Raw genomic sequence first — 72,089 nt, forward strand, 5'->3', positions numbered from 1 at the left:
CTGGGAACCTCCGTATGCCGCGGGAGCGGCCCAAGAAATAGCCAAAAAAAAAAAAAAAAAAAGACCCCTAGCCTGGGAAACTCTATATGCCATGGATATGGCCCTAAAAAGACAAAAAAAAAAAATAAATAATAATGAGGAAACTGGGTATGAATATATGGGAACTCTACTGTCTTCAATTTTTATTTAAATTTTATTTAACATTTTAAAATGTTCTAAAATACATTTCTGTTTAAAATTAAAAATAAAGCAAAATCAAGGGGTGGACAAGAAGACTGGAATGCAAAGAAATATGAAAAGAAATACATCTTAGAAGAACTTTAGATGTGACCATTTCCACTTGTAGATGAATATTGGATATGATAAATAATTGCCTTTCCAACTCTGCAAAACCTTATGTTTTGCTTTTTTAAAGAAAATATATATATATTCTTATATCACATTCAATCCTTGAGTTCATTTCCTGCTCATAATTTCATGATAAAGATGGCCAACAATGATCAATCTGCCCTACTAAATTTATCTCCTCTGATCTCCTCCCCTGGAGCTATGGTTTGGTTCTCAACTAGGGGCAATTCTGCTTTCTGGAGTAGATTTGCCAATGTCTGGAGACATCTTTGGCTTTCCCATCTAAAGGATTGCTGCTAGCATCTAGTGAGTAAAGGGTAGACTTGCTGCTAAACAATTCATGATGTAAACAACAATCCCTGACAATAAAGAATTAACCATCCCAAAATGTCAGTAGTCCTGAGGTTGAGAAACTCCGCTCTAGATTTACTAGTCACCTCCCAAGTTACTTTAAATCAGAGTTTTATCGAATATATGCCATTATATCACATAGATCACCAATTCTCTAGTTTTCATTTCACCAAATAAACATATGTCACAGGTTTTGGCATTTCTTTAATGCTGCACTCTATTTCAGGACTTCTTTATATTACATAATTAATAATTAATAATTAATTAATACTTCTTTATATTACATAATTAATCATATTACATGCCCATTTTGCATGGGTTAGAGATCCTTCTCAACCCAGGTTGAAGCTCATAAAATCTCCATCTGCAAAAATTTCACTGATTATGATGACAAGGAAAAGAGAGAGAGATGAAGACCTTCCACTATTTATAAAATATTGCAGCCCAAATTCACCTTTTCCCACATATTTTTAGTAAGAACTAATCCTATGTTTCCCCCACAAAAATGAGAGAGAGAGGAACCTATATGTGTCTGGAAATAGATAGTTATCAAATAGGATTAAAGACACACCATTTTATTCAACATCACTAATTATTAGAGAAATGTAAATCAAAACTACAATGAGGTACCACCTCATACCAGTCAGAATGGCTATCATTAATAAGTCTACAAATAACAAAAGCAGGACAGGTTGTGGAGAAAAGGGAACCCTCCTACACTGTTGGTGGGAATGTAAATTGGTACAACCACTACATAAAACAGTATGGAAGTACCTCAGAAAACTAAATATAGAACTGCCATATGACTCAGTAATCCCACTCCTGAGCATCTATCTGGACAAAACTATGATTTAAAAAGATACATACAGCCCTATGTTCACTGCAACACTGTTCACAATAGCCAAGACATGTAAACAACTTAAATGTCCATTGACAGATGATGGCTTAAGAAGATGTGGTATATACCCAATGGAATACTACTCAGACATAAAAAGAATGAAATAATGCCATCTGCAGCAACAGGGATGCAACTAGAGATTCTCATACTAAGTGAAGTAAACCAGAAAGAAAAAGATAAATACCATATGATACCACTTATATGTGGAATCTAAAATATGGCACAAATGAATCTATCTACAGAATAGAAACAGACTCAGAGACATAGAGACTTATGGCTGCCAATGGGGAGGGGGCAGGGATTGGGATGGGCTGGGAGTTGGGGGTTAGTAGATGCAATCTATTACATTTAGAATGGGTGGACAATGAGGGACTACTGTATATTACAGGGAACTGTGTCCAATCTCTTGGGATAGAACATGTTGGGGATAATATGAGAAAAAGAATGCATGTGTGTGTGTATGTATATATATATATATATATAAAATATGTATATATATTTATGTGTGTCTGTGTGTGTGTGTATGACTGGGTCATTTTGCTGTAGAGCAGAGTTTGGACAACATTGTAAATCAGCTATAATTTTAAAAGTTAAAAAAATACAATTTACATGGTTATAATATCAAGTAAATATTTTGTTTCATGTATGTAATATTACACTTACATGTTTTTAAACATTGTCACATAATATTCAGAATCACCATTTCTGTGTCATGATATTTGATGAAATTGCCTAACACTACTTTGACATGTGTATATTGTTTACACTTTTTTTTTTTTGGTCTTTTTTAGGGCTGCACCTGCGGCATATGGAAGTTCCCAGGCTAGGGGTCAAATCGGAGCTGCAGCTGTGGGCCTAGCCACAGCCACAGCAATGCAGGATCTGAGCCACGTCTGTGACCTACACCACAGCTCCTGGAAACCCCAGATTCTTAACCCACTGAGCAAGGCCAGGGATCAAACCCGTGTCCTCATGAATACTATTTGGGTTCATTACCTCTGAGCCATGCCGGGAACTCCTATTGTTTCCACTTTTTGTTGGTTTACTTGATGTTTGGATCTGTCAAAATCGGCCAGGTTTTGCTGCAGTAATAATGTCACAGTCACTGAGTTAATGCAACAAAGCTTTATTTCTTTCTCATACTCCAAGATCAACATGGTTAGTCTATGGGCTGTTCTCAACATCTCTCTCTCTCTGGGACCTAGACTGACTGAGCAAAATCCATTTGTAATATCTGGAATATTGCTGATTGCCATCAGGGGCGGCAGGGAGGGGGGAGAGAATGAACTCTCAAAGATCTAATACCAGCAATAAAATCTCAAAATAAGCAATGACAGACATAACTTCTGTTTACAACTAATTGGCCAGATTTAATCATTTGATCCTATGCAAACAAAAGAGACTTACCATATACCTAACAGAATAAAAGCTATAAATATTTGGTGAACAGGGAGTTCCCGTCGTGGCGCAGTGGTTAACGAATCCAACTAGGAACCATGAGGTTGCGGGTTCGGTCCCTGCCCTTGCTCAGTGGGTTAACGATCCGGCGTTGCCGTGAGCTGTGGTGTGGGTTGCAGACGAGGCTCGGATCCCGCGTTGCTGTGGCTCTGGCGTAGGCCGGTGGCTACAGCTCTGATTCAACCCCTAGCCTGGGAACCTCCATATGCCGCGGGAGCGGCCCAAGAAATAGCAACAGCAACAACAATAATAACAACAACAACAAAAGACAAAAAAAAAATATTTGGTGAACAGCAATCATGACTATACAAGTGCTTCTTCCTAGCATACTCTTCAATTCCACACAGACACACACACACACAGTCTTTTTAGGGCCATGCCTGTGGCATATGGAAGTTCCCAGGCTAGAGGTATAATATTTGAAACCACTGATAGAATTTTAACTAAAATAGCTAGAGAGAAAGCCATGTATATTAGTTATCTATTGTTGCATCATAAATCACCCCAAAAGTTACCACCTTAAAACAACAAAAATGTATTATCTCACAAAGTTTCTAATGATTAGGAATCCGGACATGACTTAGCTAGGTGTTCCTGACTTAGAGTCTTTAATGAAGTCACATTCAGGCTTTCAGCTGGACCTAAAGTATCTGAAAACATAATTAGGGTTGGAACATCTACTCCAAGCACACTCATCCAGCTGATGACAGGAGACTCAGTTCCCTTCCAAAGGGTTATGCATAGGGCTGCTCTCCCCAGATCTGATCATGACTTGGCTTCCCCCAGAAAAAGTGATACCAAAGAAAAAGAACAAGAAAGTACCCAAGATGAAGCCAACATACCTTGTATACCTAAATCTCAGAAATGATACTGAGATTTGACTATTATCACTTCTGTTTTCTCTTGATCACAGACCAACCATTGCAGAGTATGAGTGGGAAAGGAATACTACAAAAGTGTGAAAGCCAGAGGGCAAAAATCACAGGTGCCATCTTAGGAGTCTGCCTTCCATGAGCTAGCCTCTGACTTCCAACAATTCATATCTATTCCACATGAGAAATACATGAACACCTTCTCAAGACCCCTAAATATCTCAACCCATGACCCATGACAATTAGCTCATAGTCATTATCTAAATCAAATCTGAGTGTGAAAGAGATCCCTTAGGTGTTGTTCCTTTTCTCTAACTTCTTGAGTATGGTTCCCTTTAAAAAATTTTTTTTTTCCTTAGGGCCTCCATCTCAGCACATGGAGGTTCCTAGGCTAGGAGTCGAATTGGAGCCATAGCCATCGGCCTATACCACAGCCACAGCCATGCCAGATCTGACCTACATCACAGCTCATGGCAATGCCGGATTCTTAATCCACTGAGCAAGGCCAGGGATCAAACCCACAACCTCATGGTTCCCAGTCAGATTCATTTCTTCTGCGCCACGATGGGAACTCCCAAGTATGGTTCCTCTTGATCTGATGATTTGAAAACCAAAGTGAACATGTCTCTTAGTATGTTGAGAAAGGTATAAGATAAATGCTATGGACATTCTTCCTCAAAGATGGAAAATAATTAGTACACAATGGATACTGATATAGAGCAATTTTAAAACTCATCCAAGCAAATGTTGCTGGTTACTTAATTAGAACTTAGTGATTTCCCTGCCTGAAATGACTTTCCTCACCTCTTGGCTCTACCACCAGGGTTCTTGCTTCCACACTCCAGTTCACTCTTCTATTATATATAGAAGATCCAAATGTATTCAGCTGAGGAGTTTTTGTTTGTTTGTATATTTTTGTCTTTTCTAGGGTGGCACCCTGCAGCATATGGAGGTTCCCAGGCCAGGGGTCTAATCAGAGCTGCAGGTGCCAACCTACACAACAGCCACAGCAACATGGGATCCAAGCCACATCTGCAACATACACCACAGGTCAGGGTAACGCCGGATCCCCAACCCACTGAGCAAGGCCAGGGATCGAACTAGCAACCTCACGGTTCCTAATCGGATTCGCGAGCCACAATGCGAACTCCGGTCGGCTGAGGAGTTTTTATCAACATGTTTCCTGTTTGTAAAAGTATAGACGTCCAAAAGTCTCTTCATTTTATACTGTTTCTTTCAATACAAGCTATCAGTATTTCAATCCTTTCAATCCAAGATATCAATGTTTCTACTAACATTATTTTATGAAAAATATTGTAGATCTTCTATTAACGTTACTGCAATTCACTCCAATAGACAAAAGCCAGGCATGCAATCTATTTGACATAGACCCTCCTCTTCTCTGGGATTCTGATGAGATGACTGAGGAACAATGACTGTAAACTTCTTAGAAGCCCTACTGGGTGACTGAGAGAATCTGAAGAACACCCTTAATCATTTACAGGGCATTTTGTATGAGCTAGATCTCAAAAAAATGATTTTATAATTATACCTTTGGCTTCATCTCTAGACCATGCTTTCCTAAGAGTTCCCTTCATTTGATCTTTGAGTAGAAACCATTTCTTAATTTTACCTTTCTTTGCCACCTGAAAATCCTGCTAATTTTCAACATCAGCAAGCCCCAGCTTTATTATTTAATGGTCCTTCTATTAGTTTATATTTCTCCTCTCGCATTTTGTCATAATCAGCAAGAAGAAATAAGGTAGCATTTTCAACCCTATAGTTATAAATTTTCTTAGCTATATCACCCAGTTCACTGGGTACAGTATCTAATTTGCACGTTACTACAGGCAACAGGGTTGATAAGCTTTATGCCACTACATAAAGAAGAATCCTCTCTCTCCCAATATCCAGTAATATTTTTCTCACTTTAAGTCCTTATCAATAGCTTCTTCAGAGCTCAAAATACCATAAACAATGTGTTCAAGACACTTAATACTTTAACTAATAGTCTTTTCAAAATCCTTGCAGCTTTTCCCAATTCCATCCATTGCCTGATTCCAAATCACTTCCATATTTTAGGTTTCTGTTATGACAGTACCCAAATTCTGGGACCAAATCTACACTGTTATTTATTGTTGGGGAAAATTTGGCTCAAACTTAGTAGATTAAAACAACAAATATTTATTACCTTACATAGTGTTTGAGATGCAGGAATTGAGAAGCATGCTTTCCTGGGTTGCTCTGGCTCAGTGTCTTTTATGATGTTGCAGTCAAGCTGTCAGCCGTGGATACTGTATCCTAAGTGGTGCTAAAGCATTCATTCTGAGACCACCCCCATGTTTGTTTGCAGAAGTGGCAGCTTCTCACCATGTGGTTACTTCATAAGGCTGTCCATGAGCTGGCTTTCCTTAGAACAAGTGCAAAAAGAAAGAAGAAAATAATGATATATTTTATAGTCTAATCTTAAAAATGCATTCTATTGGGTACATAGAACAACCCTGATATACTTTGCGCAGGGATTATACAAAGAGGTGTAATAACAGCAATGAGACTTGGGTGGGGGGAGGCATTTTCAGAAGCTAGCTACTGCAGAAAGATAGGTGAATCTCATGCAGGTAGAATAGTAGAGTTTGTTATAAAGAGTAGTTCACTTTTTTCTTCAATATAAAGCAGAATCATCAGCTGAAATTGAGTAAGGCAACAAAGTTACTAGAGTTCTATTGGAAGGAGAAAATGTATGTAAGATTCTTGGAGAATGGGGGAAAAAGACTAAGGATATATGTTGGGATTGCTGTGCATGCTGGGCAACCACTGATTCTTAATTATAAATTTAAATGTCAGGATAATGTGTTTTCTCATAATGTTCTATTGTTGGTAGGCTCAGTGTAGATGAACTGTTGAGTTTAAATGGATTAAAAGGAGTTGTAGGAAACAGAAGTGTTTGACAAGAAAATATTAAATGCAATTAATGGACATTTGTAAAGGGTAAATATTAAGGAGTAGAGCTCATACCAGAGTAACAGAGTATAAGCTACTTGAAAGAAAAAATTCGAAGTCTTTAGGAATGTATTAATGTTTTTTTCAAAGAAAGAATTGCTAATGTGTAGTCATCAGATGGTATATGTAGTTATGCTTTCAGGAAACTGTCTAGAGGAATTGCTTTCTTAAGGAAAAAAATGAATTTAAATAAAAATTACCTAAAAATTATTACAAAAAAGGTTATGCCCCAAAATATTGTCAGACAAAATTGGTAAATATATACTTTATGTTATATATATCTGCTGACCACAATTTTCTATGTAGTGTACCTGTCATATAACTGATAGATAAGAAACAATATAAACCTCCTTACTTCAATTTAATCTACTAAATATATCACAAATTCAAATGACTTACCTTACTTAATTGCCTTAAAGCCTAGCTTTGACATACATGAATGCATGTCTACTATGAATGAAAAGGTATTTCCTCACAAAGGTTATAAATTTTGGAATAAAAAAATTACATTCCTAAAACAATTATATATATATACACAAACCTATATGGGGGCCACACCCACAGAATATGGAGGTTCCCAGGCTAGGGGTTGAATCAGAGCCATAGCCACTGCCTACAGCACAGCCACAGAAATCAATGCTAGATCTGAGCCATGTCCACAACCTATACCACAGCTCACAGCAATGCCGGATCCTTAACCCACTGAGCGAGGCCAGGGATCAAACCTGTGTCCTCATGGATACTAGTCAGATTCGTTTCCACTGAGCCACAATGGGAACTCCTAAAAAAATTATATTATTATCACTTAGTAAATTAAGTAGTCTAACCAAACTTGAAAAGATATCAGAGAAAAAAAAATAGATTTTCATATTATCATATTTTATGTATGAATGAGAAAGAGGCTATTCTTTGTCTTCATATTGATGAAAATTATCTTTTCTTGATTGACTTCCACACAGGATAAATATTTTTAACAAATACATTAAAATTTTAAAGTGATTCAGTAGAAAAAGAATCATATATAACTATCCTTCTTTTAAGGATAACAATTTCATATAAGTAGCTCAGTTGAGAATAGCACATTTTAGTCTCCTAATTGTTAAATACTCAGCTTCAAAAGAATAGTATTACTTTAGCTACTTAGAGGAAAAATTGAGAGAATCCTAGGTCATTCTCTTTTCCTTCAAAAAGAATAGCATATTTTAAACTACAAAAACCATTCAATAAATTACGAAAGAAGTTGTATCAGTAAAATATCTATTTTTAATAATCTATTTTTTATTTTATAGACTTTTTTCTATTTAAAATAATGAAAGGGTGGAAAAGATGATTCCTTTAGATTCTCACATTTATCATAAATTGTATAAAGTTTTACTATAGAATTGTCATTATTGGAAGAGGGTTCTGATGAGACCAGCTCCTTACTCAGGTCTATTTTTGTGTAGATGTGAGAGAATATATGATTAACTGATCCATTTCATACTTTTCTTCTTTTGTGCTGTCAGCATTTAATATTATAAATTTCTCTTTAAATATCCTTTTATACCATAAATCTTGATAAAAGTACTTTCATTATTACTCAGTATTTACTAAATATTTCTAATTTTCTTTTTTTATTTTAAATCATTTTGATTTTTTCCATTTAGGCTGGTTTACAGTGTTCTGTCAATTTTCTGCTGTATAGCAAGGGGACCCAGTCACACATACATATATACATTTTTTTCTCACATTATCCTCCATCATGCTCAATCATAAGTGACTAGATATAGTTCCCAGGATCTCATTGCTTATCCATTCCACAGGCAATAATTTGCACCTATTAAACCCAAATTCCCAGTCCGCCCACTCCCTCCCCCTCCCCCTTGGCAACCACAAGTCTATTATCCATGTCCATGATTTTCTGTTCTATGAAAAGGTTCATTTGTGTATATATTATATTCCAGATAAAAGTGATATCATATGGTATTTTTCTTTCTATTTCTGATTTACTTCACTTAGTATGAGAGTCTCTAGCTCCACCCATGTTGCTGCAAATGTCATTATTTTGTTCTTTTATATGGCAGAGTAGTAGTCCATTGTGTATATATACCACATCTTCTTAATCCATTCTTCTGTTGATGGGCATTATGGTCTTTTCCATGTCTGGCTATTGTGAATAGTGCTGCAATGAACATATGGGTGCATGTGTCTTTTTTAAGGAAAGTTTTGTCCAGATATGTGCCCAAGAGTGGGATTGTTGGATCATATGGTAGTTCTATATTTAGTTTTTTGAGGTACCTCCATACATTTTCCATAGTGGTTGTACTAATTTACATTCCCACCAACCGTGTAAGAGGGTTCCATTTTCTCCACATCTCCAGCATTTGCTATTTGTGGACTTACTAATGATAGCCATTCTGACTGATGTGAGGTGGTACCTCATAGTAGTTTTGATTTGCATTTCTCTAATAACCAGGGATGTTGAGCATTTTTTTATGTACTTGCTGACCATCTGTATATCTTCTTTGGAGAAATGTCTATTCAGGTCTTTTGCCCATTTTTCCATTGGGTTGTTGGTTTTTTTGCTGTTGAGTTGTATAATTTGTTTGTATACTTTAGAGATTAAACCCTTTCATGCTCCTGGGTTAGAAAAATTAATATAGTAAAAATGCCCAAACTACCCAAAGTGATTTACAGATTCAATGCAATCCCTATCAAACTACACATGACATTTTTCATAAAACTAGAGCAAACAATCCAAAAATGTATATGGAACCAGAAAAGACCCAGAATTGCCAAAGCAATCCCGAGAAACAAAAACCAAGAAAGAGGCATAACGATCCCAGACTTCAGGCAATATTACAAAGCCACAAAGGTGCTAGGCCATTGAAAACAAACATCAAGAGGAATGATGCCAGATCTAAAATTTTTTATTTAGTTTCAGATTGATTATCTTGTGCATTAAAATACCTGATTAGGGTAGCAAAAGGAAATCCAACCCAGGATCCATGTAATAAACATTACCCTGGAGAAAAGGGTAATTATAATAATTCTACCCATAGACTATGTGTGATTTTTGCAATTTATTCACCTAGATTAGTTGCCTTTTTGCAGGGTCTGCATGGTCTGCACATGTGCAAGCATGTATACTATGCTTCCTATTTTGGATTAATGCTTCCTTGTTGAATTACTTAGTATTATATGAAGAAAAGAGAAACAGCTCTAGATATTTCAAACATGCAAGAGTTAATGCAGGGAATTGGATAAGGAACTAGAGGAGCAAAAGGGAAAAGGAGAAAATGCATGAGGGATTGGAGGACCCTAAGGAAAAAAGATATCTAGAAGTTGTTTCCTTCTTTCAGCTAGAAGTTATGAGGCTGCATGTGTCACTAAAATGATAGAAGTGGTGCTTTGTTCTTGCTGCATTTAACTGGACTGCTGCCAATTCAGAAGCCCTCAACATCATTGATACTGTTAGAACTGTCCCTACTCTGAAGAGGACCTGGGTCTATTTTCAGTCCCCTGCTGCTGTTATTGCCAGCAATCACTGATAGAAGCAGAATATAAATAGCTCCTGTCTTCTTTATTCCTTTCAATCTTCCATCTATGCTTTCTCACTGGCAAAAGCTAACATGAAGGCAGGTGATAAGCAACTCTGGTAAGAGTAATTTGGGACTGCCCAATGAAAAAGAAAATACAGGTTTTCACCATTATTTGAAAGTAAAGTATTCCCATGAAAACTTTCATAATGGCATAAAGTGAAGCAATTAACTTGGGACACATACTGCTAACAGATGAACAAAATAAATTGAGATAAAGCACAGACACTGTTCAAGGTTACAGTGCTGAGATGCTGAGTGATGTTCCAGGGGAAGGAGCTTAGCTGTGACACTCTTGCTGCTCAGGTTGCAGCAAATGGCAGCAAAACAAACAGTGAAGACAAAAAAGCCTTTTGGAGATGACCAGGTCATGACAGCAGAGCCCACATGAATGTCTTATTCTGTCTATTAACTTGCCTAATTTCAATACTGTTTTGTCTCAAAGATAGGAAGGCCTTGGGGGCGGGGGGAGATATAGGGGAAGTGCCAGTTGGTGGAGCATTCAGAACACAAACAGCATTTATCAATTAAGTTCATGGAGCCCCCAAAGCAATTATAACAGTAACATCAAAGATCACTGGTCACAGAGATCGATGAAACAAATATAATAATAAAAAAACTGAAATATTGCAAGAATTACCAAAATGTGAAACAGACAGGAAGTGAGCAAATGCTGCTGGAAAAATGGCAATGATAGACATGCTTAACACAGGGTTGCCACAGACTTTCAATTTATAAAAAGCATAACATCTGTGATGCACAATAAAGAAAACACAATAGAGCAAATTATGCTCACATTTCTATCAATCACTCAGTTCATTCAGTCACCCCCTCTTTTGCCTATTGATGCAGTGACATGAGAGCCCCAAATAGCCAGATGACCATTTATTTACCCTCAAGTTCACTTCAACCACTCTTCTGTTCCCCAGTAACAATATTTTTCCCTTGCAAAATACCATTAATAAACCAGATTCAAGTGTCAAGACAGAAAGATAATTGTTCAAGTGGTTTATTAAAAGAAATAGTCGAAACAGCCACTCCCGCTTCCAACATTTGATTCCAAAAAAATATGTAAGCAAAAAGAGCTGTACATATCAATTGGGTACAAATACAAACACCAAAAACTGTAGGGCAGCAGCACTACTTTGCAAAATACCACCTCCAGTGGCATAGTTAACGTCTTCAGTTGGCCATTCTTACCTTATGCAATGCCAGCTGCCTTTGGATGACAGAGTATGTGGCAAGACCAGTGAACTCAATCAACCTAAGTTCATTATCAAAAATATTTTGCTGATATGGTAACTATGATCAGAAGCAAGCCTGTGTGAAACAACATGGTAGTAAATAAGTATTCTATAAGTTACTGAATGATTCTGCTAGCAGAAGCATTTTAGCCAAAAAAGGCAATACCTTATCTAAAATAAGTGTCTTTTTCAGTGAAACAAATGACTGCTTCTTTCTAATTAAGGTGAATTCAACTGGCATTTAAATTCTACAGGTAGTAATCAAGTTTTGAATTTGATAGTCAACTATTACAGCTGTTTAGCTTTTGTTATCTTCCTTTGTCTTAGCTTTATGAGGGAATGGCTAAAAATTAAATGCCTCAATGACTTATTTTCTTTCTGCAAATTATCAAATGTAGGCAGAAGATGATGACTGCTGGGGTCGCTGAAGGAAGGTGCAGGATAGCACAGGGTGATTAATCACAAATACAGGGAAAAGTGTGAAACCTAGAGGACCCCTTTAGCAGAAAAAAAAAAATCTCATTTTCAATTCTGTACCTTCTCAGGATCTCCTCCAATCATCCTTTCCTGGTTACCATAGGAATAAGAGGATAAAGTCACAAATAAACCAAACCAGGGAAGTGTTAACCCTCATAAGGAAGGAAAGGGATTATACCTTGAAGGTTCTGCAAAATCTAGCCAGCATGTAGCCAAGGAAGCCATTGTATGTGTGGGACTGGCTCCTGAGAGCACTGGACAAAGGAGTGTATATAAAGCCAGATAAAAAAAGAGTCTATGGATATGGCAGGATTCTTCCATTAAACAAGATTAAATACCTGAAAAGAAGCCTGGTAAATGTTTCTGGCATGCTGCTAGTATGGGAAACTTGAAGAACATAATGATCCACATTAAGTAAAGTAGAAATGTCAGTGTGTTCATTAGAGAGGGAGGAAGAAAGGATGAAAAAACGTGGAAAAGGAAATAAAGTACACAAGACTGGAAAATCCACAAGTTGGTTAAGTTCTTCAGGAAAGACTAGAAAAAGTGAAAAGAAAACTTCACTTATCAAGCAATAAAGAAATACTAGAGAGAGAGGCACCAGTACCACCAGGAAGGTCAGGGGTGACCACACTCTTTGGACAAAGGAGGACTATGAGAGTTGCTGTTACCCACCAAATTGCTTTACTTGAGAGCAACGTGGAGGACAGAATCCTGAAATAAGAGATCAGGTGGCAGCACCTAACATTCAGAAACAAAGTAGGTGTACTTACCATAATAGCAGCAAAGTTTCCATGGCAACAAGATGGACCTGAATGGTTCAGAGACAGTTAATAGAATATGCTATCTCTAGAGGCAATAAAGGTGGCAGCCAATAAGTATATTTCTCATTGTTTGCAACTAAAAGAAACACAGGATCAATGATCAGAAGACTTGAAACAAATACCAAAATAAAGAGTCATGATGCCTTGCCTAATTTCTGGGCCTGAGCTAACTTTCAAGTACCAGTGAAAGAAATCCTATAAAATAATAGAAAGTATTTTTGGTAGGTATTTCCCCTGTCTTCTCCAAAAGGGAAGTATACGAAAAGAAAATAATATCTGAAGATGTTGAGAACTTTTGGACAATTGGTCCACGTTGACGTTAATACCCAGAGACCCAAAATTTCAGTTACCATGGAGATGAACTCTGAGCATGTCTTAAATGTAATCCTGACTCAGGATCAGTACAGGGTGTAGCCACAGGGTCCACACACACATCCAGTGGCCGTGTAATCAATTCACAAATGTATAATTGGAATAGATACCTTGGTACTTGCCAGAATATCCATATTGATACCTGGCCTGTGGTGGAAGTTCTATTGTAGTGCAGACGGCCAATATACACCTTTGAAACTGCCCTCCTATCAAGTTAGTAGACCAAAAATATCACCACCTTGTGAAAATAGCAGAAATTAATGCAACTCTTAAAGATCTAAAGGGATGCAGTGGTGGTCATGCCCATATTCTCCCCCAATAGATTTATGCACCTGTCTCCAGCAAAAGCCAGATAGATCCTGAAGGATAACAATGTGTTACCACAAACTCAACCAAGAAGTATTCTCAATGGCAGATGCTTTCCAGATGGAGAATGTTTAACTCAAGTACATGGTGAGCCAGAACTTTCAAGGATGAGGGTATGTATTACCCACCAAGTACTTCAGAGAGTCCAGCAGTTAGTTAATGGAAGGCAGTAGAGGAGGACATGATGAGTTTCATCAATGCCCAGAAACCAATATACTGACAAGGGCTATAGCCACTCCCATAATCTGTTTCTAAGAGTTCCTAGGAAAAGAAAACAACTAGAAAAATGGATGAGCTGTTCCAAGACAGAGTGAAGTTAATTTATGGATCTGAGAGGCACAAGGGTGGTCAAGAGCAGATGCTGCCATGCTTCTGCACAGTATTGCATAGGATCAAAGCACTAATACTCCCAGTTGCTGGCACGGTTGCCTACTGATTGCTAACAACTGAGTGCCTCTACAGGAGTTATCCTTGGCAAGAGAAAGTCACCTTACTCAAGGTCATGCCTCTTCTACAAAGGCACCTCACATCCAACCACTTGCTTCTAAGTTAGTACAAACTGTGGCTCTAGCTGCAGAGGTACAACTGGCAAGGCCTCTGCAGTAACTTCATAGCATTACAGCTTCTCCCTCTTTCCAGTCTTGCCCTCCTCACAACCTAGCAGCTACTGTGCCCACAAGGAACTACCCAGTGAAGTCATGCACATGGATTCCCATTTCAGCCTACTGTCCATGAATCTCACCTAAAATAAAGACTGAGAAAATACCACTGTATTTAATAGTTGTTAATATATAGTGACACTATAAAGAGGAAACCATTTTATTCTGCTTTTGACATTAAAAACTAAAGAACTTGGGTTCCCTGGTGAGTTAAGGATCTGGCATTGTCACTGCTCTGGCTTGGGTCACTACTGCGGCACAGGTTTGATCACTAGCCCAGGAACTTCTGCATGCCACAGGCACAGCCAAAAAAAACAAATTAAATAAATAAACAAACAAATAAATAAATAAATAAACAAACAAAAATAGGAGTTCCTGTCGTGGCGCAGTGGTTAACGAATCCGACTAGGAACCATGAGGTTGCGGGTTCGATCCCTGCCCTTGCTCAGTGGGTTAATGATCCGGCGTTGCCGTGAGCTGTGGTGTAGGTCACAGACGCGGCTCAGATCCCGCGTTGCTGTGGCTCTGGCGTAGGCCGGCAGCTACAGCTCCGATTAGAACCCTAGCCTGGGAACCTCTATATGCTGCAGGAGCAGCCCAAGAAATGGCAAAAAAAAAGACAAAAAAAAAGAGCTTGGTTATTAATTTTCTAGTTTATCTATTAATATATTCATAAAATATATGCATAAAATAACAATATGAAGTACAGGGCTACGTGGTTTATCTTTCCATATTAGAAAACATTTATAAATTCATATAAATTGAAAATATTTCTCATATATGCTGAGTGAGATAAGAAATCTTATTCTCTTCATTTAGAAAGCAGCAATTGTTTTGAAATCATCTGATAAATAATGGGATTTGTGATGAAGTAGTTGATCCCAAAGAGAACATTTTTTCTTAAATTTCTATAATTAATTCAAAACCTCTATTACTGAATGCTTTCCAAAGCAATTACAATAGAAAGAAAGAAATACATTTCTGTCTATTCTATCAATATTCAATTATCTTCCTTTATAAATATGACTTCTAAATATGTCCTAAATTTGTCACTATCAAAAAAAATCATATCAATATATATTATATAAAAGTGCCACTATATTACAAAGGCAAAATAAAGTAGTTCTTTTCTAACTGCATATGAATCACTTATTTCAGTTTTATTGATACTATATCCAGAATAAGTAAATGCTTATAATCAAGACTGGAAAGATAGAATGTAGGATTTCTTTTTCATTTTTAATGCACCTTTATAATAAAAGTGACAAATTAAAATTAAATAAATCCCATAAGGGTTTACATCTATTGAAGTGATTTTTCTGACAGAAAAAAGTACATAACTACATAGTACATTCTACTTATGGTAGAATGTTCTTAAAAGCCTTATCAATTTTGGTAACATATCAGTTAATTTTCATTGCAAAATTTCTAGCTAGAAATCTTTTTGTTTTAAGAAAGGAAACTGCATTTAAGACAACACAGAAAAAGAAAAGTTTATTTGAAAGAATGTACTAATCTCCAGGGAGAAAAAAACCTAGGAAATTCATTTGACACCCAGGCCCCAGGAGGATCAAAGGCTGTTGCAGATTCAGGCAGCTACCCTGTTTTGTCTTCACTCTTCCTCAGAAGCTCTCTATCTGAGTACTGTCTCCAGTATTTTTTCTTTTGTGATTGGTCTCCTCTCTCTGCTCATTCATCATCCAATAAGCTCATAATGTCTGCCCAAGATGCCATCATGACTGAAACTTCCCTCTTTGCCTCTTAGAATTCCAAATAGATCCAATTTTCCAAACTCATCTCTGTGAGACTGACACAAATCCTGAGTGCTTCATCAGATTCAGATTGGTCAAAACATAGATAAAAAGATTTGGGACCGCATGGTACTAAAGTCTCAGCAGAATCTACAAATTGGAGCATTTTCCCCTAAAAAGGGTGACAGCTTATCAACAAAAGTAAATGTCTTTAAGTAAATAGATTCTGAGATATAGTCAATTTATAATGACTCCTTTTTTTAAAAAATTGATTTGTTTTGTCCTTGCCATTTTATATTTGTTTTTAAATACCACATTATCTGTTACCTCCAGGCATTAGACTAGAACTAAGAAACTTAACAGAGAAAAGTGCTGAGTGGCAAAAACAAACAAACAAACTAAACTAAACTTCACAAAGCCCTGGTAACCTGATTCCTAATGACAGGTATGGAGTAGACCCAGCTAGTTTTAGAGGTCCCAATAAAGGATATAGATAAGGGGAAAACTTAGGGGCATTGGGAGATCTCTGTAAGTTAATAAAGGAACAAGAAAGCCATCAGCACAAGGTAGGCTTGCTTGACTAGTGGAGGCGTGAGAAATGCCTCAGGTCATTCGGTGGGAGATAGGATGAGGCCTGCATTAAGATTCAGACAAAGGGCAGGAGTTTGAGGACCGCCCTTCTGCTGATTTGAATACACACCTTCCAGATACTAAGGAGGAGCTACTACTCCCAGAAAGGAAGAGGCAAGCTTTTCCAATCCCCATTCCCCTTGGATGATAAACAGTAGCCCACCTGATCCTGGGGCAGAGCTTCTGTGCCTGCCCACTTGCACCTCTCACAAGCCTCCTATCTTAGTAAATCTATTTTTATTTCTTACCTATCACTTTGTCTCTCACTGAATTCCTTCTGTGCAGAGACATGAAGAACCTGAACCTCAGTGAGTCCAGATGCAAGGTGAGTGATTCTAATTTAAAACCGTGGGTTTAAGTCCCAATCTGGGTTTTGGCTGCATTTGAATCCTGGCACCTGGGTTCAAGCTCCAGTCTGGATTTAGGCTGGGTTTGAGTCCTGGCATCTGGGTTCAAGTCCCAGTTCGTGTTCTGGTTAGGTTCAGGCCACTAGTGCTATCAGTTTCACTAAGAGAGAATTTCCCTATGACCCAAAGAAAACAACTATGTACAAAATTAAGGGAACTCTACTTCTTAAATGGCACTGTGAGGACCTCCAAAGACCTATTTCCTAGCAAAAGAAGTATAACTGGAGGGGAAATTTTTTAATGAAGTTTCTAGTAATTGTGCCAAGGGCAGAAAGTAAATAGCAAATATTTATTTAAGAAAATTGATTTGAACTCAGTAAGAACAGGGAGAGTCATGGTATTTGAACATGTCTTACTTCCCCCTTGCTCCTTCCCCTCTTAGCTCACCACAGTAGAAATTCCTTTTAAAGCAGCTGCAGCCAAGAACACAGGGTTCCTTCTCCCACCAACTCTCAGTCAAGGCTATGGTATTGTTGGGAAGGAAAACATTTTCCTCTACCCTCCTAGATTCTTCCAGCTGGTCTAAGAATTAATTTGACCTAAGACAAATCAACAGGAGAAGAAACAAACAAAAATTTAGTAACATGTATGTGTGAGACACCCAGAAAAACTCAGTAATTCACTAAAATGGCCAAAACTCTCACCATAAATACCATCCTCAGCTAAAGACAAAAAAGGACATTGGGGATAGCAGGATCTGAATTTGAAGGGGAGGAAGGCAATGCACACAGAGATGGAAAAACAAAAGTTTAGTAAACAAATGCTTGCTATGCCTCGCAGAGACAGAGTAGACTCTGATATCCAGGCCCTGCTGAGTTTCCCCAACCACACCTAGCCATATTTTTGCAAGTTTCTCTGGTGATAGCTCTACTGGGGGAACAGGCCCTTGATCTGAATTATTTTAGGCAGCTAAGGTGGAGGTCAAAGTTTTTTTCCCTGAGTCTTTTGGGTCTTGATTGTTTTCCACTCAAAATAAACCACATGCCAAAGAGACGTTTTGGAGTGGCAAAACTTGCTCCCCTACAATATCTTCCTGGGAAAACCAGGCTTCCAGGATTTCTCATCTCTGCCAGCTATGAGTTGCAGAAACTAAATCTCAGGTGAATGTGGCCAACATGTTAGAGGCTCTCTTTGTGCACAAGTCCTGACCCATAAGGTCAACCTCGGCTATGAAAAAATCAATATCAGGTATGAAAAGCTGGGAAAACTGGGCTTCAGTCTACCTCAGTTCATATACAACATGAAGGTTCCATGACAGGAGACAAGCTGAGAAGACCAGAGGCTAACATTCTACAAAGGACCTTGCTCTTATGCAGAGGTGTCACTCAAAGAAAAGTAGGCCACTGTCCCAACCCCAGACCCAGAGACAAGGGTCAGAGATTTGGCCAGGGAAGTTCTATGAAGTTCACCCCAGTGTAAGTGACTTTATTTGAAACATAGGGTGGTGAAGGTCAAAGATAATGGTGCTCTAAAAAACAATGAAGGTTTTGGTGGTAAGCAATCAAGGTAGGGTCGCAAGAGCAAGAAGTTAAGCCAGAGGAAACCAAGAAGGTAGACAACTAATAACTTTTCACAGGATAAGCATGAACCTCAAACACTGGCCTCCAAAACTACCCCTATAAAGGGGCCTGAATTTAATTAGACCAGACAATGGATCAGTTTATACTGCAGGACATTGTCAAAAACAATAGAGCAATTAGTGGAGTCTAACAGCTAGGTTTAATCTGGGAAGGAGACAAAGCCCTGCTAAAAACACTGCCATCCCAGAGTGAATGTTTGCATGCAGAAGACTGAGCCTCTAAGCAATAACATTAGAGGTTTCACACTGCAGGTGAAGTAGATGTCACTAAAATAGTCCAGATAGTCACTAAACAAATAAACAACAAGCCCCTGGGGAAGGGGGAGGGGAATCAATGTACAGAGATGCTCCAACATATTATCCAAAGTGTCCAATTCTCAACAAATTACAACACATGCAAATAAACAGCAATGTGTGACTCAGAAAAGCACCACAGCAATCTTGAAAAAGAACCAAGTGGGTGGACTCACACTTTCTATTTTCAAAACTTACTACCAAGACTGTGTGGTACCTTAAGAATAGCCATATAGGTATATGGAATATAACTGAGAAACCAGAAATTAAAGCCTTCATGTTTTGGGTCAGTTGATTTCAGGAAGGGTGCTAAGACCATTCAATGGGTAAATCACAGTCTTTTCAACAAATGGTTCTGTGACAATTCAATATCTACATGCAAAAGACTGAACATCGTTCTCTACCTCACTTGATAAAAATTAACTCAAAATGGATCAGGAACCTAAATGTAGGTGTTTAACATTGTAAAATTCATAAAAGAAAACATAAGAATAAAATTTCATGACTTTGAATCCAGCAATGACATGATATTCTTAAATATAACATGAAAAAGAAGTTACAAGAGGAAAAAAATAGGTAAATAGGAATTTATGAAAAATTTTAAAATTCGTGCTTCAAAGCATTCCATCAAGAAATTGCAGAGACAACCCACTGGAGGGGAGAAAGTATTTGCTCTACCAAAACTTGGGGGGGGGGGGAAGGCAATTTATAAAGTAATTTTTTTTAAAGGTGAAAATTATGAAAAGACTTTGAAAGATAATTTTTTTCCGCAGAAGCACAATGTAGGTTAATTTGCAACCTATATATAAAAATGGAAAGATTTATATTATGTTTCAGTAGAGAGAACCTAGAAAAAGTAGGAAAAAAAAGGGGGGAGGAGGAGATTGCAGAAGGCTTTGGTGAAAATGAGCTGCCTTAAAATAAAAACCTTGAAACTTTAACCAATCTTATTCTGACATTTTAATCTCAAGGAAATTTTTTTTTTCCAGCCACAGGAACCCAAGATACGTATCAGAGTGATAAAAACATTGGCTTTAGTATTCTCAACATGCCAAGAAAATTGGTTGGAAGCATGTCAAAGTTATGGACACTGGAGAATATCCAATGAGAATAAAGCACAATCTTCTCTGATTGTTTTTTAAAAATAAAATGCACTTTATATCTTTTCAGTTTAAAATGTTCTGTCTCTAAAGTGCTGATATGAGTATAATCTCATGAAGTAGTCAAACTGAAAAATTAGGACCTGTGAAAAGACTTTAAAATGGCAATTTGGATATATAATGGGGTATCAATAACACCATGTAGGAACACTGCTAAACTGCAGATATTATGCTATACATACACACATATTTGATCAATGCACCAAGGAGAAAATTCTGGCAAAGTAACGTGTTCAAATTCCCTGCTTACAATTCTACTGAAACCTAAGATTGATTTGGTATAAATCATAAGTTATCACACCAGTATCTAACCTTTTTTATTTTTATATTTTCTAAACATTTTAAATCAGCAGTCATGATTTATAGAAAAAGCTACAGAATTAGCTCACTTTTCTACCTGTAATGTATCTACTTTGTGGAATTTCCAGTGATTATTATTTTTTGTTTTTTTAGTATATCGAATCATAAATTATAATACAGTAACTAATTTAAAGGCATTTAATATAGGAAAATCATTCCAAATCGAAAGGACAGTAGATTGAGTACTGTAAAGGAAATAAAAAGAGTAAGAAACTAAAGCATTGTTTGAATATGCAAAACTAAGGGTTTAACACCTACAAATCCAATTATACAATCTGGTTCTATAATATATTCCAGAAATGACATAAATACATGGAATGTCATATGGTCCTCTATAAACTCTAGTTTCAGATGATGGACCAGGAAGTGACCAACTTACATACAGTAAAATGGAAATGAGACCTACTTGAATTGTTTTTCTCTATTAATGCATTTTTACATGTGTTGAAGCTTCCTAATTCATTATATTTTTGTGATACTAAAAATGAAAATTGTATTCAATAAAATTATTATATGTTTATGCCTTTCAAATCATTAAAAAGCATACACAGTTCTTGTGCTCTGTTTCCAACATCAACTCACCAGAGAAGTTATTCTATCATATATTTTTGTGTTTGAGTTTTTTTCATTTTATCCATTGTCCTCAATGAACTTCCTCAATGAGCTTCCTCCCCTTCTTCCTATATCCAAAGATTGGTGCCTGCAGGGCACTGAGATCTGGTTTCACTCCATTGGTCCAGGAAAATTCTGGAAACTGTCCAGCCTCAGAGTTCTTCATATGTTGGCCCCCACATAATTTTTTTACATCAGAGTAACGTCTTTCCTACCCATCTGCTTCTCTTCCACACAGCTATTATTCCCAAGAATACCTCTTGTATAAAAATTTTTGCCTCAGAGTCTTAGATTGGAATAATCAATCTAAAGCAATAGTAAAACTGCATGATTAGGATGAATCTTTTTGAGTGTGTTATTAAAATATGTCAAGCAATTGTGGCTAGGAAGAGTATGAAAATACTAAATAACAATAGGCTTTTTAGAAATATGAAGGATATGTCTTTCATCACAACAAAAAAAACAAAGTCTTAAAGATATAAATTTGTGCAATAACAAAAGTATTTCTGTTATTCAACAGACAATATTCAACCTGCCTAATCAGAATGGATTAAAAAATTGGAATATCCCTATTCTGGACTCATAATGAAAAAAATGAAACTAGCAATGATTATCAGTGGCTGCCAGCATTATGGAAAGAGACAGCTAGACATATGTACGTCCTGATAAACACATACACCACCATATTTGAAGTATTTACTAAAAAATAAATATATAAACCTGAATGGTACAGTCACTAGATCTAACCACTAATTACAAAATCTATAAGAATACATTAATAGACACCAGATGATGTGATCCACAAAGTTCAAACAACAGGAACTATGAGACAAACAAAAATGTCTAATAAATAAATTCTAAAGCAAGGCAGGAAGAGAGTAATGTGTGTATGATCATGAGGATTTGAACACTGATGATGTTAAATAATTATTAACTACATTTTCCATATAATAATATAATTACTTCAAATTAATTATATATACATCATGAGAAATGCATGCTAAAATATCTACATACAAAGGTATATGATTTAACTCAAAGAAAACCAATGAAATGTGGAGAATGGGTTGGCATTTTGATGAAAGAAGACTGGAGATCAAAGCTGGTTGAAAGGTAGATAGAGGTTCATACCACTATTCTCTCTACTTTATTATAAATTTGAATTTTTTCATGTTTAAAAGTAAAAAGAATTAACTCATAAGAAAATGAAATGATAAGCAACCCACATGGAGAAAACAGCTGCCATTCTATAACTGACAAGATATGTAATGATCAGGTATCTTATTAAGCATATTCTTATTGTCATTGGGGTCGTTTCTTCAAGTACAACCTCTAACTGCCTGTGGTTTAAATGGAATAAAACTGATTTCTCAACATTAATATTATACTCAACATTTTCATAAATTCTCTTATTCTCTTAGATATTTCAAATAAACACAATTTTTATACTCATAAAAGAAATATATCTACTTTTTTGCATCAAGTGAAATTGTGATTTTTGGATTGGGCCACATATATGTTTTACGATAATAAGTTATCTGTTCATTCCAATTTCACTGAATGTAGTCAAATATATTATTAGCACCTATGGAGATGATTTATGATTTCCCATCATTGGTACATCGTTTCATTACAGTGTAAACTTGACTTGTTCAAAGTTTATTATTCTTTCATGTGCTGCTATTTTTCCCCATTTTTTTAGCAATATTAAAAAAAAATTGGTTTGGTTTCTCATTTCTTATTTGGTGCTATCATTTACAGGCTTTGGTATTCATCCAAAGAATTTGGAATTTGGAATTGTTTCTTTTTAATATTCTTTCTTTCATGTTGTTGTTTGTTTTTGAGTGATCCTTTTAAAACGTCTTGAGCTGATGTTATTTCAAACATAGCTTTTCCCCTTTTTCTCATTTTTTATATGCAAAATGTTCTATTTGGATTTTGTATCTCTTTTGGCATGAACATTTTACATTTTCCTAAAAATTCATTCCAGCCAGGTTTTCAAATTAATCTGCATAATTCCTATTGAAGTGAGCTTATTATTTATAGAGATAAGCATTTGAGTCTACAATTTCTCACTCAAGCATTACTTTAAGTATTTCCCATGTGTTTGAATATAGAATATTGCTTATGTTCATTTATTCTAAGTTTTTTGCAAAAGCAGCCTGGATTTCTCCTGCGGCTCCAAAGGTTTTTAAAGGTACCTTAGGTCTTTTTTTAAATATACATTTTGCTGCAGATTGCTAGAAAGTTATTTCTAGGCACACTCTATAGGGACAAGAAAAAAGTGAAACTTCATAGAGTATTTGATGCTTCTGCTAAGACCATAATGATACGTAGACATTTTCCAAGGAGGGTAAGGGTCTTCTAAGAAGAGAAAACATAAACAAAGGGATAAAACTCTGGAACTTGGAGTTATCAATTTGTAGATTGATAGCATTGCGTCATAGGTAGCATTAGTAGCTTTCTATGTATTATGCTGTAAAGCAAAAAGAGATAGAAGATAGAGGGCCTTATGTGCCACACTGGACAATTTATGCTTTATCCTAAAGAACAATGGAGGTGTTACTCACAGAAGTAACATCGTCAAGTTTAAATAGTATAATCAACACAAAGCACTTGACAAGAAGGACTGTATGGAAAGGTAAGATCAGAGGTTAGAGATTTCAACATAAGAGTTCCCATCTTGGCTCAGTAGAAACAAATCTGAATAATATCCATGAGGATGCAGGTTCTATCTCTGGCCTTGTTCAATGGGTCAGGGATCCAGTGTTGCCATGAGCTGTGGTGTAGGTCACAGACTGGTTTGGATCTGGTGTTGCTGTGGCTGTGGTGTAGGCCAGCGGCTAGAGCTCCAACTCGACCCCTGGCCTGGGAACTTCCATATGCTGTGGGTGTGGTCCTAAAAAGACAAAAAAAAAAAAAAAAGAGAGAGAGAGAGAGAGAGAGAGAGATTTCAGCATTATTCTAAGAAGAGACAGTGAGAATCTAAAATAAGATGGTAGCAAGGGCAACATTATCTTTACCAATTTTTTCTGGACTTGGCCCCTGTGGTGAACTGAATATTGCCCCCTCACACACAAAAAATTCATATATTGAAGCCCCAGCCCCAGTGTAGCTATATTTGAAGATAAGGAAGGGCTCTAAGGTTAAATGAGGTCACAGGGATGGGGCCATGATCTGCCAGGATTAGTGTCCTTAGAAGAAGAGACTGCTCTCTTCAAGCACACAAAGGAGAGGTCATGTGAACACACAGAGAGATAGTGGCTGCCCTCAAGTCAAGAGAAGGGGCCTCTGAATGAAAGCTACTTTCCTGGCACCAAAATCTTGGACATCCCAGCCTCCAGAACTGTGAGGAATGAATTTCTATTGTTTAAGCCACCCAGGATGTGGTATTTTATTATGGAAGCCCAAGAAGACTTATTGAGTCCTTTACTGGGTATTGGGATGTTAGAGAAGAAGAAAAGAGAGGGCTTTCTTGAGAGCGTGACTGAATAACAAATGAATTAAAGACATTTTAAAAACACACAGGTATTAGATAAATAAATACTAGAGATGTAATGTAAAACCTGATAAATATAATTAATACCACTCTGTTATATACCTGTTTTAAAGAGAATAAATGCTACGAATTTTTGTCATAGAAATTTTTTTTAATTTCTTTAATTTCATATCTATATAAGATGATGGATGTTCAATAAACTTATTGTGATCACTTCATGATGTATATAAATCAAATCATTATGTTGTAAACCTTAAACTTATACATTCCTGTATGTCAATTATATGTCCATAAAACTATAAGAGAAAAATGTATATTTGAACTTTTCTTCAAAGTATTCCATGTCAATATAAAATACATCTTAAGCATGACTCGGGCCAGGGATCCAACTTACACCACAGCAGCGACCCAAGATACTGCAGTGACAATGCTGGATCTTTAACCCACTGTACCAAAAAATTCCAAAAGTTACAATCTTTCTTACGGTCATTTTATCTCTGAGGTCTGAGATCTTATTTAGTTGATGCTGTCTTCACCAATTCTTTGAATGTCATGAGCCTGGGTAACTTCGTATTATATATAATACAATGTAATTCTATTTCTACTCTATATAGTCCTACCACATAAATGATAGAAAATGAAATATAATCATAAGTCAAATCTATTTTCACAGGTGTTGCAATATGCGTAGCGTATTAAACTACATTAATTTAATGGTATAAGTTACCAAACTGCAGGGAGAGATGGTCATTTTCATGCTTATTAGATGATGTCTTTCATAGACATGTTGGAAAAGCCCTTCATAATCCTCACACTCACTCCTAATACACAGTCCCAATAGGAAACTGCATCTTCACCCTAACAGATGATCAGCTAAGGGCTGATGTAAAGGCCTTGTACACATGTACACACATGCACATACACACATCCCTCCTTCCAAATCAGAGTTTACCAACAGAGATTTATGTTTTAGATTATTAATTAGAGCCTAGAAAGATGTCACACACTTTCAGTTTATAATTTCAAATCCAATAGAAATGATACCTTAAATTGGAATCTCAGGAATAAGACTACTTAAAGATAATTTTAGGATACAACGAAAAAAGATTTTTCCGATTTATAAGTGTTCCTTTTTACTTTCTTTAGGCATGACGCATTTAATCTGTCAGTCTCTACACATGGGAAAACCTTTGTACCATAGGTAAAATTGTTTTAATGTTACATAAATGTGTTACTGTGATGTCTCTTAGATTTAGAGTCTTGACAATAGGGAATCGGTGTGTATGCTCATAAAATGAGGAAGAGTTGATGACAGTGTGAAATCAATAATTTAAGTCTCCAGGCATCAGTGCCCACTGGTACTGACAAAGATTATTGTCTTTCAAGATCCTCAAAATTTATGGCCCTAAGCACAGCCTTGAGAAGTGACCAGCTAAAATGCTGCCAAAAACCCCATACTATGACAACACAGAAGAATATAAGGAGATACTAGAAAGGCTGAAGAATTTAGGAAAGTATATAAAACATGATTCCTTCTTGTCCCATTCCTTTTTGTCTGCCTCTCTCTCTCTCACACATACACACTCACCCCCCAACACACACACACAAGCACACACAACACACTATTCTAATCATGAGCTATTCAGTGACAGTAAAATAAGAGGATATGAATATGATTACTGTATTCTTAATCTTACAAAGAGAACAAACCTTCCAAAACCTCAAATCCTCCCTTCTCACATCTGTTTTTCACTAGTTCTTCAGTCACTCAATCTATAATTGAATATAACTTTCTAAACATCATCATGAATTTAGAATATTTTAATGAATAAAAATTAAGAAGGCTTGGAGTTCTCGTTGTGGCTCAGTAGTAATGAACCTGGTTAGTATCTGTGAGGATGCTGGTTCCATCTCTGGCCCCGTTCAGAAGGTTAAGGATCTGGTGTTGCTGTGAGCTATGGTATAAGTCACAGATGTGGCTCAAATCTGGCACTGCTGTGGCTGTGGTGTAGGCCGGCAGCTGTAGCTCTAATTTCACCCCTAGTCTGGGAACTTCCATATGCCTCGGATTTGGTCCTTAAAAATAAAATTAGGAAGGCATTGGAAGTAAATAGATATACTGACATCCAAATCATTATTGTAAATTTGATTACCAAATAGAATCAAATCAAGTAGAAATGTCCACCTAGTTTTGGCAGAACTTCTATAATGAAAATGCAGTTTACTAACAGTAGGATGGATCTGTAGCTTCAGATTATGTTCACCTCTGAAAGAGATAAAGAGGCAGGAACGCAGAGATCTTAAACAACTGTTTTGCCTCAGAAAGATTGAAAAGTTAGAAGCTTCTGGTGAGAGATATTTTTCTACTCCCCTGCCTTCATTTATTGTCAATGTACTATTGACACTTCAAATAAATACCTCCGCTCAGAAGTCTCTGGAGTTCTAAACTCACACACCCTCAGGCCAGATGGGTAGCTCTACTGAAATTGCCACTCACACCTCCACTTCAATATGTTTGAAGTCCTCCGCCCCACTTGAACCTGTTCTGTGATCTTTAATAAAATGTTGGCATCATCATCCAGTTTCAGGCTGGTAACCTACAACCTTAGAGTGATCAGATATTCTCGTTATTCATTAGTTTCCCCTTTCATTCTTAAAAGCGTATTTGTTTGGACAATAAAATTACAGGATTACCATGGTCATTTTTGTCTCTACTCTTTCACTTTCAACTTGTATCCAAAAAAACTCCAAGTCTTTTCACTCTACTTCTTAAATGTACCTCAAATTTTCCCCACTTCGGTTCCTTTTCAAAGCCACTACCCTGCTTCAGGGTGCTACTATCTGTCCCCTGGGGAAAAAAATAAATGGTATATTGGAAGCATCTTGCAAAGCATGAACCATATCCATCCTGTTTCATTTTGTATACTCAGTTCAGTGGGGTACCTGTTGTGAGCTTGCATTTGTTGTTTAAATGAATTATCCAGTGACCCAAAACCCTGGCCACATCCTTATAGCAGACTTTATAGATGTGTCAGCCCAACTCCCTCAGACCATCCTTGATGGGAGCAGCAATGATTGTAGCACATATCCTGTGCTAAGATTTGGAACCTGACTCAACTTTGGCAGGTAAGCCCTACCTGAGTAACTTGGAATCAGAACGAAGAGATTCAAGAATCAGTCTAGTTTCTCCAAAAGAGAAAATGGAAACTCAGAAGCTGGGAAACAGTGGATGCTTGCCTGTAAGGGTAGAGATGAATAATGCTGACATGCAAAGACAAAAAAGGATCAGAAAGCAAGCTGCAAGAGAAGCCCCCTGTGGGGCACCCTTCATGGTCCCAGGCCCTGGCTCTAATCTGTTTCTGGTTTCTGGGGCTGAGTCACCTCCCTGCTCTCTTCTGTGAGTGATTTCTGTATCCTTAAAATAAGCTCCCCTTTTATAAGATAGCTCAAGAGAAGTTTTTTATTTATAACCTGGAAAGTCTTAATTAATTCAGTCTCACTATCATCTGTGAAGATTTTTCCAAATAAAAATGACAGGGCCACCCCAGGAGATTCATCCTCAGCTTGAGACTCAGCAGGAATGGACGGGGGATGCTGGCTTCCCTCACGTTATTTTTAACAGCTTCACAGATCATTCTGATGCTTAGCCAGGGTTGAAAACCACTGAACTATACTATGTGTTGTAGGGAAATATAAAAGAAAAGGAGGACAGTAACCCAGTACTCCAGGGATTTTGGATTTCATTAATTATATTGGACATGCATATGTAAAATAAGACTTAAGCATGCTTTCAAAAGAATGTATCAAATGTTTGAACTATGTTTAGAAGTACTGAATGAATAGGATGGAAATAGGACACTGAAATTACAGCAAATTCTTTCTTTTGGAAAAATGCTTTTATCTCAATCTCAATGGTACCTTTCAGCACTACACATTAGAAAACATTTATTAACCTCTCAATAATACAAAAATGATGGTCATTTAGGTGAAAGTGATATAATTTCAGTTAAAATAAAAGGATCAAGATGTTCAAATCATGCAAATAAATTTTAAATTAGGATTAGCTTCTTGAAATGTTAAGACCATAAAACTGAAATTTTTATTTGATTTATTGCCAGATGAATCCATCCTATGTAAATTCTGTATATCTGCTCTGGGCCATTTTTCTCTGAATTATTTGCTATTCATCATCTTGACATTTCTAAAATAGCATGAACTTCTATTGATAAAAATAATGCATTTTAAATGTCATTGCTGATATTCTATTTATGTTTCCATGTATATTGCAAGAGGGTCTTGAAAATCAGCAATATGTAAACAACATATAAACCAACATATGATTTGACCCTAGAGAAAAAACATAGATGTCTAATAATTTTTCTCCATCAAAATAACTTGTTTATTCCTCATGACAATTCTCTTTATATGAGGAAATGTACGCAAAGACTTAATTTACAAGGCTAGACACATGCAAGTCTCTCAACTCCTAGGCCATCCATTTCTAATTATTTAATCATTACTCTATATTTTGTACAATACAAAACTTGCGCATTTCTTCTGGTGGTAAGAAAGGGAGATATTCTTGCTTTCCCTTAATTCCATTTTATTTATTTATTCATCTTTTTAGAGCCACACCTGTGGAATATGGGCAGTTCCCAGGCTAGGGGTCAAGTCAGAGCTATAGCTGCTGGCCTACACCACAGCAACAGCAACATGGGATCCAAGCCACGTCTGTGACCTACACCACAGCTCATGGCAACTCCTAATTCCACTTTATTATTGAATTTCCATAGCATTTGCTATGATGTTGTGGCTATAATTTTTAAAGTATGATGACCACTCAAAAAAATTTCCCTCTCAGACAGATATTATCACTGTAAATTTCAATCAACCTATAAAACCTGAATTACAATTAATTAAATAATATTGGTTTGGGAGACAGAAGATAGAAGTGAATCTCCTAGATGAGAAATGACCACTTTCTAGGGTTTAGTTCTCAACCTTACAGGAACAGAAATGAGATGTTCATTTGCTGCATTTTTTGCCAAGTTTACCAACCATATACATTGCTATTTTTGCCCTATTCAATTTTTGTCCCATTTTTCTGTTGCAGTACTCAGCATTTTACTATTGATCTTTAATAACTTTGTATCATAAATCTTTATCATATGCATTGCCAATATTTTTCCAAATTTTGATTTTTCTTTAATTTTGCTTCGTTTTCCTTTGTTTTTCTTTTTACTTGTGAAAATTTTAAAATATTTGTGTAATTCAAACTATCATTTTTTTGTTTTTATTGGCTTCTTTGGCCTAATCATTCAGAATGTTTATTATAGATAACATAGAAATAATTATCTATCCAAAAAAAGCATGGCTAAAGTTGACTATATCAATAGAGGTTCAGCCAGTCATTTTTTCTTGGTTCTTGGAAGGATGTACCTGGTCGAGCACTCCTTTCTTGAGATTTTTTTCCCTTGCATTCCATGATGTTAAAGTCTCCTGGTTTTCACCATTCCTCTCTTACCTCTCTTTTTCTGTCTTCTTCACAGGGCCATTCTACTTTACCCAAACAATGACTATTGCAGTTTCTTAAGAGTTGGTGCTAGGACCTACCTTCTGACATCATTTTGTAATCTTGCTTGAATGCTTCATTGAAACGAATTAGTTTAACTGATACATATGGCCCACTGATTACTCACAGCTTTATGGCTCCAACCTGAATTGCTCAGTCTGAACCCCATATATATTCACTGTCTGCTTGACACACATACTCGCAAATTTCAAAGCACCTGAAACTCAGACATACAGATGTACGAAACTGAGATCTTTATTCTCTCGTCTCCCTGGCCGATGTGACAAAATTCAGAAATTTAGGAGTTTCTTTGATATCTTCTCCTATATTCCATACTTAATGTATTGTGGAATGGAGGTACTATTATCCCTCATGGATTCACGTATTACTCTTCATCTTTGTAAGCTACCATCACCTCTCACCTGCATCACTGCAATAGCTGAAATCAGGAGTCAAAAAAAATTTTTCTGTCAAGGACCATAAAATCTTTTAGGCTTTTTGAGTTTTGTGATCTCTGTTGCAATTACTAATGCTCAAGTTGTAATGACAATAGCAGCCATAGGCAACACTTAAATGAATAAGCATGGCTGTGTTCCAGTAAAACATTATTTATGGACATGAATTCAAATTAATATAATTTTCATATGATATGAACTTTTATTCTCCTTCTGATTTTCTTTCAAACATTTAAAATTGTAAAAACAATGTTTAACTCATGAGTTTTAAGAGGCAGGCTGGATTTGGCCCACAGATCCCCAGTCTTCTAAGTAGTCTTCTTCTACTTCGACTTCTACTGCATATCTTTTAATTTATTTTTAATACTGCAGGCAGGGAGATTTTATGGAATTCAAATATGATTATGGCAAACTTCTGCGCAATGACTTTTCTCTGCTTTTAAGGCAAATGTGAAACTTTCTGACATTGTTTCAAGGCTCAGCAAAATTAGATTCCTACCTTTCTTCATTCTCAATTTATACTATCTTGATGGACATTTGTCTCACACTGAATGCGTTTCTCTTATCAATAATTTTTGACCAGGATTTCTTTTTTTTTTTTTGAATTTTTTTTAATTTTCCCACTGTACAGCAAGGGGGTCAGGTTATCCTTGCATGTATACATTACAATTACATTTTTCCCCCAGCCTTTCTTCTGTTGCAACATGAGTATCTAGACAAAGTTCTCAATGCTACTCAGCAGGATCTCCTTGTAAATCTATTCTAAGTTGTGTCTGATAAGCCCAAACTCCCGATCCCTCCCACTCCCTCCCCCTCCCATCAGGCAGCCACAAGTCTCTTCTCCAAGTCCATGATTTTCTTTTCTGAGGAGATGTTCATTTGTGCTGGATATTAGATTCCAGTTATAAGTGATATCATATGGTATTTGTCTTTGTCTTTCTGGCTCATTTCACTCAGGATGAGGTTCTCTAGCTCCATCCATTTTGCTGCAAATGGCATTATGTCATTCTTTTTTATGGCTGAGTAGTATTCCATTGTGTACATATACCACCTCTTCCGAATCCAATCCTCTGTCGATGGACATTTGGGTTGTTTCCATGTCCTGGCTATTGTGAATAGTGCTGCAGTGAACATGCGGGTGCACGTGTCTCTTTTAAGGAGAGTTTCGTCCGGATAGATGCCCAAGAGTGGGACTGCGGGGTCATATGGAAGTTCTATGGATAGATTTCTAAGGTATCTCCAAACTGTTCTCCATAGTGGCTGTACCAGTTGACATTCCCACCAACAGTGCAGGAGGGTTCCCTTTTCTCCACAGCCCCTCCAGCACTTGTTATTTGTGGATTTATGAATGATGGCCATTCTGACTGGTGTGAGGTGATATCTCATGGTAGTTTTGATTTGCATTTCTCTTATAACCAGCGATGTTGAGCGAGCATTTTTTCAAGTGTTTGTTGGCCATCTGTATATCTTCTTTGGAGAAATGTCTATTCAGGTCTTTTGCCCATTTTTCCATTGATTGATTGGCTTTTTTGCTGCTGGGTTGTATAAGTTGTTTATATATTCTAGAGATTAAGCCCTTGTCCATTGCATCATTTGAAACTATTTTCTCCCATTCTGTAAGTTGTCTTTTTGTTTTCTTTTGGGTTTCCTTTGCTGTGCCAAAGCTTGTCAGTTTGATGAGGTCCCATGGGTTTATTTTTGCTCTCATTTCTATTGCTTTGGGAGACTGACCTGAGAAAATATTCATGATGTTGATGTCCAAGAGTGTCTTGCCTATGTTTTCTTCTAGGGGTTTGATGGTGTCCTGTCGTATATTTAAGTCTTTCAGCCATTTGGAGTTTATTTGTGTGCATGGTGTGAGGGTGTGTTCTAGTTTCCTTGCTTTGCATGCAGCTGTCCAGGTTTCCCAGCAATGCTTGCTGAATAGACTTTCTTTTTCCCATTTGATGTTCTTGCCTCCCTTGTCAAAGATTAATTGACCATAGGTGTCATAGGGTTTATTTCCGGATTCTCTCTTCTGTTCCATTGGTCTGTCTGTCTGTTTTGATACCAGTACCACACTGTTTTGATGACTGTGGCTTTGTAGTATTTCTTGAAGTCTGGGAGAGTGATGCCTCCTGCTTGGTTTTTGTTTCTCAGGATTGCTTGGGCGATTCTGGGTCTTTTGTGGTTCCATATAAATGTTTGGATTGTTTGTTCCAGTTCTGTGAAAAAATGTCATGGGTAATTTGATAGGGATTGCATTGAATCTGTAGATTGCTTTGGGTAGGATGGCCATGTTTACAATATTGATTTTCCCAATCCAGGAACATGGAATATCTTTCCATTTCTTTACATCTTCTTTGATTTCTTTGATGAAAGTTTTATAGTTCTCGGCATATAGGTCCTTTACCTCCTTGGTCAGGTGTATTCCCAGGTATTTGATTTTGTGAGGTGCAATTTTAAAAGGTATCGTATTTTTGTATTCCTTTTCTAATATTTCATTGCTGGTATACAGAAATGCAACTGACTTCTGAATGTTAATCTTATGTCCTGCTACTTTGCTGAATTTATTAATCAGTTCAAGGAGTTTTGGGGTTGAGTCCTTAGGGTTCTCTATGTATAGTATCATGTCATCTGCATACAGTGACAGTTTTACCTCTTCTCTTCCTATATGGATGCCTTTGATTTCTTTGGTTTGTCTAATTGCTGTGGCTAGGACTTCCAAAACTATGTTGAAGAGCAGTGGTGAGAGTGGGCATCCCTGTCTTGTTCCAGATTGGAGTGAGAAGGCTTTCAGTTTTTCCCCATTGAGGATTATATTGGCTGTGGGTTTCTCATAAATGGCTTTGATTATATTCAGGAATGTTCCCTCTATACCCACTTTGGCGAGGGTCTTGATCATGAATGGATGTTGGACTTTGTCAAATGCTTTTTCTGCGTCTATTGAGATGATCATATGATTTTTGACTTTTCTTTTGTTAATGTGGTGTATGATGCTGATTGATTTGCGTATGTTGAACCATCCTTTTGAACCTGGGATGAACCCAACCTTGACCAGGATTTCTTATCAGTATAACATAGAGTCTCTGATTCTTAATTTTTATGTCCTGACTCACATATAGGACGTGAGTACCAAGTATGTGTTAGAACATGTTGGTTAGAAAAAGTTATCTTGCAAATTGCTCATGGAAAGTAAATTTCACATCTTTGATTTCTTGCATTTCAATTTACAAACAAAATATATATTTTCTGGTTGTCAGATCCTATGTGATAATTGTGTGGTGTCATATAATTATAATCTTCAATACTGCATCTAACTCTATTTCATGTATTTCAAAAATTCATGCTAAGCACCTAGCAGTAATAACTGAATACTTTTGATAAGACCTTATGGTGGAATTTATATAAATTCACTCATTATGTGTAACAAAACAAAAAAGCTTATTACTCTGAATATGCTTTAAATATGCTTCCTACAGGAATAATCAGTACTGAATGCCATTTTTCAAGTCATTTTACTTAAATGACTTTTGACAAGGTTTTAAATAATGTCCATAGGCCAATAAGTCAGAAATATGACATTGTTATTACATCTGACACTTAACTCTGTTTGGGGCACCCTGTACAATTTAATTAAAAAAAAAAACCCACCTTGCTTCTATACCTATAATGAGTTTCCATAGTGACAATTAAATGGGTTATCTATATGCCAAATCTTATTAATACAACCAGCACATTGAATGGTAAAGATAGTGGTTATGTAAAACTGAATCTTAGACTATGAGTAACAACGACAATTTACCTTTCCTATAAGAACCATAATTCATTGTTCAAAGTTATTACAAAAAAATTGAACCAAGTCTGGACATATAAATTGTGATTTCTCACAATGGCCATCCAGTCAGGTAAAAAAATAGATTATGAGAGCTAGACAATTTAAGAGTTGACCAACATAATTTAAATACAGAATTTAAGGCTGAAAGAACTAGTTAATTTACTTCAGACAGGTCATTTAATTTCTCTTAACATAAAATATGTTACATGTAAAATGGACAAATAGTAACGATCTCAACATATACATTCCATAATTGTGTGTGTGTATGTGTGTCTAAACATTGTCATATACATAAATATTATAGTGCTCACTTTTCCATGGTGAAAAGATCAATTGCCTGGAAGATCAATCAGTGACCTTTTACTGTTGGATTGTTCTAAAAATACAATGAAATATCTTGTACAAGTTGAATAATATCACTTTCAAAGTAGCTCTATTCTGATCATACTATTTTAAACTACAACTCAAAAAATGTATTCTGTCCCCCACACTCACAATGTATCCTGTTGTATTTATATCATAGCATTTATCACAATCTAGCATGTGACAATTTTTCTATACATGATATTTCCTCTCCCTTTCTCTTTTCTATGAATGAGGACAGCAAAAACATTTTCGTATGTTATGTGGAGTTAAGAACAATTGTCACATAGTAAGCACTTAGAAACTATTTGTTGGAAAAACAAACTAATGAACTTTACACTTTGGCCTTTCAATGCTTTTCTTATCCTACTTAGTCCCAAAGAGTTACTTTAAGCCTCAAAAAATAACCATATGTTTATAACCAAAAGTTTTTTTTTTCTACACATGCCCATTTACTCAATATCTAATTTTAGTAATGTTAGTGATTCAGTTATTATAAATCATTTCAATCAATCTACTTTCCAAGAAAGCAAAGAGGTGTTTCATCTAGTCCCGAGGGAGTGTTTTTATGAATCAATGATTGATTTTTTCCCCTGGAACTCTGTTATACCAGAGAAAGAGGTTTTCATATGTCTGCTGGATTTAACAACAAGCACAGATCATCCAATAAAAATCATTTAGTATAATCTAAATTATAGGATAAAATAAAATGCTGGGTTAATCATGACCACTCTTATCCTAAAGTATATAATGGTCTGCATCTATTAACCCCAAGTTTCTAATCCATCCCACACCCTCCCCTTCCCCCTTCGCAACCACAAGTCTATTCTGCAAGTCAATGGTTTTCTTTTCTGTGGAAAGGTTAGGCCATATATTAGATTAAAAGGCCATATATTAGAATCCAGATATAAGTGCTATCATATGGTATTTGACTTTCTCTTCTGACTTACTTCATTCAGGATGAGAGTCTCTAGTTCCATCCATGTTGCTGCAAATGGCATTATTTTGTTCTTTTTTACAGCTGAGTAGTATTCCATTGGGTATATATACCACATTTTCCTAATCCAATCATCTGTTGATGGACAACTATAATGGAAAAAAATTAAAATCATTATATATATAAAAAAGCATATAATGATTTTATCATTTAATTTTCTTCCCTCATTCTTGGAAACATAAGTACTTTGGGTTACTTTGAAATGACCTTTCCGATACGGGTATTTTAAAAGATTTGGGGTAATAAAAATTGGTATAAACAAACAAAAATTTTAGGCCATAAATTCACTTTTGTGCAGGTATCCAGTGATAATAATATTAGAGATAAATTTATTTAAAGAATGTCTAAGTATCTAGGTGTACAAGAGACTTAGCATTGGATATGACTGATATTTTTGGAGAGGTAATAAATGCAAAAGATCAGTCAGAACATACAATGAACCACAAGTCAGTGCCAAAGCCTCAGAATAACTTAGAAGATGACAAAGTTCTTAAACTTCCAAAGGTCTTAATTGTCCCTGAAAGTAGGCCCAAGAACTTAAAAAAAAAAATGTCTCGGAATCTCTCACCAGGCAGGTAAAAATATTTTTTTAAAATGCAGAACAATTTTTAACTCTAAAAGACAAGTAATAGGAAAGAACAATTACCAAATAATAACCATAATAATTCAGGCTTTTAATCTATTCTTGTACTAGAAATTCATTCAAGTTATAAAACAAGAAAACTTTAAATAAATATCTCAAAATTTGACTCAGTATTTTTTACTTTAAAATTACTGGGCTAGGGAGTTCTCTTGGCATGCAATGGGTTAAGAATCCAGCATTATCACTCCAGCAGCTTGGGTCACCACTATGGCACAGGTTCAATACCTGGCTCAAGAACTTCTACATGCTGTGGGCATGCCCCCCCAAAATTATTGGATTAATACATAGGCATGAATATTATAACAACAAAAATATATTTTACTTTATATTTGCTTATATCTCAAAAAAATTTTAATGTAAATGTGTCTATTGTGATGGTTTGGGAAGCAGTTAGCCAGAATTCTAACTCAACTTGCTAACAATAAGTAAAATGTAATACTCCACACAACAAAATATACCAATCCATCAGCAACTCAAGTTTCATTAACTCAACATTTCAAGTACCAAGTTTATCTGTCATTCCCTCAGACATTTTCAAAGCATTTTCTCTGTTAGTCTCCTTTAAGGCAACAGAATGGCTTCTGCAGCCCCAAATGTCGCAAGTAGCGGACCACATGTAGGGATGATGCCAGATGTCAATTTTATGTTTCTTACTAAGAGTAAGGAAAAAATTCTTAGAAGCCAATCGACACATATCACCTCACATCTTATTGTCCAGAAAAATGCCATATGCCTATTCAGAAGAGTATTACTAGCAAAGGGAAAGGGGTTATAATGACTAGCTACATGAAGCACAGGGCCTTGGGAAGGAGAGTGGATTAGCTGAACAAAGGGAGGGCCCTGTATGTAAGGAATGGAGGCCGAGGGGATTCCACTAAATGTCATGTGAGCTCGCAATAATGTCTACTATATTGATCACTGAATTTTTTTGTTTGGGTTTTTTTGTTTTTTGTTTTTTGTTTTTTTTTTTGCTTTTTTAGGGCTGTACTCATGGCATATGGAGGTTCCCAGGCTAGGAGTCGAATAGGAGCTGTAGCTGCTGGCCTACACAACAGCCACGGCAATACCAGATCTGAGCCGCGTCTGCAACCTACACCACAGCTCACAGAAATGCCAGATCCTTAACCCACTGAGCGAGGCCAGGGATCAAACCTGCATCCTAATGAATGCTAGTCAGATTTGTTTCTGCTGCGCCACGATGGGAACTCCTGATCATTGAATTTGATTTATTTATTAAATAAATATTAATTTAATGTCTACCATGTTGCAGGCATTGTGTATTAGACATCAGAAATAAAATCAAGAACAGGAAAAGTGAGATCTCTGTCCTCATAACATCTGCTTGTTAATGGAAAGAAAATCTCAGTATCAATACAGAATTGAATATTGTAAATGTATGGATGTAAAACATATTATAAAGCGATAACTGTACTTGCTGATGGACAGAATGTGAATGATGAGAGTAAGGTAGAAATCTGGATGGATAGGCATATTTACTGAGATACTGAAATATGTCTGAGGACTAGTTATGTGGTAAAAATGTGGAGAAATCAAGAGTTTTATTTTACTCTGAGGTAGACATGAGAAGCTTAAATGAAAATACTGGATACCTGAACCTGGAGTTCCAAGGAAAATCTCTAATGAAAGACTACCTAGGTCACAGAATCACCTCTTGTCCTCTGGATAATTCTTATCTTTACATTATTAAAACAGTTTATGGTGGGAATGCAAAATGGTACAGCTACCTTGAAAGATAATTTGGCAATTTCTTATAAAACTAAACATAATTTTACCATATGATCCAGCAGTTGCACTCCTTTATATTTGCCCAAAGGAGCTGAAAACTTATGTACACACAAACATTACATTTGGAAGTTAAAAGAAGCTTTATTCTTTATTCTTTTTTTTTTTTTTTTTTGGCACCCAGTGGCATATGGAGTTCCCCCTCCAGGGAGCAGATCTAAGCTGCAGTTGCAACCTAAGCTGCAGCTGCAGCAATGCCAGATCCTTAAGCAACTGTGCCTAGCAGGGGATCCAACTGGCATCCCAATGCTCCCAAGATGCCACCAATCCCTTTGTGCCATAGCAGGAATTCCAGAAGCTTTATTCCTTTTTTTTTCTTTTTTCTTTTTAGGGCCGCACCAGCAGCATATGGAAGTTCCCAGCCTAGGGGTTGAATCAGAGTGGCAGCTGCTGGCCTACTCCACAGCCACAGCAATGCCAGATCCTTAACCCACTGAGGGGGGACCAGGGATTGAACCCACATTCTCATGGATACTAGGCAGGTTCATTTCCACTGAGTCACAACAGGGACTCCGAGAAAATTTACTCTTAATTGCCAAAACTCAGAAGCAACCAAAACAGACTTCAGTAAGTGAATAAACAACCTGTGGTATTTACAGACTATAGAGTATTATTCGACACTAAAAAGAAATGAGCAAGTTAGCTGTGAAAAGCCATGAAGGAAGCCTAACTTCATATTACTAAGTTAAAGAAGCTAAAATGAAAAGCCATATACTATATGATCCTGACTATACGACATTCAGGAAAAGGCAAAACTATGGAGACAGCAAAAAATCAATGGTTGCCAGGTATTTAGGGGCAGGGCACAGAGGATTTGGGGACAGTAACACTATCTCGTATGATACCATAATAGTATATACATGTCACTTTATGTTTGACAAAACCCATAGAATATATAACATCAAGTTAAACCCTAATGTAAACTATGGACTTTGGGTAATAATGAAGTGTTGCTGTAGGTTCACTGATTGTAAGAAATGTATCACTCCAGCATGGCATGTTAATAGTGGGGGAGGCTGCACATGGGTGCAGGGAGGGGTTAGTTATATGGGAACTGTGTACTTTGTGTTCAATTTTTCTGTGAACCTAAAGCTTCTCTGAAGAAAAAAAACAATTTTCAAAGAAAGCTGCTGAAAGATGTTTTTTAAAAATAGACTTTAAAGGAAGAGATGTAATAATTCCAAATGTAAAGAGGAAGTTCTGTCATCTAATACTTTGCTGAAGTAAGCCAAAACCATAACACAAACACACAGACATTATAGAAAGTGAAAATATGGAATACAGGTTAAAAATTATTTTCCAAATTGAGTTATCAGTAGATGTGTTTTTCTTCTTAAAAATTACAAGCACAAGTTCATCAACCCTGTCTCCAGCAGATTTGCTCTTTCTTTTTCTCTTGTTTCCTAAGAGACTTGAGGTCTGTATATAAATTGCTTTTGCATAATTTGGAAAGCTAATTACTTTTTTATTGACATTCAATGAACCTGCTATTGAAACCTGCACATTTTTTAAGAGAATGTGTCCTTTCCACTGCAATGATTCCTAACGCTTGTTAATTATTTTACCGTGTCAGATTTCTCTTATAATATGAAGAAATACTTGGAGAACAGACTTGTGGTTGCCAAGGTGCGGGAGGGAGTGGGATGGTCTGGGAGTCTGGAGTTAATAGATGCAGACTATTGAGTTTGGAATGGATAGGCAATAAGATCCTGCTATATAGCTCTAGGAACTATGTCCAATCACTTGTGATGAATCTATATATGTGTGTGTAACAGGGTCACCACACTGTACAATAGAAAATTGACAGAATACTATAAACCAGCTATAATTGAAAAAATTAAAATCATTATAAAAAGAAATAATTTCATGAAAGGTTATGTATGATTGTACTAAATAACTCAAGATTAAAAAATTAAATGAGAAAAATGACTAAGAACTTAATTCCAGGAAATTATACATGAGTGATATATTCAGTTAGTGAGGCATTTAACTGATACTTTGGTGGACAGGGCACTATAGTATCAAGATTATACTTAGAAAGAAGAAACAACATTTAGAAAATTTATCAGCATTTTGCTTATTCTTTGGTGACTTAGAATTTAGGGAAAAAGGAAGGTGGGAAGGCTTTGCATTTTTTCATCTCGATTTTTGACCACATGACAACAAGAATTTATTTTTGTCTGCAAATCTATAATAAAAAGAACCAAAGGGGGAAAAGGAAGAACTACAAGAGAATTATAAAGAACTGAATGAATAATTAGTTACACAATTTTGGTAGATACAAGTTTGTATATTTAGATCACTATTTATAACTTCATGGTTAAAACTATTTGCATGTAAATACATACATCAAAGTCATTAAATTCATATATCAAAGTCATTAAATTCAGCAAATTCTTCATGGTACTTGTGATTTTTCATTACTTGGTGCTAAAGGAAACAAAGAATATTCATGACCTATGTGTGAAGTTGATTTGCAATTTCTCATATTGATATGACCAGCATTAATTATGCTAACCACAATTGTGAGTATTAAGATAGATCTGACAAAATCATAAATTGTCATTTTACCAAATTTGAGTTTACTTTTCTTTACAGTATTAAGAAATTTTCTATACCTTTGTGAGATTTCTCAGTGAAAATATTTTATTTCACGACATCTCATCAAATTATTTGCTTGCGGTGCTATTTGTTATTTTTCTTTGGCATATTCTTTCCCATCATTCTTGCTAAGTGAATTTGTTGCTCCTCAAGAGCTCAACAGAAACAAGGTTTGTTTCAAATTTTTATTCTGATTTATCAAAGTATTTCTCATATGTTTATAGTGATAATTCTTGGTTTGGCACCTAAAAGTGGTATTTCTAAATACATAAGTTATATCTATAAATATTTAAAAATATGACATGAAGCTCAAAACAACCCATGAAACATTTATATAAATGGAATGCTTCAATTAATATGCAAATACCAATATGAATTTGTAAATGTTGAATTAAATTCAGATATTGATATAAAGCAATTTTCATAGGGTTTATTATTTGATTCTGAAGAAATAAACTCTTGCCACAACATGTAACATAGTTATAATGGAATGTAAAATATATCACATATACCCAAACACCATAAAAAAGTACAATTACTTCAAAACAAAAAAAATTTCATAGAAAAGGGATTTACTAAAATACATAGTTTTATATGTATTTTACTAAATACATATAAGGGATTTACTAAAATACATCATTTTATATTGATATGACCAGGATTAATTATGCTAATCACAATTGTGAGTATTAAGATAGATCTGATATTATCAATTTATTTACATTGTTTAAAATATAAATACATACAAAGAAATAGAAAAATGTCCTGTAAACCTCTGAAATGAAGAATATATATTACTATAAAGTAAATTAAATGTTTTTCTAACTTTGGTATAGCTTTCTCCTAGCTCTAGAATATGTCCCTATACAGCTACTTAGGAAGTATAAAAGTACCTCTTCAATCAATATTATGGTATTTTCTCCTATCCTTTTTCTATGGTCATGCACAATTTCTTTTTGCTACTTAGTATTTTATATATGAGAATTTTACCTCAGCTCCTCAGCCTATGAATGCAAAAAAGGTGTCCAAATAAATTGAGGTGAATTAAATTGAAACAGAAATACTCTGATTTTATTCAGCAAAAACATCTTGACCAAGTTGATAATAAAATGTTAATATGGAATACTGTGATACATAAAGCCAATTCAATTCTATTCCATGAATCTATAATTTAATATATTGCTTGGATTTACCATTACCTCTTTTTCATTCTCATGAGATTAAAACTGGTATATTTCACATATGTGTAAACATGATCTCCTTTTTCATTAAAAGGCCTTTTAAACAAATATTTCTTTAGAAAAAAATCGACTAATTGATGCTTCAAGCTAGAGAGTACTAACAACCCAGGCAAAATATCCTCTGTAAAACACTTGAAAAGTAGAAAAATTTGTAAAACCCGAGACTGGAAAAGAGGCAGCTCAGAACTGTGATTCCTGAGATAAGAGAAATAAACAAGATAAATCATAAAATTACCCTGGCTTTCTGCCTACAGGCAATTTCCAGACCATGAAAACATGGAATGGGAGCCCCAACAAAGCCTGGTTGTCTAGTTGAGCTAAGGAAATAGAAACTGCAATTTGATATATTTATGGAGACCTAACAGGGTCAAGATTTAGTAGTAAGTTTCAACCATCCCCAGAGTGAGCCTACTTGAGATTTGCCCTTAAAGATGTAAGGAATTGCTTTAAGAGGATCAAAATGATCTACAATAACTAAAATGCCTAATGAAACAACAACAAAAAAACACTCTTTAAAGGAAGACGAGAAAATCCAATGTCACATTGTCTAATATAAAGTAAAAAATTACTACTACTTGTGTCCAAAAACATAACAATGTAAGCCATTATTTGAAAAAAAATAGAATAAGACTTAGGAATGACAGAGATGATTACTCCAGCAGGAAAGGCATTCAAAAAAGCTATATTAAATATATTATATATACTTTAAAAATAGAGAAATAGATGAATATGATAGAAAATACAGATTATAAAAAATAAACAAATGTAAATTCTAAAGGTGAAAAATAAAATGTCTGAAGTGAAATTGCCCTTGGATTAGACCAAAAACAGATGAAACATTGAGAAGAAAAGATTACTAAACTTGAAAGCATAACAACAAAGCAAAAACAAAAAACAAACAAACAAAAAAAAAAAATCAGTGCCCTGTGGCCTGGTGTTTTTCACTTCCTATATTTCTTAAGGAAAGGAAATATTACACACAGAAGAATAAATGTAAGAATTAACAGACATCTACTTAGAAATTACGCAAATCACAGATCACAAATTTGTATCATTACATGCTAAAATTAAAATAGTTTCAGAAAAAGAAAAGCTAATTTTTTCCAGCAGAATAACACCACAGAAATGTTTACAAAAATTATTTGAGACTCCCTGGTGTGGATCAGGAGGTTAAGGACACAACATTGTCTCTATGAGGATGTGGGTTTAATCCTTGGTCTCACTCAGTGGGTTAAGGATCCAGTGTTGCTGCAAGTTGTGGCATAGGCCACAGATGCAGCTCAGATTCAGGGGTGCCATGGCTGCAGCTCCAATTCGACCTCTGGCCCAGGAACTTCCATATGCCACAAGTGCAGATGTAAAAAGAAAAAAAAATTGTAAGAATAAAAATGATTACATATGGAAACCGAGATTTATACAAAGAGATAAAAAGCACAGGATACAATTAACATGTTGGTAAATATAAAAAATTGCTTTTTCCAATTTTAATTTCTTTAAAGGAAAATTTATGTAAATTTGAAATGTTAAAAATTTATGTGGGGTTTATAATATATGTAGAAGCAGAATGCGTCACCAAAAAAAAAAAAAGCACCATTACAATTAGGAACAAAATAGAAATGTATATTCTAAGAATCTTATATTTGTGAAGTGGTAGAATTTTTTGGATGGTAAACTTTAGATATGTTAAATCATATATGTGCTATGATAGCTGAATAAACAAGGTAAATTCTCCAGTCCCAAACTCTATGTGGCCTGGTATCTAAAATGACACTGCTTATACATAAATTTCAAATTATCTTCAGGCTTCTATCTATTTTATCCTCTCCATTGTTAGGCCAACATCCTGGAGGTAGGCAGAGAAATAACACAGTCTTGCATTTTCTGGTCTTTCTTATCCCTCTAGAAGGTGCCTCCTTCATCCAAAATTTTTCACCTAGGCAAAACTGGAAACAAAAATAATCTCCAATTTTTTCTACTTCCTCTGGGTCAGTTTTATTTCCTTACTTTAATCTTTCCCTTTTTTAACTTAAGCACAAGTTACCAAAAATATTATATTAGTTTCATGTGTACAACATAGTGGTTTGACAGTTATATACACTACAACATCACCATGATAAATATAGTAACAATCTGTCACTATACAAAGTTATTAAAATGTTGTTGACTACATTCCTTGTGCTGTATATTATATTCCCATTACTTATTTGTTTCATGATTGGAAGTTTGTACCTCTTAATCCTCCTCAACTTTTGATCCATTCCCCTTTGCCCCTCCCCTCTGGCAACCATCTATTCAAACAAAACAAATATCTATGGATGTTTGTTTTGTTTGATCATTTCTTTTGCTTTCTAGACTTCACATATAAGTGAAATAATACAATATTTGTCTTTGTCAGACTCATTGCACTTAAGATAAAATCATTTAGATCCATCTATATTGTTGCAAATGGAAGACTTCATTCTTTTTATGGCTGAGTAATATTCCATTTTATATATTCACCACATCTTTTTTATCCATTTATCTATTGATATACATTTATATTTATTCCATATCTTAGCTATTGTGAATAACGCTGCAATGAACACCGGGGTGCATATATCTTTTTGAATTAGTGTTTTCATTTTCCTTGAATAGATTCTGAAAAGTGGCATTTCTGTATAGAATGGTAATCCTATTTCTAATTTTTTGAGGAAACTCCATGCTATTTTCCATAGTGGCTGCACCAGTTTATATTCCCAGAAATAGTGTAAAAGAGTTCCTTTTTCTCCATAACCTCAGCAACACTTATTTTTTCTTGTCCTTTTGATAATACTTATTATGATAGGTGTGAATGCTATCTGCATTTCCCTGATATCGAGGGATGTTGAGCATCTTTTCACCTGTTTTTGGACATTTGTATATCTCTTTAGGAGAATGTATGTTCAGGTCCTCTGCCCATTTTGTTATCAAATTGCTTGTTTTTTGATGTTGAGTTGTATAAATCCTTTGTATATTTTGGATATTAATCCCTTATTGAATAGATATTTGCAAATACCTTTTCCTATTAAGAATCATTACACTTAAAGAAATTGGAGAAAGAAAGCCCAAAGTCAGTATAAGAAAGGAAATAATAAATATGAGATTAGATATAAAGAAAATAGAGACAAGAAAATAGAAAAGATCAATGAAACTAACCTATTTCTTTGAAAACATTTTTAAAAATTATGAACCCCTTTAGCCAGATTCATCAAGAAAAAAGAGAGAGGATACAAATAAATAAAATCAGAAATAAAAGAAGAAAAGTTACAACATATACCACAAAAATAAAAAGAATCATTAAGAGATTATTACAATTATAAGCCAACAAATTGGACAGCCTAGAAGAAATGGATAATTTCCTAGCAACATACAATATTTCCAAGACTGAATCAGGAAAAATCCAAAAAATTTGAATAGATGAGTTACTATTAATGTGGAATTTAATTAGTAATCAAGGAACTCCCAACAAACATAACCATTCTGGCACCAGACAAATTCACAGGTGAATTCTATCAAATTTTTAAAGAAGAGTTAATACTAGCAAACTAAATTCAATAGTACCCTAAAAGGATCATAAACTGTGATCAAGTGGGATTTATCTCAGGGATGCAAGGATGACAAATGAATTAATGAGATACACCACATTAATAAGATGAAAGATAAAAATCATGTGATCAGGATAGATGCCCAGGATTAGGATTGCTAGATCATATGGGTTGTTCTATCTTTAGCTTTTTAAGGAACCTCCATACTGTTTTCTATAGTGGCTGTACCAATTTACATTCCCACGAACCATGTAGGAGTGTTTCCTTTTTTCTGCAGCCCCTCCAGCATTTGCTATTTGTAGACTTTTTCATGGTGGCCATTCTGACTGGTGTGACGTGGTACCTCATTGTATTTTTGATTTGCATTTCTCTAATAATTAATGATGTTGAGCATAGAAAACCATTTCACTTTAAACACTAATAATGAACTATAAGAAAGAGAAATTGAAAAAATAATCATATGCGAAGCTTTTGTACAGCAAATGGATCTATCAAAAAAAGAGACAACCGACTGAACAGGAAAATATTTGCCAACAATATAACCAATAAAGGATTAATATCCAAAAAAAATATATATATAGCTCATATAACATAACAAAAAAAAAACCCAATTAAAAAATAGGCAAAAGACCTGAACAGACAGTTCTCAAAGAAGATATACAGATAACCAACAGGCACATGAAAAGTTACTCAAAATCATTGCTAATCATCAGAGAAATGCAAATCAAAATTACAATGAAAGAGCACCTTACACATTTAAGAATGGTTAGCATCAAAAAGACCATAAGCAACAAATGTAATGTTGGCAGAAATGTAAATTGGTGCAGCTACTGTGGAACAGCATCGAGGTTCTTCAAAAAACTAAAAATAGAACTACCATATAACCCAGCACAATTCCACTCCTGGGTATATATCCTAAGAAAATAAAAACACTAATTCAAAAAGATATGTGCAGAGTTCCCACTGTGGCACAGCAGAAAGAAATCAGACTAATATCCATAAGGATGTAGGTTCGATCCCTGGCCTTGCTCAGTGGGTTGGGGATCTGGCATTGCCATGAGCTGTGGTATAGGTCGCAGACGCAGCTTGGATCCTGTGTTGCTGTGGCTGTGGTGTAGGCTGGCAGCTGTGGCTCCTATTCAACTCTTAGCCTGGGAATTTCCATAGGCCATGGGCAAAGCCCTAAAAAGAAAAAAAAAAAAGATATATGCACCTCAATGTTTATAGCAGCATTATTTACAAGAGCCAAGACATGGCCTCAACCTAAGTGTCCATGAATAGATCAATGGATTGAGAAGATGTGGTATACACATACATTAAAATACTATTCAACCATAAAAGTAATGAAAGTTTGCCATTTGAAACAACATGGATGGACCTGGAGGGTATAATGCCTGCCTACTGAAATAATTCAGACAGAGAAAGACAAATATTCTTTGTTATCACTTATATATGGAGTCCAAAAAATAAAACAAGAGAATGACTATAAGAAAAGAGAAACAAACTCAACTAATATACAGACCAGCTAGTGGTTCCCAGTGGAGAGAGGGAAGGAGAGAAGAGTGAGATAGGCATAGAAGATTAAAAGGTAAAAAATACTATGTATAAAATAAATAAGATGCAAGGATATATAATATAGCCCAGGGAATATAGCCAATATGTTATGGAGTATAATATTTAAAAAATTTGAATCACTATGTTATTTACCTGAAACTGATATAAATATTGCAATCAAATATCTCAGTAAAAAAAAAAAAAAGGAAAAAAATCCCATTTACAATTGCATCAAAAAGAATAAAATACCTGGGAATAAATCTAACAAATGAGATGAAAGACCTATACCTTGAAAACTATAAGACACTGATGAAATAAGTTGAAGACAACACAAATAAATGGAAAGATATATTGAGCTCATGGAACAAAAGAATTCGTATTGTTAAAATATCCATACTCCCCAAAGCAATCTACAGAGTCAATATAATCTCTATCAAAATACCAATGACATTTTGTGCAGAACTAGAACAAACAATTCAAAAATCTATATGGAAACACAAAAGAACTTGAACAGCCAGAGCAATCTTAAGAGGAACACAGCTGAAGGCATCACACTTCCTGATTTCAAAGTGTATTACAAAGCTGTAGTAATCAAAATACTAATATGGGCATAAAAACAGACACATAGATCAGTGGAAGAGAATAGAGAGCCCAGAAATAAACTCACACATGTATGGTCAATTAATCTACAACAAAGGAGACAAGAATATAAAACGGGTAAATACAGTCTCTTCGCTAAATAGTGTTGGGAAAACTGGGCAGATACATGCAAAAGAATGAAAGTAGGCTATATTTATATATACAAAAATAAACTCAAAATGTATTAAGGATGTAAATGTAAGACTTGTAACTATAAAACTCCTAGAAGAAAACATAGGTAGTAAACTCTTTAACATTGACCTTATCAATATCTTTCTGGATCTGTCACCTCAGGCAAGAGCAAAAAAGCAAAAATAAGCAAAAGAGACTACATCAAACTAAAAAGCTTTTGCACAGTGAAGGAAACCCTCAACAAAAGGAAAAAACACATAACTCTTGTGAATAGATGCCTAGGGTGTCACCAGCTTCATAGTCAATTTCAGTTTGTCATGCCATTTAGACTTGTGTTGACCTACCTTCAAATTAAGCCACTTATTCACTAGGACACTGAGCAGTTCCTTAAATTTTCTGAGTTTCAATTTCTTATCTCAAGAAAAATGAAAATATCATTACCTGTTTCACAGGTGAGGCTTTTTGTGAGATTTTATTAAGACAATGCACATAAATCAGTGAGCTTAGTACAGAAACATGATATGCATCTGTAAATATTACTAATTATTTATTCTGACATTGAAATCACACACACACTCCCGCCAATAAAATTTCCTCCACTGATTTCTTAACTCTTTCAAAAGAGTTTTACATGTTCTCAGGTACAATGCTCTGTGTTTTTTTGTTATTGTTTCTTGCATTTCAGATACCACATAACATCTAATTTTAGGCAAATTAAACTTCAGCTGGGCCGAGAAGAATGTTTAGTTTCTTCAAAGCCAGTCATTCAGTGGTATGTTATTTCCAGTCCCTTTTAGGAAGAAAGACCTATGCAATTGAGCATAATATTAGAGATAGACTTTTGTGGCTTCCAGCAAGGTCTCAAAGTTGTCAATCATGGTCTAGTGGATCAGCAAGATGGCTCTCCAGAGACATTACACAAGGCAAATCTTTTAATATTTTATCAGCTGCTGTTGATAGGAGGCACTTTAGCTTCGTGAGTCTTTTTATTACTTCCTTTAATTTATTCCTGAGAAGCTTTTATCTCTGTTTATTGATTGTTACCTTTTAAAATTTTATTTAACACCGGTAAGCAGAGATATGATTAATAAATTTGATTAAATTTTTCAGGAGAAAATTACTTTAAATGTGCTTTCACAAATTTAATTCAGTGATCGTCTCACAGCTTTTCTGTATGTATTTGTATTTACTCCTTTGTTATGTTGGTTCTCTGAAGACTGATACTCAAGTGAGGAGAAAAAAGCAGGAACATACCTAAAAAGAAGCTCCACATAATCTTGGAAAATTCTTTTCAGGCTGTTTCAGAAGAATAATGCACAAGGGGCTAACATGCCAAGGATCAATCATAAACTTCAAAAAGAAAGAAAATAACAGCTACAAATGTATATACGAAGAATATTTATTCTCAAAAATGACTGAAATTTGCTTATGCTTCTTCCCCCAAGTATGAAACCCCAAATAACATCCAGTTGTCACAAGAGGAATTTGCTAAGTAGGCGGAAAAAAATCATTCAAAAGCCTCTTTTAGCTTACTCACAGAAACTTGCTGATCTCAATCTTTCCCATTTTAGCAGCTGCCTAAGTGAACAGAGTGAGAAACAGCTAGCAAAACTAACAAAAGTTCATTACACTCAATATATACCTTCATGAAACTTATGAAGATGCCATTGCTGAAGATGTCACAGAATATTTCTTTAAAAGACTGCTGGTTTAGCAAGCATGCTAAGCATGCTACGGGTTCTCTCCTGAGCCCCATTAATCTTATGCTGGCCAGTTCTTTCTTAGACTAGGGAGGAATGGACTGAAGGGTCTGCTTTTTATTGTTACCATTGTTTGCTTGAATAAGAATTAATTCTGACAAATATATGAAATTGGGAATCTCCAGAATGTTCCTGACAACAGGATGATTGCTCACAATAGGAGAAAGAAAGAGAAAATATGGTAAAGGTCAGCTCTACTTTAAGTCTTACTAAGTTGTTTTTCCACATCTCCTCTCAAGGTGAGGATAGTAATATGTGATGATCCCATGGAAAAGAGTACACTTGGCTTAGTTCCAGACACCACTGAAGCCAATTGGAGCAAAAAAAAAACCTCAAGCTGCTAAATTTGACTCTAGCTAATTAGTATAAAATAATTCATTTTTTTTTAGAATGGTTTCATACCCCTTGGAAATTTTTTTAATCAGAAGCTGTCTAGCTCAGTTGAGGATTTGGGGTCCTGGCTAAACCTCATTCATATTAGGAGCTATTAACATATGAAATATTGGTGTGTGACTGGAAATGTATATAGGGCATTATCTTAGTTTTATTTAAACATTAGCTCTTGGTAGCATCTGCTGTGGCATAATGGGTTAATGATCCGACTTGTCTTGGTGGAGGTACTGATTCAAAATCAGGCCTGGCACAGTGGGTTAAGGATCAGGCATTGCTGCATCTGTGGCACAGGTCACAGCTCTGGCTCAGATTCAACCCCTGGCCTAGGAATTTTCATATGCTGCAGGGACACCCAAAAAATAAAAAGAAAACACTAGTTCTCAACTTGTCAATCTTGGCTGAGTATCAAAAGCACTTGAGAAAATTTCAAAAAAAAATTATGATACTCAGACCATACCCCAGGCCAATTAAATCAGAATCTCTGGGGTGACAGACTCAGACATTAGCTTTTTTTAAGCTCCCCCAGGTGAGTAAAATGAGCAGTCAAATATGAGAACAATTGCTCTAATATAGATAGAGGCTTCCCTTCTGGCAATTTTGATCTCTTTTCAGTCCTTGAAAGTTTGTAAATTCGTGCATAATAGTACCATAAATTCCTTAGTGTTGTCAACTATTCCTATATCCTTGCTTGTACAACAGTAGTGTGTCATTTATTGGAGGAATAAGAACGGGACAAGAAATGAATTTGGTAAAGTTGCAGGATACAAAATTAATACACAAAAATTTATTGCATTTCTACATACTATCAATGAAAGATCAGAAAGAGAATAAAATACCTAGGAAGAAACCTACCTAAAGAGACAAAAGACTTGCCCTTTGAAAACTATACGATGCCGAAGAAAGAAATCAAAGACACAAATAGATGGAAAGATACATCATGCTCTTCAATTGGAAGAATTAATATAGTCAAAATGACAATACTACCTAAGGTAACCTACAGATTCAATGCAATCCCTATCAAATTACCAATGAAATTCTTTACAGAACTAGAACAAAATATTTTAAAATTTGTATGGAAACACAAAAGACCTAGAATAGCCAAAGAAATATTGAAAAGAAAAAAAAATGGAACTGAAGGAATCACACTCCCTGACTCCCTACAGTCATCAAAACAGTTTGGTACTGACACAGAAACAGAAATATAAATCAGTGGAACAGGATAAAAATCCCAGAAATAAACTCAAGCACCTAGGTCAACTAATTTATGACAAAGAAGGCAAGAATATATAGTGGAGGAAAGGTAGTCTCTTCAGTAAATGATGCTGGGAAAACTGGACAACTGCATGTAAGAAAATGAAATTAGAACATTATCTAACACCATACACAAAAACAAACTCAAATGGATTAAAGGCCTAAATGTAAGGCCAGATAATATAAAACTCCTAGAGGAAAACATAGGCAGAATGCTCTTTGACATAAATCACAGGAACATCCTGTTTGATCCACCTCCTAAAATAAAGATAATAAAGACACAAATAAACCAATGGAACCTAATTAAACTCAAAATTTTCTGCACAGGAAAGGAAACCATTAAAAAAAAAAAAACTTACGGAATGGGAGAAACTCTTGGCAAATGACTCAGCTGACAAAGGTTTAATCTCTGAAATACACAAGTAACTCATGTACCTCAACAACAAAAAAAACAAACAACCCAATGTAAAAATGGGCAGAAGACCTAAATAGACATTTCACCAAAGAAAACATACAGACAGCTAGCAGGCACATGAAAAAAATGTAAGAAATGCATATCAAAACTACAATGAGTTACCACCTCACAATAGTTAGAGTGGCCATCATTAAAAAGTCAGCAAACAGCTGGAGTTCCCATAGAGACTCAGCAGTTAGTGAACCCGACTAGCATCCATGAGGATGTGGGTTCAATCCCTGGCCTCACTCAGTGATCCGGCATTGCTGTGACCTGTGTTGTAGGTTGCAGTTGTGGCTCGGATCCTGCATTGCTGGGGCTCTGGCATAGGCCAGTGGCTACAGTTCTGAATGGACCCTTAGCCTGGGAACCTCCTTATGCCACAGGTACAGCCCTAAAAAGACAGAGACCAAAAAAAAAAAAGAAGTCAATAAACATCAAATGTGCTTATAATGAAACAAAATATAGAACTACTTTTTGTCTAGAAATCCCACTCCTGGGCATATAACTGGATAAAAGTTTCATTGAAAAAGATATATGACCCCTCTCTTCATCACAGCACTATTCACAATAGCCAAGACATGGAAACAATCTAAATGTCTATCAACAGATGAATGGATTAAGAAGATGTGGTACATATATACAATGGAATAGTATTCAGCCATAAAAAGGACAAAATAATGCCATCTGCAACAACATTGATGAAACTAGAAACTCTCATACTAAGCGCAGTAAGTCAGAAAGACAGACACCATATGATATCACTTATATGTGGAGTCTAAAATATGGCACAAATGATCTATCTACCAAACAGAAACAGATCATGGCCATGAAGGACAGACTTGGGTTTGCTGGGGGAGAGGGAGGGACTGGGATGGATTGGGAGTTTGGGGTTAGTAGATGCAAACAATTGCATCTGGAGTGGATAAAAGCAATGAGAGCCTGCTGTATACCGCAGGGAACTATATCCAATCACTTGTTATGGAACATGATGGAAGATAACGTGAAAAAAAAGAAAGAATATATATGTATAACTGGTTCACTTTGCTGTACAGCATAAACTTATAGAATATTGTAATTTAGCTTTAATAAATAAAAGAAAACAAAACAAAGCAAACTTAAAACTAGATTAAAATCAAAACTAAATCAGAAAAAAAAGAATGGGACAAGAAGAATCAAGAGTTCTCACTTGACCATCTTATATTTGAATGCATGAGATCTATGCATAAGGCCAAGTAGGTAGTTATGTGTATCAGCTTTGAACTCAGCAGATAATGATTTGGGAGTTATTGACATGAAGGAGACACTTAAATCTATGAGACTAATTGACATCATGTAAACAGCAAGGAGTAAACTCTAGGTAATATTCTAGGGAAACTGAACATTTAGAAAGTAGGCAAGAAAATAAAAAAAATATAAATAAAACAAATACAGAAGAGGTCCAGGAAGTGGTGTGTGTGTGTGTGTGTGTATGTGTGATATCAGAGGACAAGAAGAAATATGTTGTCACCAGGGAGGAGGCAGCCAGTAGGACACACTGCAGAATGACAGAGACCAGTTTGTATGGGAGAATGTTCCTATGGAGGAGAGCTGGTGGTTCCACCTGGGATGTTGGAACATGAACAGTTAATGGAGCATCCTTGCAGAGGGGGTGACCATGCACGTATTTGAGCCTGAGCAGGATGAGGCAGGCATCTATGCAGGGGAAGGACAGTGGTGGCAACAGATCAGATACATGAGAGATTGACCAAATACAGTCCATGTACTAAAGCTGGTAGGAGTTGGATTTCTCACACTCAGAGAAAGGCAGATAGAAAGGGAGAAAAGAAGGACAAATCTGGAATGTTGCAGTACAACTGAAGGCACTGATGTTAACTCAAATATTTTAAAACATACAGAGAAAGAGACAAGAGAGAGAGACACACAGAGAAAGAAATACAAATGCAAATATGTGTGTAGAAATAAAGAATATATAAGGTATATATTTATCCATTTATTTACATATACATATTCTTTAGATATGTCTACTGAGCAAGCCTAGGAACCTTATTAATAAGTGCTGCCAGATTTTGGTTTCTAAACATGAATCTTCACTAAAAGGAATTAAGGATATTTGGTGAAATAGCTGAGTCAGGGAAGGTAGAAAATGGTCCTGGAAAGTCAATGATGCCAGAAAGAAACAAAGTAACAAAGAAACAAAGAACAATTTGGGCCTTTCAAAAGGACACAAAAGCCTTACTGAAAAGTCTCCCTTTGGCTAAATGTGGGATAATTAGAGCATAAAAAATAAGTAAATTTACTAATAAACAAATAAAATAATATATAGAGTGTTTAGTAAAGAATGGAATATTTTCTTAAGTCTCAAAATACTTTGTAAAATTCTTTTTTTTTTAATTATTTATTATTATTTTTTTCCCACAGTACAGCAAGGGGGTCAGGTTATCCTTACATGTATACATTACAATTACATTTTTCCCCCAGCCTTTCTTCTGTTGCAACATGAGTATCTAGACAAAGTTCTCAATGCTACTCAGCAGGATCTCCTTGTAAATCTATTCTAAGTTGTGTCTGATAAGCCCAAGCTCCCGATCCCTCCCACTCCCTCCCCCTCCCATCAGGCAGCCACAAGTCTCTTCTCCAAGTCCATGATTTTCTTTTCTGAGGAGATGTTCATTTGTGCTGGATATTAGATTCCAGTTAGAAGTGATATCATATGGTATTTGTCTTTGTCTTTCTGGCTCATTTCACTCAGGATGAGATTCTCGAGTTCCATCCATGTTGCTGCAAATGGCATTATGTCATTCTTTTTTATGGCTGAGTAGTATTCCATTGTGTACATATACCACCTCTTCCGAATCCAATCCTCTGTCGATGGACATTTGGGTTGTTTCCATGTCCTGGCTATTGTGAATAGTGCTGCAAGGAACATGCGGGTGCACGTGTCTCTTTTAAGGAGAGTTTTGTCTGGATAGATGCCCAAGAGTGGGATTGCGGGGTCATATGGAAGGTCTATGTATAGATTTCTAAGGTATCTCCAAACTGTTCTCCATAGTGGCTGTACCAGTTGACATTCCCACCAGCAGTGCAGGAGGGTTCCCTTTTCTCCACAGCCCCTCCAGCACTTGTTATTTGTGGATTTATGAATGATGGCCATTCTGACTGGTGTGAGGTGATATCTCATGGTAGTTTTGATTTGCATTTCTCTTATAACCAGCGATGTTGAGCGAGCATTTTTTCAAGTGTTTGTTGGCCATCTGTATATCTTCTTTGGAGAAATGTCTATTCAGGTCTTTTGCCCATTTTTCCATGGATTGATTGGCTTTTTTGCTGCTGGGTTGTATAAGTTGTTTATATATTCTAGAGATTAAGCCCTTGTCCATTGCATCATTTGAAACTATTTTCTCCCATTCTGTAAGTTGTCTTTTTGTTTTCTTTTTGGTTTCCTTTGCTGTGCCAAAGCTTGTCAGTTTGATGAGGTCCCCTGGGTTTATTTTTGCTCTAATTTCTATTGCTTTGGGAGACTGACCTGAGAAAATATTCATGAGGTTGATGTCCAAGAGTGTTTTGCCTATGTTTTCTTCTAGGGGTTTGATGGTGTCCTGTCGTATATTTAAGTCTTTCAGCCATTTGGAGTTTATTTTTGTGCATGGTGTGAGGGTGTGTTCTAGTCTCATTGCTTTGCATGCAGCTGTCCAGGTTTCCCAGCAATGCTTGCTGAATAGACTTTCTTTTTCCCATTTGATGTTCTTGCCTCCCTTGTCAAAGATTAATTGACCATAGGTGTCAGGGTTTATTTCCGGATTCTCTCTTCTGTTCCATTGGTCTGTCTGTCTGTTTTGATACCAGTACCACACTGTTTTGATGACTGTGGCTTTGTAGTATTTCTTGAAGTCTGGGAGAGTTATGCCTCCTGCTTGGTTTTTGTTTCTCAGGATTGCTCTGGCGATTCTGGGTCTTTTGTGGTTCCATATAAATGTTTGGATTGTTTGTTCCAGTTCTGTGAAAAAATGTCATGGGTAATTTGATAGGGATTGCATTGAATCTGTAGATTGCTTTGGGTAGGATGGCCATTTTTACAATATTGATTTTCCCAATCCAGGAACATGGAATATCTTTCCATTTCTTTACATCTTCTTTGATTTCTTTGATGAAAGTTTTATAGTTCTCGGCATATAGGTCCTTTACCTCCTTGGTCAGGTGTATTCCCAGGTATTTGATTTTGTGAGGTGCAACTTTAAAAGGTATCGTATTTTTGTATTCCTTTTCTAATATTTCTTTGCTGGTATACAGAAATGCAACTGACTTCTGAATGTTAATCTTATATCCTGCTACTTTGCTGAATTTATGAATCAGTTCAAGGAGTTTTGGGGTTGAGTCCTTAGGGTTCTCTATGTATAGTATCATGTCATCTGCATACAGTGACAGTTTTACCTCTTCTCTTCCTATATGGATGCCTTTGATTTCTTTGGTTTGTCTAATTGCTGTGGCTAGGACTTCCAAAACTATGTTGAAGAGCAGTGGTGAGAGTGGGCATCCCTGTCTTGTTCCAGATTGGAGTGAGAAGGCTTTCAGTTTTTCCCCATTGAGGATTATATTGGCTGTGGGTTTATCATAAATGGCTTTGATTATATTCAGGAATGTTCCCTCTATACCCACTTTGGCGAGGGTCTTGATCATGAATGGATGTTGGACTTTGTCAAATGCTTTTTCTGCGTCTATTGAGATGATCATATGATTTTTGACTGTTCTTTTGTTAATGTGGTGTATGATGCTGATTGATTTGCGTATGTTGAACCATCCTTGTGGACCTGGGATGAACCCAACCTGGTCATGGTGTATAATTTTTTTGATATGTTGTTGGATTCGTTTGGCTAAGATTTTGTTGAGAATTTTTGCATCTATATTCATGAATGATATTGGGCGATAGTTTTCTTTTTTGGTGGTATCTCTGTCTGGTTTTGGAATGAGGGTGATGGTGGCATCATAGAATGTCTTTGGGAGTATTCCTTCTTCTTCAACCTTTTGAAAGAGTTTAAGGAGGATGGGCACCAGTTCCTCTTTATATGTTTGATAGAATTCACCTGTGAAGCCATCTGGTCCTGGACTTTTATTGGTAGGGAGAGATTTTATGACCTCTTCAATTTCATTTCTAGTGATCGGTCTGTTCAGTTGGTCTGTTTCTACTTGATTCAGTTTTGGCAGGCTGTAAGATTCTAGAAAATTGTCCATTTCTTCCAGATTGTCAAACTTGTTGCCATATAGTTGTTCATAGTATTCTCTTATGGTTTTTTGTATTTCTGCTGTATCCGTTGTGATTTCTCCTTTTTCATTTCTAATTTTGGTTATTTGGGTTCTTTCTCTCCTCTTTTGAGTGAGTCTGGCCAGGGGTTTGTCAATTTTGTTGACCTTTTCAAAGAACCAGCTCTTGGTTTTATTAATTTTCTCTATTGTTTTTTGAGTCTCTATTTTATTGATTTCTTCTTTGGTCTTTATAATTTCCTTCCTTCTGCTGACTTTAGGCCTTTTTTGTTCTTCTTTTTCTAATTCATTTAGGTGGAGGGTTAAGTTGTCCATTTGGGATCTTTCTTCTTTTTTGAGAAAGGCCTGTATTGCTATAAATTTCCCTCTGAGCACTGCTTTCGCAGCATCCCATAGATTTTGAGAGGTTGTGTCTTCATTATCATTTGTTTCAAGGTAGTTTTTAATTTCCTTCTTGATTTCCTCATTGACCCATTGGTTTTTTAGTAGCATGTTGTTTAGTCTCCATGTAGTAGGTTTTTTCTCTTTCCTTTTCCCATGGTTGGTTTCTAATTTCATGGCATTGTGGTCAGAGAAGATACTTGAGATGATTTCTATGCTCCTAAATTTACTGAGATTAGCTTTGTGTCCCAAGATGTGGTCGATTCTTGAGAATGTCCCATGAGCATTTGAGAAGAATGTGTATTCTGCTTTTTTTGGATGTAGTGTCCTGAAGATATCCATTAAGTCTACCTTTTCTATTGTTTCCTTTTGGATCTCTGTTGCTTTATTTGTTTTCTGTCTATAGGATCTGTCCATTGATGTGAGGGGGGTATTAAGGTCTCCTACTATGATTGTATTCTCATCAATATCTCCCTTTATGTCTGTTAATATTTGTTGTATGTATCTGGGTGCTCCTGTATTTGGGGCATATATGTTGACAATAGTAACATCCTCTCCTTGGATGGATCCCTTAATCATTAAGTAGTGTCCTTCTTTGTCTTTCTTTATGTCTTTTGTTTTAAAGTCTATTTTGTCTGATATGAGCATTGCGACTCCTGCTTTTCTGTCATGTCTATTGGCGTGAAATATTTTTCCCCACCCTTTCACTTTCAATCTATATGTATCCTTTGTCCTAAGGTGAGTTTCTTGTAGGCAGCATATTGAAGGTTTTTGCCTTTTTATCCACTCAGCCACTCTGTGTCTTTGATTGGGGCGTTCAGTCCATTGACATTTAAGGTGATAATTGATAGATGATTATTTATTGCCATTTGAACCTAGTGTTCCAGTTGATTCTATGGTTCTCCATTCTTCCTTTCTTTTTTTTTTTGGATGGACGGTCTCCTGTTGTTATCTGCTTGAGTGTATTTTTTTTTCTTTTTTTGCAAATGCAATATTTGGTTTTGGCTTGTGGTTGCCCTGTTTTTAAGTATGCTAACCCCTTCCCATAATTGTGTGTTTTAGCCTGATGGTCCTGTAAGTTCAAACACTTCATATTAAAATTAAGAAGAGAAACATACAAACAAACAAAAAGGGTTATTTACTTCCTAACATCCCTTGCCCACATTTTATGGTTTTGATGACTCTTTTTTATTTTTTTCTTTTTAATTTTATTTTGTTTGAGGCCTGTTCATGATTAAATCTGTATGCTGGCTTATTTGAGTGACTGCTCTCTGATTGCAGTTTCCTCAGTCCTAGTTCTTCCTCTTCTTCTTTTTTTTTTCTTTTCTTTTTTCTTCCCTTTCCTTCCTTTCTTTTTGGTTTAGAGAAGCCCTTTCAATATTTCCTTTAACCTGGGTTTTGTGTTGCAGTATTCTTTAAGTTTTTGTTTGTTGGAAAAAAGTTTTATTTCCCCTTCTATTTTAAATGATATTCTTGCTGGATAGAGTATTCTAGGTTGCATATTTTTTCCTTTGAGCACTTTAAATATCTCTTGCCATTCCCTCCTGGCCTGTAGTGTTTCTGTAGAGAAATCAGCTGATAACCTTATGGGGGTTCCCTTGTAGGTAACATTCTGTTTTTCTCTTGCTGCCTTTAGGATCCTCTCTTTATCACTAACTTTTGCCATTTGTATTATGATGTGTCTTGCTGTGGGTCTATTTGGGTTCAGTTTGTTTGGGGCCCTCTGTGCTTCTTGTATCTTGAACCCAGCATCCTTTAGATTTGGGAATTTTCCGGCGATAATTTCTTCAAATATATTTTCCATCCCCTTATCTTTTTCTACTCCTTCTGGAATTCCTATTATGCGTAGATTGGCCCGCTTTATATTATCCCATAGGTCTCTTATATTGCTTTCCAGTTTTTGGATTTGGTTTTCTGTCTGTTGACCGGATTGAGTGATTTCCATTATTCTATCTTCCATATCACTGAGTCGTTCTTCTGCATTATTCATTCTGGTTTTTACTGCCCTTAGTTCAGTTTGCATCTCTGCCAATGAATGTTCTAGTTTTTCTTGGCTCCTCCTTACATTTTCTAGTTCCTTTCTGAGGGTATCTGCATTACTGTTCATATCTTCTCTTAATTCCTTCAGTATTTTCACTATTTCTCTTTTGAACTCCAGGTCTGTCAGACTGCAGAGATCTGTTTCATTGTTGACTGTTTTAGGTGAGTTCTCCTGTTGGTTTGACTGGGGGTGGTTTCTCTGCTTCTTCATCTTGCTTGTTGTTTTCTTTCTCCTGAGGGAGTTGTACTCTCCGTGATCGGGCAGTGTTTGCCTTGTCACTGCCATGGAATATTTCCTGAGGGCTGGCGTTGTTGGTCAATCTTTTTTGAGGCAGTGTGGCTTTTCTGGAGTGTTGATGGGGCTAACAGTGTTTCTTTGAAGCAAAGGAGGGCTTCCTGAGGGCAGACAGGACTGGGAGGTCCACACCACGATGGTAGCAGATTTCACTTGATCATGCAGAGCTTACTCTGGTGTTTTTAGGCTGTGGGGTTCTTGCAGGGGGTTGGTGGTGTTGGGCAGCTGTTCCTCAGGAGTGCAGCACCCCCTGGGGGCTGAAGCAGCTATCTGGGTCACTGAGAACCTAAGAGGCTCTTCCCTAGGGCAGCCCAACTCAGAAGGCTGGCCTGAGAATGTAGGCAGATCTTTTCACAGTCTGGCCAAGCTTGTTGCAGCTTTTCTGGGCTGCAGGGGCTCTTCTAGGGGGCTGGTGGTGCTGAGCAGCTATTCCGTGGCAGTGGGGCACCCCCTAGGGGCTTGGGCGGGTAGCAGGGCCACTGGAAACCCAAGAGGCTCCTCCCCAGGGCAGCCCGACTCACAAAGACCGTCTGAGATCTTTTCCCGGCTTGGCCAGGCTTGTTGCAGCTTTTCTGGGCTGTAGGGGGTCCTGCCTGGAGCTGGCAGTCCTATACAGCTGAACCACTAGGGCACCCCCTGGGGGCTTGGGCGGGTAGCAGGGCCGTTGGAAACAGAAAAGGCTCCTCCCCGGGGCAGTCCGACTCAGAAAGACCGTCTGAGATCTTTTCCCGGCTTGGCCAACCTTGTTGCAGCTTTTCTCGGCTGCAGAGGGTCCTGCCTGGAGCTGGAAGTCCTATGCAGCTGATCCACTAGGGCACCCCCTGGGGGCTTGGGCGGGTAGCAGGGCCGCTGGAAACTGAAGAGGCTCCTCCCCGGGGCATCCCGACTCAGAAAAACCGTCCAGGAATTAGGCAGATCTATTCACGGCCTGGCTAGGCTTGTTCTAGTTTTTCTGGGCTGCAGGCCTTTTCTCGGGGGCTGGTGGTGTTTGGTGCTACTCTGTGGAAGTGTAGCCCCTCCAAAGGGCAAGCAGGCCTGTGCAGGGACAGACCCTGTGGTGGTAGGCTTCAGGCAATTGTTGAGGCCAGCCCTCCCGGATAGCAGGCAGCCGCAGGTTCGGCGAGAGCGCAGGGGGTGGTGGGGGTGGTGGGGGTGGGGGGAGGGGATGCACTGGGAAGCACAGCTTTCAGCTAGCTAGCGGGCCTGTAAGCTTGCTGTGGCGTGGGGGGTATTCTATGGGGACCCACCCCTTCTTCTCTCCCCTCCCCAGCACGGGCGCAGACCAGGCTCTTTTCCTAGGTTCCCTCTGATGCGGCTTTCCACTTCCCGGCCCCTAGAGTATTGCTCCCTTCCTCTGCGACAGCTTTGTTTTCTAGTCTCCCAGGCAGTCTCTGCCCCGTCAAATGGTTTCTAGACCTCCCAAGCAGTTTCCGCTCCGCCCCGCCCCCCCCAGCCCGGGGACTATCCTCTGGAGCCTAGGTCTCGGTGCCCAGCCCCCACCCAGGTGTCCCCCGGCCCTTTCCCGGGGACTAACCTCTGGATCCGAGGACTCGGTGCCCAGCCCCCACCCAGGCGTCTCAATTTTTGGTGACTGTGCCCGTAGTTCAGATGGTCCGTTCGGTTCTTGATCGGCTTTTCCGTACTCCAACTTACTGCTACACTCTTCTCTGCATCTGGAGATTCCTCTGGTTCGTTTGATCTTTCCCCCTTGTAGGTGACTTTCCAGGGTGCGGGATCCCTTTCTCCTCCGCAGTTCCCTTTCGGGAGCGCCCCTCCCGCTCGGATTCACCTTCTCTCACTCTCCTCTTTTCTCCCGTTCTGCCCCGTAATGTCACGAACTTCTTGCCATTATTGGAGTTTAGGTTCTTCTGCCAGCGACTGGTTGCTGTTCTGTGCGAGTCATTTATTCTGTAGATGTGCTTTTTTTTGTTGTGTTTGTGGGAGAGGGCGAGTGTGTCCCTCTACTCCTCCGCCATCTTGTCTCTCTCCTCTGTAAAATTCTTAATCATGATAAAAATAAAATGAGCAATTATACTGTGGTTAAGTCTGGCAGGCATAAACACATAATTAAAGTTGACATTATGAATAAATAATGAGACAAATCAAAATCATGTGCTTCCTGATAGGAATATAACCTCATTTCTGTGATATTCTTTCTAAACGTCCATTAGAATATAATCAATAGGAAATATCAGACAAACCCAAATTCAGGAACAGTCTAGGAAACAGCAGACCTGTTATCTTCAAAAATGTCAGAGTCATCAACATCATGAATATTTTCTCAGGTCAGTCTCCCAAAGCAATAGAAATTAGAGCAAAAATAAACCCAGGGGACCTCATCAAACTGACAAGCTTTTGCAGTCAGAAAACAAAAAGACAACTTACAGAATGGGAGAAAACAAAAAGACAACTTACAGAATGGGAGAAAATAGTTTCAAATGATGCAATGGACAAGGGCTTAATCTCTAGAATATATAAACAACTTATACAACCCAGCAGCAAAAAAGCCAATCAATCCATGGAAAAATGGGCAAAAGACCTGAATAGACATTTCTCCAAAGAAGATATACAGATGGCCAACAAACACTTGAAAAAATGCTCGCTCAACATCGCTGGTTATAAGAGAAATGCAAATCAAAACTACCATGAGATATCACCTCACACCAGTCAGAATGGCCATCATTCATAAATCCACAAATAACAAGTGCTGGAGGGGCTGTGGAGAAAAGGGAACCCTCCTGCACTGTTGGTGGGAATGTCAACTGGTACAGCCACTATGGAGAACAGTTTGGAGATACCTTAGAAATCTATACATAGACCTTCCATATGACCCCGCAATCCCACTCTTGGGCATCTATCCAGACAAAACTCTCCTTAAAAGAGACACGTGCACCCGCATGTTCCTTGCAGCACTATTCACAATAGCCAGGACATGGAAACAACCCAAATGTCCATCGACAGAGGATTGGATTCGGAAGAGGTGGTATATGTACACAATGGAATACTACTCAGCCATAAAAAAGAATGACATAATGCCATTTGCAGCAACATGGATGGAACTCGAGAATCTCATCCTGAGTGAAATGAGCCAGAAAGACAAAGACAAATACCATATGATATCACTTCTAACTGGAATCTAATATCCAGCACAAATGAACATCTCCTCAGAAAAGAAAATCATGGACTTGGAGAAGAGACTTGTGGCTGCCTGATGGGAGGGGGAGGGAGTGGGAGGGATCGGGAGCTTGGGCTTATCAGACACAACTTAGAATAGATTTACAAGGAGATCCTGCTGAGTAGCATTGAGAACTTTGTCTAGATACTCATGTTGCAACAGAAGAAAGGCTGGGGGAAAAATGTAATTGTAATGTATACATGTAAGGATAACCTGACCCCCTTGCTGTACAGTGGGAAAATTAAAAAAATTATAAAAAAAAAGTCAGAGTTATGAAAGTCAAGGAAATTGACACTACTCAGAACTTTCCAGACTATTGATCCAGTATGAGATAGTGAATTTTACTCTCCACAAAATATTGTAGATCTGAAAATTATTCCTTAAATCAAAGCATTTAAGCAACTTTTAGTTATTTTAGTATAATGCTCATCTTTGCATAGTTGTAAATTAGAATTTTTAGTTCACAGTCAAGTATTTGTACTGATAAATTACACAACAACAACATATAGATAATCAAAGCTTGAAGTGAATAGCTTGTTTTAGAAACAAAGGCAACATTTATTTTTCTTTCCTTGTTATAATATCGTAAAGGTAGAATATTATAACTATTTGTACTACTCATAGTAATAATTCAGAAACTATATCCAAGAGCTAAAATAATCTAAGTTTAAGAGACAGTAAAATATTTCATTCCATTAACATCTAAACCATAGTAATATAGTTACCTTTGCACTTTGACTACAGCTAATTTAATTTTTGAAAAAATATTTCTATCAAAATTGATTTTTTGCTCAGTTATAATTAGCAATTTGAACTTTTGTCAGCTGAAAATAAGATAGTAGCTGCTTACAACAGCAGTGCTTTGAATTTGTACCCTGCCAGTCATTTCAATTATTTTGTTTGGTCTCATGGCTTTTTAGCCGAAAATAGGATTTATAGCTTTTGTCAGTCCTGTTACATTGTTCTTATACAACATGATTAAAAAATGAGAGAACTGTTTTCAAAATAATAAATGATGTAATAGCATGACCAATTATTTGTCATCACACAAGATAAGTTGCCAGTATTCAATGTCTTCACTTGGGCTCTTTTAGACCATATATAACCTTTTTGGGTTGTCTTACAGAGCACCTAAAAGCATTTTAGCCTGCTGGTTCAGGGAACCTATATGTCAAGCAGAAAAAATAATACCACTATTCTCAGGTTTGTGTTTCCCTGGAGGAAGAAAACAGTTTGATGCAATTTGTCAAAAGCTGGTGTGGTACTTTAATGGACAATTTACTTTAAATGGCTGCATTTATTGCAGAACAAAATTCCATAGTCTGAGATAAAAAAATCCTTTCCAATTGGTTTTACTCAGATAGATTTAATTCCCTAAGATTAACTACAGATATCTAACCATTCAAACTCCTGGTCTATCTAAAAGCAATAGAAGTAAGAGTAAAAACTGTTGAATTTCAGAGGTTTATTCATCTTTAATATGCAAAATGCAATCAATCCCCTAAAGACGGCATGCTGTTCAGATACCTGAGATAAGAAGTGAATCAGGGAAAATGACAGCAACACAACAGAAAAACCAAACTTCCCAAACTCAAGAGTTTTTCAGTTCTTGGGCAGAAGTTCCAATAACTTTAAAATTCTTATTAATATATTTATATGTAAATGTATAAGTATATATATGTATATGTAATGTAATCATCAAATAACAGGTAAATTGAAAGTTTTGACCTACAAAAGTTTAAAAATATTTCTATTTTATCTTACATGCAAATTTACTAATATATTTCATAATGATCATAAAAGAGATTTTAAATATCTACTCCAGTTTTAAATTTGTCCTTTTATATTCTCCTGTCATTAATTCCATGTTAATATTTGTAATATTTAAGATTTTAATGAAAATAGTACCATTATGATTCTGTATATGTTTATCTCCCTGCCACAGACTTCTTTGTTCAGAGATTAATCCCAAGTGGCAGAAGGCAAGAAGTACTAAATGGGGCATGTGAGCGTGCCTGAAACTGACCAGAGTCACACATATTTGGTTTCTGCAGAATGCACTGATGCTACAAAAGTGGCCAGCTGCCCAGAGTCAGTGAGAACAAGAAAAACTGACGTGGTTCAAAACAGCAGTCTAATATAATAAATGAGAACAATTTGAAAATTCTGTCCATCTTTCACTGTATATCTCTCCATGCATAATTAATCTTTTGTGAAAGATTGCTCAAGAAGAAAACTCCAAGAGACACAAAGTAACACTGATGTTCTCAATCCTGGCCTCCATTAATTCACAGCACTGCCTGTAAGAATCTGCTAAGAGCATGAAAATTAACTAGACTTGAAACACTAATGCTAGTTCCTAGGAATATGCATGTTATTTTCAAGTAAAATGAATGCATACCTTGACACCTATATATATATATAAAATACTTAAAAGTTAGTTTGCGAAGTACTAGAAAGGCAAAATTTTGTATTCATCACCCAATTCTATACCCTACAAAACAACACATGAGAACTTATAGTACATAATTTTCTTTTTCCATACATCCTGCAGAGACACGAATGCCTAGATAGCAGCAACTTCAAATTGTCAACTTTTTTTTCATTAAATGGACTTCTGCTCCATTTAGGAAGAAACAAACTACTGATGCTCACAACTACTGATACAAACATGAATGAATCTCAGAATAATTCTGCTGAGTGAAAGAAGTCAACCAGAGTACATATTATATGATCCCATTTATATAAAATCTCAGGAAAATTTAAGGTAATCTTTTATGAAAAATCAGATCAGTGGTTGCATGGGTATGGGGAGGGAAGACAGAGAGGGATAAGCAGGAGGTTATATAAAGGGCACTAGGAAACTTTTGAGGTGATCATTACCTTGATTGTGATTATGTTTTCATTGTTGCATATATATATCAAGCTTATTAAATTGTACACTTCAAATATGGGCTATGTTTTGTCTATCAGTTATCCTCCAATAAAGATGTTTAATCATCAGTGTCTGAGGTTGCTGCAGAGGTGCAGGTTCTTCCCGCCTGTCACAGTGGATTAAGGATTCCACATTTTGGTAGCTGAGCTCTAATTCAATCACTGGCCCAGCAACTTTCATATGCCCCTAAATTAATAAATACTTTTTAAAAAATAAAATAAAAAAGAACTTTCCTGAAAAAAATTAGTACTTTAGGTTAATAAAAATATGTCAATATTAGTTAATTGATTTACAAATTGTTATGCATTGTAAGTAACACAAGATATTAGTAAAGGAAACTGGGGGCTGGGTGAGGGAAGAAAGGAAGGATACACAGGAACTCTCCATACTTCTTGCTCAATTTTTCTGAAAATCTCAAACTACTTCATAAAATAAAGTCTATTAAATAGCTAAATTTTAAGAGAGAAGATTTATGATAATTGTGTACAATTTTAGAGTTGTGACTTCAGGGTTTCATATGACAACGGCATAAAACAAGAGACTTCAATAATCACATATTGGTTCTTCTATTTTCTATAAAAACAAATATGAAAATTTTTGTACTGGAACCCTTGTGAAGTTATATTTATTTATAAGTGTTATTCCAATATATTTATTTTTCCCAACATTATTCTTCAGACATAAAGAAATAATTTTTGCATTTTTAACCAAGGCACTATTTTATGTTATGAATCAGGTTCATCTGAATGTAGAAGATTACACAAGCATGGTGTGAAAAACATCAAATTGCTCCTGGCCTCCAAATTCCAAGATTCCATTCACTCTGAAGTTAGGACATCATTATTCTCCTTCTCTATGAACACGCTTTCTTTTTCATCAAAATATTTTTATAATAGTTAAAAAAGAAGGAGCCTCATTCTGATGTGATTTCACAGTGAGGACCATAAGAAAACAAAGATGAATACGTTGAGTATTCCGAAAAAAATGGTGATGTTGAAGTAAACTTTTCCATGTACTGAAATTCTGCTTTCACCTGACCTTACAAGGATCATAAATGGCCACAGTGGTGACATAATTTAATGTCATTCTATGTGTACTAAACTTATCCTATAATGAATTTATCCCGTGAAAAATTTATAAGTTGAACAATGTGTTCATTTACATTCTTTAACATCACAGAGTCTTTTAGTGCCTAACAATATCTGGGTCAACTACACCCAGGTATCTTCTTCCAAAGTGATTCCTACTTCTTTTTTTTTTTAATTGACACATAATTAATGAGTACAAATTATATACATTTAAGGTATATACAAAGTTATGATTTGATATAAGTATTCATTGTAAAATGATTTCAATTACCAAGTTAACTCACACATCCCTTATTTTAGTTACCATTTGTGAGTGCATATGTGCATGGTAAGAACATTTAAGATCTACTCTCTTAGATTTCCAGTATACAAAACAGTATCGTATCTTCTCAAAACTCTACTAGGTGGCAGCATTCTTGGCCATAAAGAAACTTAGTGACCTAAGCCTGATTTGACTTGTTTCCAGTTGCTCCTTTCAAATGCTCCTTCTTAAATTGAGGTCAAATTAAATTTATAAGGCAGTGAATTTAGTTACATTGTATTTAATTACCAGAAATATACATTTCTCAAACAGAAATTCTCCCTATACCCACTAGACACATGAACATACACATATTTCTTGGGGAAGAAATTAAACCAAACCCATTGGTGTAGAGAAGTAGTCCATACTGCAACACTAATTTGTAATCCAGCCATTATTAGACCTTTTCAATCTGTGGCTTCCTATAATTTTCTCAGCCATGGACTTCCCTTTCGGCATGTAGTTTACCATCACTAAGTATATAAGCATTCATTTACAAGTTCCAGGCACTGTGCTATCCTGGCACAGAGCAGAGTAAAAGAAGACATAATTCATGGAACTTAAAGTTCATTGAAGGAAGTACAAAATTTAAAAGACTGTAATACCAAAAAATAATAATAATAATTTTGAGAGTGTACATTCAGGCTGCTAAGGGAGCATATGATAGGAAAGAGCAAGAGGATACATTACGTAGCATCTATGACCTATCACCTGGCTACCCCAAGGACCAACACACACACACACACACACACACACACACACACACACACACACACACACCCCACCATGATCCAATAGCTTTGGCATTACCAGTAGGCACTTAAACATTCAGAATCTCAGATCCCAAGCCAGACCTATCAACCCAAAATCTGTATTTTTGTAATATCTCCAGGTGATTCATATGTATATTAAAAGTCTACTCTAAAGGTAATTTTAATCTAAAAAATAAAAATAAAATAAAATAAAAAGCTACCTTGTGGTTGACAATGGGGGAGGGGGAGGGAGTGGGACGGATGGGGTGCTTGGGGTTAATAGATACAGACTATTGCCTTTGGAATGGATTAGCAATGAAATCCTGCTGTGTAGCACTGGAAACTATGTCTGGTCACTTATGATGGAGCATAATAATGTGAGAAAAAGAATGTATGCATGTATGTGTAACTGGGTCACCTGCTGTACAGTAGAAAACTGACAGAACACTGTAAACCAGCTATAATGGAAAAAAATAAAAATCATAAAAAAGCTAAAAGGAATAAAATATATTAACTTCAAAATAGCATGTGGCAATTCCTTGTTTATCATTTCAAAATTTCTTGGTATATCAGATTATTTTTATCTGTCCATCAGCTAATTCAGGAAGGCAGATAAATTGAGATACTTAGACAATCATGTAAATGTAAATCGATCTCACAAAATAATTGACAGCTTTTTCCTTTATTACATATTACGTACCAGGAATTTTTCATATGCAATTATAATCTCATTTAATCCTCAATTCAGATAAGGAAACTAATTTTCTTTCTTCTATAGGTAGTAAATCAAAGTAAAACTTAGTTTCAAAGTCAGAATTGTCTGACCTCAGAGTTTACACTGATAAAATGTTTTCAACATCCCTAATTTTGATATAGAATGAAAAACAAATTTTGTTTGTATAGAAGTGTATTATTTCAATTTCATTCATATGTAAGCTAAAATATCACTTAACAGAAAATAATGCTTAGAAAAATCCTAACACACCAAATTTATGTTTCCAAAAATATTTAATTTAATTTAATTACACTAACTAGTTTTTATGTTCTATATGTTATGATTGTTAAATTTTTTAACATTTTTGTATTATTTTAGATTTTCTTCATTTAGAATAGCCCATTTTATTTTCAACTATGTATTATATAGTTGAATAGTATCACAAAGCAAACAGAAAAAAATAGGAAAAAATCAGAGAGTTATCTAGCAAATTCAGCTGCATTTTGTCATTCTTTAGACAATGATTATCTGACAATATAGATTATCTCACATAAAATCATATGTAACAGAAGAGAGAATGGGACAAAGCATTCATTCCATTTTAATAGCGTATTTTTAAAAATCACTTTAATTTATGACCGCTTATACAACAATTCATATTCACATTCCCTAATCATTTTTGTGGACATTGATTAAATCAAGAACAGCAGTCACATCTCTGCAAATTACCTGAAACACTGTTTTAGTACTGCTTTGCAGACAAATAAAGGAAAAAGTGGGATTCTTAGATGAGAACACCACAATATTACATGAAACAAAATTGCTCTTAAAACTGAAGCTAAAAGGCCTTTAACAGAAAAATTGGGGTCAAGCCCTTTAGCATGTACCAGATATATCCAGAATCAGTTTAATATGTTCTGTGGTCTGACAGTAAAAAACAATTGATATCTGATCAATGATGATGTTGAGAGCACAAAGGTTTTCAGGCATTCACAGCAGTAAATCAATACATAATAAAGTTTTTAACTTATTGGGCATAACAAATGGCAACAAACATAATGAAAACCATATGGCAGTGGTTAAAGAATTTGAGCAGAACGTGAAATTTATAATAAAGGAATCAAATTGTACATTTAATGTCAATGCTAACTCTATTTCTCCACAGATAATGGCTATAAATTTGTACAGCACAGTTGAGTGACTCATTTAATTCTATCAAGTGATTTTCGATGTAGTAACAAGGCATTTTTCTCTACAGCTTAATTTTTGCAATTGTCATATTATCTGTGATGCATAGGACTTAAGTCAATACTTAAAAGACTAAAAAATCATCCACAGTTAGACTGCAAATATATCATAGGTACTTTTAACAAACATAAGCAACTTGGCCTTGCAGAGAATATCTGAATTGTTTTGTGGTAACTTGCATGTCTATTTGAAAGACACTGTTTTTACATCAGACGTTGGCACTTATTTATTTATTTATTTATTTATTTATTTATTTTTCTCTTTTTGACTGTACCTATGGCATATGGAAGGTCCAAGGCCAGGGGTCAAATCAAAACTGCAGCTGCGACCTACACCACAGCCATGGCAACACCAGATCTGAGCCATATCTGTGAACTACACCACAGCTTATGGCAACACCAGATCCTTAACCACTGAGTGAGGCCAGGGATTGAACCCATATCCTCCCAGAAACATTGGGTTCTTAACCCCCTGAAACAATGGGAACTCCCAACCACTTTTTAAAACATGAAATTTATTTTATAGGATTTTAGACTGTAAAGTTTATATGCATAGAAAATTTGAGGGGAAAAAAAAAACTAAAGGGGAAAGGGAGTCATTCATAAAATGCTTATCAGTAGTGTTCTGGTATTTCCCTTTTTGTTCTATGCATTAACTATTTATTCTAAAGCAATATTTTCACTTAGAGGAAAAAATTCAAGCCATACAGAAAGTTTCAAAGTGAATGAATAATACCATTTCAGTTTCTCTTTTTCATTTCCACTACCAGAGCTCTTCTTAAAAAAAAATAATTTATCATTTCCTTCATAAACCTTCTCTTTTTCTGACCTAGCTCATGATGTGTAATAGTTATAATTGGTACTTAAAATTGTGGTCACATTTATAATATAAAATAATCTATTCAAAGCTCTATCCCTCTTCCATCACCTTTAAGTTCATCTATTGGCTGATTTAGAAAGCTATAGAACCCACCTTTTACTTCATCTCATCCTTCAGATTTCTCCAACTATAAGGTTCCTGTGTATTGTCAATAGAAAAACCCTAAAATTTTAAAGCTGATAAAAAAGCCATTGTGTTGTGCACTGTTGGCAGGAATGTAAATTGGTACAGTCATTATGGAAAACAATGTGGTGGTTCCTCAAAAAAATTAAAAATATAGAACATTTGGTCCAGCAATCACATTTCTGGATATTTATCAAAAAAATAAAAACACTAATTTGAAAAGCTATATGCACCCCCATGTTCATGGCCACATTATGTTCAAGAGCCAAGATATAGAAACAACCTAAGTGTCCACTGATAGAGGAACAGATATAGAAAGTGTGATACATGTAGATATACATACACATACATGCATACATATATACATACACACAGTGGAATATTACTTAGCCCTAAAAAGCAATGAGATCTTGCCATTTGCAGCAACATGGGTAGACCTCGAGGGCACTATGCTAAGTGAAGTAAGTCAGACAGAAAAAGACAAATATCACATGATCTCACTTACATGTGGAAACTGAAAACAAAAACAAGCCAGTAAGCAAGCAAACAAGCAAAAACCAAGTTCATAAACACAGAGAACAGACTGGCTTCCAGAAGTGGGACTGTAGGTTGTGGGCAAAATAGGCTAAGGAAGTCAAAAGATACAAATTTCTAGTTATAAAATAAATATCATATGGACGTAATGTACAATATGGTGTCTATAGTTAATAATGCATTGCATATTTGAAAGTGGCTCAGAGAATAGATCTTAAAATTCCTCAACACAAGAAAAAAATTTAATTATACATGGGTATAAATATTAACTAGGCTTAGTGTGGTGATCTTTTTGCAATATGTGCAATTATTGTATCATTATGTTGTACACCTGAATTAATATAACGTATATATTAATATCAATAATAACTCAATTTTCAAAAAGGA

This window comes from Phacochoerus africanus, chromosome 3, assembly GCF_016906955.1.
Source record: "Phacochoerus africanus isolate WHEZ1 chromosome 3, ROS_Pafr_v1, whole genome shotgun sequence".
Lineage (NCBI taxonomy): Eukaryota > Metazoa > Chordata > Mammalia > Artiodactyla > Suidae > Phacochoerus > Phacochoerus africanus.